This window comes from Chiloscyllium plagiosum, unplaced genomic scaffold, assembly GCF_037043375.1.
Source record: "Chiloscyllium plagiosum isolate Xiang-an unplaced genomic scaffold, Cpla_swu_hap1 HiC_scaffold_42, whole genome shotgun sequence".
Lineage (NCBI taxonomy): Eukaryota > Metazoa > Chordata > Chondrichthyes > Orectolobiformes > Hemiscylliidae > Chiloscyllium > Chiloscyllium plagiosum.
The window spans coordinates 103,024,487-103,096,575 of NW_028270180.1; the positions used below are offsets into that span (position 1 = coordinate 103,024,487).

At 43.5% G+C, this 72,089-nt stretch overlaps 2 long non-coding RNA genes and 1 pseudogene across 3 annotated transcripts in view; 1 reads left to right on the plus strand and 2 right to left on the minus strand.

Moving 5' to 3' along the window:
- Positions 1-50,078: 50,078 nt before the first annotated feature.
- Positions 50,079-56,450, minus strand: LOC148138032 (uncharacterized). 2 transcript variants are annotated; one of them, XR_015754176.1, is made up of 5 exons: positions 56,405-56,450; positions 55,661-55,767; positions 52,888-52,970; positions 51,073-51,164; positions 50,079-50,166 (listed from the first exon to the last, which is right to left on the minus strand). It is a non-coding gene; the product is annotated as an uncharacterized LOC148138032 (long non-coding RNA). The 2 variants fall into 2 exon arrangements; XR_015754177.1 differs by lacking the exon at positions 55,661-55,767 and having other exon boundaries at positions 56,405-56,439.
- An 11,409-nt stretch (positions 56,451-67,859) lies between these two features.
- Positions 67,860-68,754, minus strand: LOC148138033 (cyclic AMP-responsive element-binding protein 1 pseudogene; annotated as a pseudogene).
- Positions 68,755-71,371: 2,617 nt separating this feature from the next.
- The window catches only part of LOC148138034 (uncharacterized), a 7,783-nt gene continuing 7,065 nt past the window's right edge, over positions 71,372-72,089 (plus strand). The window contains exon 1 of the long non-coding RNA XR_015754144.1: positions 71,372-71,499. This is a non-coding gene — a long non-coding RNA (uncharacterized LOC148138034). The remainder of the gene's footprint in view (positions 71,500-72,089) is intronic.

The following is a 72,089-nucleotide window of genomic DNA, read 5'->3' on the forward strand; positions in this document are numbered from 1 at the left end:
ACCACATGATGAAAGAGCAGTGCTCCGAAAACTAGTGCTCAGTTAAACCTGTTAGACTCTAACCTTGTGTTGTGTGATTTTTAACTTTGTACACCATAGTCCAACACCGTCATCTCTAAATTAATGAAATGAGGGCGTGGGACGGAAAGTACAGTTAGTGATCGAAGGAGGGTGAAAAATCTCTGAGAACGGGTGGATTTGAATTCTGACATATGAAACACAGAGATGTGAGCGAGCAGAATTTGAAGGAAAAAGATCATCACCTTGGGGAAAATTACCATGTTAAAACAACTGATGCCTTTGTGTTTCACAAAAACTGGGGCAGATAGAGCAATTACTGCCGTGACTCGGATTCGAGCCGAGGTTGCTGCGGCCACAACGCAGAGTACTAACCACTATACGGTCACGGCATCCCACAGGCGCGCACACTGACAGCACGCAAAAAGTACAGTATCATAGGAAATGTTAGGCAGCGCACCAAATGCACAATATCAGTGATAAGCGAACAGTGGCAGATATGTGGGAACTCAGAATGGGCTGGCCGTTTAATATCGGTTCCCCCACTGCCTGTGGTGATTTCATCATTAATATGCTGAAGGCTGAGATAAATAGATTTCTCCAAAACATCAAAAACTCCGGGGAGAGTGCAGTTTTTTTTTAAATGTATGCTGCAATAGCAATGCAGTTTAACATCGGCTACTTCACCAGTTTCCCCACACAAGGCAGTAACCAATGCTGCCACAGAGTCCCAGTTCCCAGTCCCAGAATCAGAGGAATTGAGTGACGCAGTCTCGAAGATCCAACTGGAAGTCGGGATGGGAATGAGGTCGCACAGGTACTCGAGGGCTCCAGCAACACAACTGGTGAATGCACGGTATTTCTATGACGGTTTAGAGGCGCAAGCAATTCCGAGGTTGGGAGTGCTCCTGGTCAAAGGCGGTGCAGATGGGATTTTTTTTTCCCCGTTTATAGCAATCTACAGTGCATCTTGCTGAGACAGCTGAGTGCCACAACTGGAGCGTGGGCGGCTGGTTTGATGTTTGAACTTGCTTCACTATCACTAACTTGCCTGGAATGAATTGCTTTCACCATTTTTATTTCCAATTGTTTAATATCTCCCTGCAGTCTGTGGCTTTCTTCCTCATGGGTAATTGTATGACTAACTGTTGTATGATCTACACACTGCTAAATCACGGCCACTACAAGTAAATATGAATCATTGATCTATGTGAGAAAACAGTGGAACTCACTGCAGGCATGCTTCGTAGGTTTGCAGGCGACGCCAGAATTGTAGACAGTGAGGAAGATTACCGAAGTTTCGAAAGGATCTTAATCCAATGAGTCGTTGGACTGAAAAATGTAACATGGAGTTCAATCTGGATAAATGGAAGGTATTGCATTTTAGGACAACAACAAGAATAGGGCTTTGCGTAGTGTTGGAGAACACGGAAGCTAGGGGTGCAGGTGCATAATTCCTTGTAGTTTGCATCACCTACAGACAAGATGGTTCAAAGGTATTTAAAACAATTCCCGTCATTGCTCAGTCCTTTGTGTATAGTAGTTGGGACGTTATGTTGAAGCTTTGCAGGACATTGATGAGGCCTCTTCTGGAATATTATGTCCAGTTCTATTAGCCCAGTTGTTGGAATGATATTATTCGGCTGGAGCAGGTTCAGGAAAGTATGCACGCATGTTGCCGTGTATGGAAGGTTTGAGTTATAATGAGAGGCTGGATAGGCTGAGACTATCTTCAGTTTCGAGATCGGGTTGCTGGAAAACCACAACAGGTAAGGCAGCATCCGAGGAGCAGGAGAATCATTCTTTTTTGCGCAAATGTCGTTCATCAGGCTCTTCCCCAAAACGTCGATTCTCCTGCTCCTCAAATGGTGCCTGACCTGCTTTGCTTTCCCAGCACAACACTCTCGACTCTGATCTCTCATCTGCACTTCTCACTTTCTCCTAGTTTCGACTGTTTTCACTCTAGGTTTGGGGTTTGAACAGCAACCTGACAGAAGTTCATGAATTATTGAGAGGCAAGTTAGAGTTAATGATCGCTGCCCTTTTCCCAGGATAGGGATTTCAAGATGAGAGGGCATATATTTAAGATGAAAAGAGAGAGATTTTTTGTAAAAAAAAAAGTCATGCGCGGCATTTTTTTAAGGAAGGTGTTTTATGTGTGCAATTAACTTGCTGAGGAAGTGATGGATGAGGGTATGTTTGCAACATTTAATGGACAATTGATTACAAACATGAATGGGAAAGTCGGATTTTTAAAATAAATTTATTCATGCCTAGTACATCAGTTATTTCCCAGAGGACATTTAAGAGTCAACCACGATATTATCCATCTGGAGTCTCCTGTGGGACAGAGCAGATGACGATGATAGTTTGCTTCCCGAACTGGCATGAGTGAATCAGATGGGATTTTCAACACAACTGATGCAGCTCATCACAATACTCTTCAATTCCAGGTGCTTATTGAATTCAAACTCCACTATCTGTCATGCCAGGACCTGAACCCTTTGTCCCCAAAATATTACCTGGGTTTTTGGATGAGCAACACAGTAATAGAAGTACAAGGGCATTATAACCACTCAGCGGGAACAGCAGGAGGCAGATGGGAATAGATTAGTTTGGCAGTATGTTCACCATGGATTGGTGGACTGACGGGCCTGTTTTCATGCTGTATGGCTCTGATTGACGCTGTGGAACAAATAGCTGGTTGGGATTAAGAGCAGCATTGACAGCATAATCGAACACCTGATGGGATATGTAATCCTGCTGGAGGCTCCGGAGGTTGTTTTGCTCAGTCATCCCTTCCCACACACGGGACTGGTGAACGGCTTGTCCCCAGTGTTACTGATGAAATGAGTTTCCATTTCTGTGGTTTATTGAATCTCTTCCAGCAGTTCCCACATTGCCCTGCTTTCTCTTTGGTCTCGGCCTTCTTTTTTCTACACAGGGTGAACGATCCTTTCAAATTGTGTCCTCACAGATACAAATCCCGTTTTCCATGTTGTGAATGTGTTTTCATTCTTTCTCATTAACCCAGAGGGTGTGAGTATCACTGTCAGGACAACATTTATTCTTCGCCCCTTGTTTGTTGCTGCCTGGCTGCACCACACACCCGGGTGCGATCCCAGCCTCGGGTCTCTGTCTGTGGGCAGTCTGCACATTTTCTGCGTGTTTGTATTTTTATTTCTCCCTCTGACCAAAGATGTGCCGGTTACAGGGATCAACAGCGGGAAATGCAGGCTTACGGGATAGGGAATACCGTGGGGTCTGGTGGGATGCGCTTCGGATGGACCGTGTGGACTGGAAGGGCAGACTAGCCTGCTAACCCACACGATGGGGATTCATGGATTAAGGGTCAGCTCATGTTTTTTCTGGTCCTGCAGTCTCTCGTCGGCAGGACTGGGTGAAAATGGTAGAATCCCCTGCATAAGGCACATGAATGAATGGGATTGCAGGAAATTAAAGTTATTATCTCTGTTTCTGAGGTTAGGCTTGCATTTCAGGTTTTATTCGTCGAACTTAAACATCACCGTTTCCGTGTCCCAGTCGCCAAGGATGACTAGTTTAAAATATCAGCCCAACACCACCTTCTCCAGGTTGAAGTTTTTACTGTTTGGAAGAAACTGATACTGAGCTGATGCAAGCAAATGCAGCTGCCACCGCCAGTGTCGGAAACACAAATCCAAATAGCAAAATCATCTTTTAAATCCACCACTGCAAAGTTAAGGGCTCATCACGCTCCACTTGTGCCACTCAGCTGTCTTAGAAAGATGCACCGGAAATCGCTATGGTAGTATAAATGGGGACAACCATTCCCTTGAGCAGGAGCACACTCAACCGAGGAATTTCTTGCGCCTCTATACCATCATAGAAGGAAAGGACGCTCACCTATTGCATCAATGGAGACACTCTGTGCACTCATTCCCATCCCCATTTCCAGTTGGATCTGGGCGGCTGTGCCGATGTTAAGCTAAAATGCTATTGAAGCAAACATTTCAACAATATCCTTTACTGTCCCCCGAGTCTTTGATGTTTTGTCGAAATCGGTCAATCTCATCTTTCAGCATTCTCATTCAAGGGATCTCCACAGCCTCTGAGGACAACGAACTGAAAGATTCAGCTCATTCTCAGTTCCCACATGTCTGTCGCTGTTCGCTGAGTACTGATACTGTACATTTGCTGTTCTTCCGATCATTTTCTCTGCTTGTATACTTATTGCTGCTTGCAAGCATCCTGTTCTGTGGTTGCTGTGATCGTGGTTGTCGGTATTTTGCATTGTGACCACAGCAACCTCGATTTGAAACCAAACCACGGCACTAAGTGTTCTCTCCGTTATCCTTTTTGTGACACATGGTAAGAAATTAATTGTTTTACCTTCAAATTCCGCTCTCTCACATCTCTGAATAAAATATATCAGGATTCAAACACACCTGTTGTCAGATTTCTCTCTTTCCCACGTCCGTTAAACCTCAATTCCGTCCCTCCCCCCCCCCCCCCCCCCCCATTTCTCTGTGGCAATGCACAATCTATCACTCTCTTTCACATTCATACTGTTCTGTCTGTGCTGCTGCTGCGGTGACTGTTATTGAGTGAACGTGTCCCAATCCCACCATCGGGACCTCCAAACAAGTCGATCCATTTGGATACCGCGGTTGGGAAATCAATCCCCATGTAACAGCTTTTACTGACATAAGACAGAGACAATTGGAGCGTCAGGCTTATGGAAAATACCCAGGGCAGTTTTGGTGAAAAGACATTTTATTGGAAAAGATTAGCTTTTATGGCTTTCTGCGTTGGTCTTGTGATAATTTCATGGGACTGATAATCCAGAGACCGATGTAATAGTCTGGGTACTCGGGCTTGAATCCCACCATGCCATGATTGTCAAATTTGGATTCAGAAAATATCTGCAAGGAAGAATCTAATGATTACTATAGATCCATTGACAATTGTTGAAAACAAAATCTGTTTCACTGATGTCCTTTCGGGATGGAATTTTCTATCCTTACTTGGTGGGCTGCATGTGACTTCAGACTCAGAGCAATATGGTTGAGTCTGAATTGCCCTCTGGGCAATTCGGAATAAGTAATAAATTCTGCTTAACCAGAATCGTCCTCATACTAATGCAGAAATTTTAAAACAAATGCTCATTAGGCTCAAGCAAAAGTGTTGTGTGCAGTTTTGCAAGTCACGTTATAGCAAGGATGTGATCACACCGAGAAAATTGCAGGAGATATTTAGCAGAATACTGTTTGGGCTGAAGAATTTCAGTTGTGAAGAAAGTCAGGGCAGAGTGGAGTGTTTGTCGCAGTGCAAAGGAGATGTAGACAAGACATGATTGAGTTAGGGTATGGACAGGTTTGATTGAACGAGTTTCCCATTGATGGAGGGATCGATCAGCAGGGCCAGAGACTTACGGAGAAAGACAGAAAGCTTTGAGAAGATGTGCGAAAAAACTTTATCAGCCAGTGGGTGGTTGGAACTTGGAATACACTGTCTGCGTTTTTCAGAGTGGCAGAAAAGCTTATAACCTGAATAAATATTCAAATGTGAACTCTTGATGCCAAGACATATACGGCTATGGGGTAAGCATTCCGAAATGGGATTCAGTTCATGAGGCAGTTGTTTTTGACAAGTGTGGCCACATTTGGTTGAAGGGCCTCGTTTGCCACTCTTGTTCTCGGTAGTATAATGGTTAGTGTCCCCGCCTGTCACAGGGCTCAATTTTCCGCTGGGGACAGTGTAAACGTTTTAAAAATGTCGCTCCATTCCCAAGTGCGGGTATTGATACCTGTCCTTCCATTCTCGATGGGGTATATATCAAAGGAAGGACAGTGCTGCCTGAATAAAGGTGGGGAAGGACTGCAGCTCTCAGGGAGGCAGAGTGTCAGTGAAAGTGCAAACATGTGACTTCTGCAAATGTGACTGTGTTGGAATGAAAAGCATTTGACAGACTTGTTCCGGTTGAAGTGTTTACTAGAAGCAGGAAGCTTAAGAAGAAACAACATAAACGCATTCAAATATGAGTACAGAAACATTTCCCCGCAGCACGAATTAAATTGTAAAGGACAGAGTAGCGTTTCGATACATTTGTTTTGATGAGTTTTACCAGGGTATATAACCATTAAAAAATGATACAGCATTTGCTCAGTATGATGGAACATTGTCTCAGTAATTCGCACTACTGTTCAGAGGGAGGGTTAGGTTGATTGGCAAAGATAAATTGCCCTCTCCTGTCCAATGAGTGAATTAAGTAAGTTAGGAGAATGAGCCATGGGTAAAGCGGGGATAAGGTCAGAAGTCACAGGACGTCTGGTTATACTCCTACAGGTTTATTTCACATCATGGGGGGGGGGGGGGGGGGGGGGGAATTCCCCTTCTTCAGGTGAAATATAAGGAAATAGGGAGGGGAGCTAGGTCTGGGTGAGATGCTCTTCAGAGAGTCAACACCAGCTCGATTGACTGAAATGCTCTTTCTGCACTGTAGGATTCTGTGATTCTATGAATTGATAATGACGGTGTTTACTGCAGTGTAAAGCCATTAGAGAAGATGCTGATGGGGGTGTACTGAGGATGAGATTTTATTCACTTGTCTTCTTGGAAAATTGAGAACAGTTATCCCTGAACCAAGGATGACTTAATTGGGTTTTTTCAGGTTATGAAATGTTTGGACAGAGTAAATAGGTGGAAAATTCCCTCTTTCAAGTAAGTAATCATCTAGATGTCAGGCATTCAATACCTTTGATAAACCCTTTGAAGGACAAAGTAATGGTGAGAACAGAATCGCAGTCACTCCGAGAATCTGTTTTTCAAAATATTTGGAAAGGCACATTTGGTGACATACAAGGAATAAATTTCACAAGGAGAGCGACAGCGTGTGGCGAGGTAAAGGTGCAAGGGTGGGGTGAAGTCGGTCGGAAGTTGCAGGGAAACAATGTCTAATTTGGTTGACTTTAAATGTAAAGAAATTTATTTAATGTGTGCAGCTGAATAAGATTCTGTTCCAAAACTCTGCATTTTGAAAGATTTGGCATAATTTTCCACTTAAAGCATTGTAAATGGAACTGAGTGGATTTTTATTTATTGTGAAGGGAATATATTTCATAATTAATAGGAAGTGACCAGTTGCTTGGAGATCGACTTCCTGCTTTCATCACATGCGTTAAGGATGTGAGAACAAACACCATGATGTTTGGTCCATTTAATACTCAGTGAAATCTGCCAAAGCAACGAGCAACAAAATTGATGGGTTTTCTTTTGCACTTTAACCCTCTGTTTTTCTCAGCAGTATTTTCCTTAAGCTGAAATAAAGTCGGAGCAAATTTGAATACAACATTAATCGTTCCAATGAGATATATCTAATTCACTTCTGATTATTACAATGAACATTGTGAGGTTTCAGCAAAATTAAAATGAAACAAACAAATCAGCATTTCTTGCGATTTAATCCAATTCAGATTCAGCCATATGAGAAAGGCCATTGAGTGACAACATCGCCCTTAGTTCACTCACCATGGCTGCTTCTTCACGTGAGAGAGAAAGTGACTGAAAGAAGTTATGAGTCAAATGTAGGTGTAAATATGACGGAAAATTCTTGTACTGTTTCATTCTGACTTAGTTCTGACTCAGAATGTATTGATGACTGCTATTCACTCGGACCAGCATGGCTATTTATTGGAATTTGCTGTTATTATAATTCTAGTGAAAGCAGAAACACAATGGTGTGGATTCCATTCCGCTCTGGAACTTTCTCATCCATGACTTTCACCACATGTAACCTGATGAGGTCACATGTCACCCCACTACAAAATGTGCTGAGGAGACCGAGCGATTATGGTAGTGGGTTATTATACCGCTGTGCTCCACATTCACGGGTTTGAGTCACACTCTGGTTGCTAACTTTACGCACCGCTCTAGCAGTTTTTCTTTGCACATCACACTCTGGTATACACTGGATCGAGAATCTTGTTCTTGCTCTTTACTGCACGGGAGATTCACAAATAATCGACACCACATGAAAGTTGAAATGAAGAATGAGAGCAGTCATTCTATTCAATTGCAGATTAAATTGGTGTAATGAGAAAGAACGCATTTTTCTTTCCGCCTTACATTCAATCTTGTCTTTCTATAAATTTACATCGAAAGAAAGAGAAAAAAAATAACAAGCGATCGGAAACACAGGTTTATCCAGTGGGGTTGTTCATGAGTATTTTAACCTAATAATTCACACAATGATCTGATTAGTATTTCAAACAGTCACTTGAAATTGGAAGCACAGGAAACCTCTCCAATGAGACGATCCTTTCATTCTTTCACAAATTTCTGCTGTGTGAGAATTATACAACGATCCATCATCCAGCGTATTCACTGACTTGCCAACTGTATAAGATCTAGCAATTTTCTTCAGCAACCACAGCTTCTGTACACAGGCACCTGTGCTGAGCCCAGTGTCAATTGTTGCTCCCAGGTCACAGCACATTTATTCTTGCTGAGTTTATGAGCCTTGTTCCTGATCTGTCTGATTTGTTTAATAAACTTTTTCTGTCACTTCATCCCATCCCCTCACAATTCTGAATTTATGAATAAAATAAGGCGTTATACCAAATGTTAAACCAAGTGGAAGTATGCTATTCAGCCCAAGAAGTCTGCTCAACCATTCAACAAACTCATGGATGATCTGATTTGGAAATGCCAGTGTTGGATTTGGGTGTACAAAGTTAAAAATCACACAACACCAGGTTATAGTCCAACAGGTTTAATTGGAAGCGCATTGGTTTTTGGAGCGATGCTCCTTTATCAGGTGATAGTCACCTGAGTATCACTTGATGAACAAGCGTCGCTCCGAAAGCTAGTGCGCTTCCAATTAAACCTGTTGGACTATAACCTGGTGTTGTGTGATTTTTAACTTAGTTAATCTGATAATCTTGAATTCCTTTCTGCTCACTTAGCTCGACAAAGTTTCATCATCTTTCTGATTAACTTTCTGGCGCAGTTTGAATATACCCAACCACACAGTCTCAACAGCGGTTACTGGAAAATGCCACAGATTGTTTGACCCCTGAGCAAAGAAATTACTCGTCATTTCTGAATTAAATGGGCAATTTCTAATTCTGAGATTATGTCCTTTGGTGCTCTCCTCAGAGCATAGGGCAAGCCACCTGCCCGTATCTACCCTGTCAAGATCCCACGAAAATTGAACGTTTATAATTGTTATTATGTGATTATAAAATACCCCTCCTCCTCCTTTGTTTCAAGGATAATAATCCCAGCCTAACCAATCATTCCACGAAGTTCTACTGTATACAGAATTAGCAACATGTTTGTACGTCTGCGCTGTCCCTTACATGTAATGAAGGCAGGTGGAGAAATTTCGGCGAGGAAACGGTTTGAAATTTCAGGCGCAGATGGGAATTGGAACTTGAAATCAGAAAGCAATTAGAATCGTATTGACCCACAGAAGGACCAAATACAGCGAAGATAACTCTGGCAAATGAGAATCTAATCATATTCGATTGACATTCAATGGCTCAATGTAACTGAATTACTCCGTGTAATCATCCTGGGAGCTCGTATTTAGGAGAAATTAAACCTGACCACCCATATAAATAAGTTGACGACAAAAACCTGTCCGCGTGTCGACTTTGATTATTAACTCAACTCTTGTCTCCGTGAAGCCTACATCGTCCGCAACGCACAAATTAGATGTTTAACAGAACTCTCTCCATTTGCCTAGGTGGGTGCAGCTTCAATGCCACTGAAGGAACTGGGCACCCTCCACGACAATGCAGCCACTTTACGGTATATTTTTCAACACCTGAATATTTATTCTTTAACTGCTAAGGCACAATTGCAGCAGAGTGCACCACATAGAAGATTCACTGGAGTAAGTCATCCAGGCCGTGTTGACAGAACCTTCAAAGCTCAAAAACTGTACTGACTATAAGGACAAGGTTGAAGATGCACTGAACCTTCACCATTTGCAAATTACCCTCCAAGGCACATACCAGCATGACCTGGAGGGGAATCAGTGATAAATTCATTGAGTGGTGAAGTAGTTTGATGGGCAAAGATTTATAATTCAGCCCTCTATCTTTCATCTTTCAATTTTTAAAAATGTAGATTATTGCATGGACCAGACTTGTGCTCATTCCTTTACTTGTTTCCTAAACTGGCGGTTGCTAAAGATCGAATATCATCCACAGTCTGTGGTCAACAATAGAAAATACCCAAAAATCTCTCGAACAACTGATCTCCCTATCCAACAATCTTCAGGAATCTGTGAATGTCCACTCCAAGATCTCTTTGTTCCTATACACCACTCAGAATCCTCACTGTTATTGTTACAACTCCCCAAATTCACTACTACTCATTTGTCTGGATTCAATTCCATTCACCATATTTCCTTTCCACCTGATGGATACATCCCTGCGGTCCCTGACATTATTCATTATAGTCAACTACACAACTATGTATCGTTAGTAAACTTCTAAATCATGACTCCTAATAAAAAAGTTTGATTGATTGATATACATCAGGAAACAGTGGTACTTCACTGGGAAAAATCTTCCAAACATGGTTCCTTGCTGCATGGGATGAACAACTGCCATGTTCCAATCTCCAAGGGTTGCTAGCCCAGTATCTCGCCACTACATTTGCAGATGACACAAAGATTGGTGGAGAAGCCAGAAATCATAGGGGACTGTCAAAGAATGAAGGGGAACAGAGATAGACAGAAGGGTTGAGCGGAGAATTGGCAAATGGTGTTCCATTCAAGCAAATGTGAGGTGATGATTTTGGGAAGTCTAATTCCAGAGCCAAGTATACAGTAAACGGAACAGCCTTGGGTAAACTTGATGAGAAGAGAGATCTGGGAGTTCAGGTTCTTTGTACCCTGAAGGTGACTGCACAGGTGGATAGAGTGTTCAAGAAGGCATATGGCATGCTTGCCTTCACCGGATAGGGCATTGAGTATAAGAGCAGGCAAGTCCTGCTCAAATTGTACAGAAATTTGGTTCGGCCGCGTTTAGAATACTCTACACAGTTCTGGTATCCAAATTACCAAAATTATGTGGACGTTTAGGAGAGAATGCAGAGAAGGTTTACGCAGATGTTGCCTGGTATGGAAGATGCAAGCTCTGAAGAGAGGTTGAGTAGGTTGCTTCTGCTTTCATTCAAAAAAAACGAGATTTCTCGGAACTGATTGAGGTCTACAATATCATGAAGGGTACAGACAGGGTGGCTAAAGATAAGCTTTTTTCCAAGATGAGTCATTCAATACTGAGAGGTCACACGTTCAATGAGAGAGGTGAAACGTTTAAGGGAGATAGACATGGAAAGTATTTTACACAGAGGTTGGCAGGTGCTGGAATGCGTTGCCAGCAGAGGAAGTAGAGGCAGGCATGGTAGATTCATTTCAGGTGCGTCTGGACAGATGCATGAGTAAGTGAGGAGCAGAGGGATACGGATGCTTAGAAATTGGGCGACATGTTTAGGTAGTTGATTTGGACCGGCTGAGGCTTGGCCGTCCAAAGGGCCTGTTCCTGGGCTGCACATTTTCTGTATTCTTTGTTCTTCTTTGTTCACTACACTACCAACTGTGGGTTACAGGTGAAGTAGTGTTACTTCTGCAATCATAATTACTTATGCAAGGTAAATGAACTCACACCAGTGCACAATTGTTTCAAGCAAGAGCTGAGTCAACAAGAATGAAACCTATGTGAAGGAAACATATAATTGTTTTCATTTTAGCTAAAATGTGCATAAAGAATGAAAGGTGCCTGCAAACAATGGTAGATGGTACAGACAAATAGATAAGGTGCTGTGAGGGTGTAGGTTAAGCCAGATATGCTTGTACAAGCAGTAGTTATAAGCATTTGTTTCCCATTTCTGCAAAAAAAACCAAAAAAGAAACCCAATTGAAAGGTCTTAAGATTCAATATGGTTGGGGTAAGGGAGGAAATGTCACAAGTGGGGGAAATAGATCGCAGTGAAGGAGGATATACCTTACAGTTGACCACAGCCAGGATGTGGTGAAAAGGCCAAGTAAAACCTGTACTTTGTTATTCACAAGGCCGGATATGGCAAGAGAGAAACAATTGTAATGGGCACTGGGTTTGGAGTAGTGAATCCTATGTACTTGCTAAACTCTGCGAGTCTATTTCAGGCACCACGATTGCAAGCGTATAATAAACATACTGATTGCTTCAGATCTTGTCTCGCACTGAAATTATTGAAGTGAGTGGGCTTAGTTTATCACAATTGGGGGATCCTCCGCGATATTCTTCCATCGCCGGGGGGAGTGGTTGGCCCTGGACACTGAGAAGATGCCCCCCATTCACAATTGAGGAGCGGTTTCTTGTCCCAGTTTTGTCCACTCCCTTGAGCGGCTAGTACGAATCCCACAAGAGAGACATCTGAATCCGACAGTGAAAGAAGGTCGATAAAAATATGGAAAAAAAGGGGCCAGGCAACTCTGTGCACAGACCAACGTCAGGAAACTGACTTTTAAGTATTAACTTGCTGGCCGGGAAAGGGGTATTTAATCGCTGAGGGACTGGTGAGGGGCCCGAGAAATGGGGGGTAGGCAAAGAAAGTCGACCTGTCACGGAGTAAAGGAAGAAGAAGTCCCTGGTAACATTCCTCCTGAAAGTCCGTCAGGAAGGTTGTTGAGAGAATGGACAAGTAACACTTGTACAAGGGAAAAAAGATAAAAAGAAAATGATTGAATATTGTTGTTTAGTATGGACCAAAGAACCAATCCTTCATCCAGCTGTCTTCTGGCCAAAGTATGATTCGGATGAGGATTGGGTATGTCAGTATTTAGATTTGTATGTGAATAAAAAACAAACTTTTAGTCAAGAAGAGGCGGACTATACATCCTGTTGGAAGGGCAGTTTGGGAATGATGGTAGTAAAGACAAAGGATTCCCCCTCTACCCCACCCAGTCCCTGGGATCCTTTTGTCTGTTTGCACTCCAGACCCCTGTACTGGGAACCCTCCAACCGCAGGGGATGAACTTGGACTTCACCAGCTTCTTCATCCCCCCTCCCCCCACCTTGTCTCAGCCGGATCCTTCCAGCCCGGCACCGCCTTCCTGACCTGCAGTCTTCTTCTTGACCTCTCCGCCTCCACCCTACTCCGACCTATCACCCTCACCTTGACCTCTTTCCACCTATCACATTTCCAACTCCCCTCCTCCAAGTCCCTCCTCCCTACCTTTTATCTTCTCCTGCTGAACACTCTCTGCTCATTCCTGAAGAAGGGCCTGTGCCCGAAACGTCGAATCTCCTGTTCCCTGGATGCTGCCTGACCTGCTGTGCTGTTCCAGCAATAAAGTTTCAACTTTGATCTCCAGCATCTGCAGACCTCACTTTCTCCTGTACCATAAAATCAGATTAGGTGAAAATGGGGGAGGAGGAGAGACAGACACACAGGGACAGGGAATGGATGACTCACAAGAGGAGAACGAAGTGGCGGTGGACGGGAATGTTGTTGTTCCCGACCATCAATCCGCAACAAAAGGAAGGGAAGATAAAATAGATGTAGAGGAGGCCTCTGGAGTATCTAAACGAAAGCCTAAGGGGGAAAAACAAAAACACAAAAGAGGAAGAATATTAAGACTAATCCCCTTCGGGAGGTACCAAAAGGGGACAAAGAAATTGGGTTTGTAAGTGACCCCCTCACCAATGGGGAGGTCAGAACATTTAAGAAGGAGATGAAGGTCCTGGTTGAGGATCCGATAGGGCTGTCTGAACAAATTGATCAATTCTTGGGGCCCAGTCTGTATACGTGGACTGAGTTAATGTCTATTTTGAATGTACTATTTACTGGGGAAGAAAGGGGACTTATACCAGGAGCAGCCATTAAAATATGGGACAGGGAACTTCCCATTGGGATGGGGATACTGGACAGGGAGAGACGGAGTTTCCCCTCAGAGACACCCAGTGGGAAAATCAAAATCCGGAGCATAGGGAAGAAATGATGGAATTGAAAGACCTGATTCTAAAAGGAATAAGAGAGGCAGTTCTGAAGTCGCAGAATTTGACTAAAGCCTTTGAGGTTAAAGAGGAGAAAGATGAGATATCCTCAGCTTTCTTGCAAAGATTAAGAGACTCAATGCGGAAATACTCTGGAATGAACCCTGAGGACCCAGTGGCACAGTGTCTTTTGAAAGTATATTTTGTGACAAAGGCATGGCCAGACACAGAGAAAGATACTGAAGATAGAAGGGAGGAGTGAAACACCATTAGATGAATTGTTAAGAGAGGCACAGAAAGTGTTTGCAAAGAGAGAGGATGAGAGACAAAAACAGAAGGTGAAAATGGTGGTAGCTATGGTTGATGAAGTAGTTATGAAAAGAATGGAACCAATAGTGAGCAACCGGAGCAGCGGGTGGCAGCATGTAGGACCGAGATGAAGAGTGAGAGGGGGAGGAAAAGGGGGAGCATTTGTTAGAGGTTTCGGGCGACAGGGGCAGAGATGTAAGTCTCCACAGGCAGGATACTAGTATTGCAGAAAGATGGGGTATTTTAAGCGGGAGTGTCCTGATCTCCAAAGGGAAGAAAGGGCAATTCCGCTTATGAATTTTGATGTAGAATAGGGGTGTCAGGGGTTCCTGCCCCTGGGGAGCCACTAGGGACTCTTGATAAACTTGAAGGTGGGACCCTGTGGGGAAGAGGTAGTCTTCCTCGTAGATACGGGGGCAGCACCATCATCGCTGAATTTTAAACCAAAGAAAGTAGGAATGTCAACACGGTCAATTACTGTTTCCGTGGTAATGGGGAAGGATTTACTGTTCCAGTATTTGAACCTATGATGATAGAAGGTCCGAAGGATACAGTCACAGGGGAACTGCTGTATATCCCTGATATAGGAAGTAACTTACGAGGGAAAGATTTAATTATCCTCTTAGGACTGGAGATTTGAATTCAGGAAAAAAGAATTAGTTGTACAAATGGCAATGTTGACAGAAGATGTGGAGAGAGAGAGATAGACTATTATATGGGCGAGAGAAGGCAATCGTGAAAAATACAGATCCGTCCCCAATAAATAAGTTTAAAAAGGAAAGGGGACGTTGTTTATGAGCGACAATATCCCATTTCCATAGAAGGCAAACGAAGACTGCAGCCAGTAATTGAGGGGCTAGAGATAGACTGTTGGAGCCATGTATGTCTCCTTATAATATCCTAATTCTACCAGTGTGAAAACTCGATGGAACTTATCGATTGGTGCAGGATTTGAGAATATTGAATCGAGTAGAACAGGTCAGGCACCCAGTGGTGCCAAATCACTATACGTTATTAAGTAATATCCCTCATGACCACAAATTGTTTAGTGTGATAGATTTAAAAGATGCCTTTTGGGCTTGTTCCTTGGGGGAGGAAAGAAGGAATTTTTTTGCCTTTGAATAGAAAGATCCCAAGACAGGACGGAAACAGCAATACCGATGGACCGTGCTCCCCTAGGGGTTTACGCAATCCCCGAATTTATTTGGACAGATGTTAGAACAAATATTGGAGAAATTTAGCAGCCCCAAGGGAACTACCCTGTTGCAGTATGTAGACGACCTCCTAGTAACAGGAAAGAGAAGAGAAAGAGTAGTAGAAGCCACGAAAAGAATATTGAATTTCCTGGGTCAGCAGGGACTGCGAGTATCTAAAAACAAAATACAATATGTGGAGCGAGAAGTGCAATACCTGGGACATTTAGTCAGTGAGGGAAAGCGAAAGATAAACCTGGAATGGTTAGAGGGAATAGTGGGGATTCCGCTGCCCAGGACTAAACGGGAATTACGTAATCTTTGGGGGTTTAACGGGAAATTGCAGATTGTGGATTAATTCTTATGTTCAAAAGACGAATAAATTATATCTCAAACTAATAGAGGAGGAACCAAAGTGTCTGAGTTGGGAAGAAGAGGAAAAATAACTATTTAAGTAATTCAGAACAGATCTAATCCATGCCCCCATGTTAGCCTTACCTTCTCTAGATAAACCTTTCCACCTCTTTGCTACCGTAGATAAGGGAGCGGCTGTGGGAGTATTAACCCAGAGGTGGGGAGGAATGAAACAGCCAGTAGCATATCTTTCGAAGCTATTGGATCCAGTATCCCGAGGGTGGCCTGGGTATGTGCAGGCCGTGGCTGCCACTGCACTGTTGGTGGAGGAAAGCAGAAAGCTTACATTTGGGGCAGCCCTAATAGTAAGCATCCCACACCAAGTGAGAACGATCCTAAACCAAAAAGCTGGGCGATGGTTGACAGACTCGCGGGTTCTGAAATATAAGGCAATATTAATAGAAAATGATGATCTAGTGTTGGTCACGGATAATTGTTTAAATCCAGTTGGCTTTCTTTGGAAAGGGGAAGGAGACTCTCCTCAGAATCCAGGGCACAACTGCCTTTACATTACAGAATACCAAACTAAGGTCTCCATGGACCTGAGAGACGTTCCACTTCATGCAGGAGCCTGCCTTTTTATAGACGGATCATCCCGGGTGAGTGAAGGGAAAAGACATAATGGGTATGCAGTCATAGAGGGGACAGAAGGTAGTGTGGTGGAGGCAGGAAGGTTGCCAAATGGGTGGTCAGCTCAAACCTGCGAACTGTATGCATTGGAAAGAGCCCTTAGGGCGTTAGAAAATAAAGAGGGTGCAGCATACACTGACTCTAAATATGCATTTGGTGTTGTGCACACTGTTGGAAAGATATGGCAGGAAAGAGGACTGGTCAATAGCCGGGGGAAGGAATTAGCACATGAGGAGTTGATTAAACGGGTCTTGGCGTCCCTATTACTGCCCCAAGAAATAGTGGTAGTGCATGTAAATGGTCATCAGAAAGGAAATGAACCAGAAGTTAGGGAGAATAGATTAGCCGATGAAGTGGCAAAGGAAGCAGGCCTGGAGCCACAAGGAGTGCTGATTCATTCCCTAATACCTACTGTCCCTGATCCCCGGAAGCTTCTATACTTACTGAAGGAGAAGAAAAAGAATTGAAAGATTTGGGGGCTGCAAAAAATAGCAGATGGGCAATGGGTGTTACCTGATGGAAGGGAAATGTTAAACCAAATGATGATGCGAGAGATTATGGCTGACCTACAACAAGGCAGCCATTGGGGAGTACAAGCAATGTGTGATTTAGTTCTTAGGGAATATGGATGTAAAGAAATATATACAATTGCTAAACAAATATGTGAGGCATGTATAATATGCAGAAAGGTAAATAAGAAAGTCTTGAGAAAACCGACCCCGGAAGGAAGAGACGCGGGATTGAGACCCTTCCAGAGTATACAAGTAGATTATACTGAACTACCCAGAGTAGGAAGACTAAAATATATGCTGGTCATAGTAGATCATCTATTTGGTTGGGTTGAGGCATACCCCCTAGCTACTGCCACTGCGAGTGTGGTGTCTAAAACAATATTAGAGCACATAATTCCCCGATATGGGCTAGTGAACCGTATAGATTCCAACCAAGGAACTCTTTTTACTCTAAAGTGTTACAGGGGGTAATGGAAGGGTTGGGAATTTCCTGGGAGTTCCATGCTCCATGGCACCCACCATCATCAGGAAGGTTTGAGAGAATGAACCAAACACTCAAACGACAGCTCTCTAAATTGATAGTAGAAACCAGACTCCCTTGGACCAAATGTTTACCTATAACTCTCTTGCGAGTACGAACAGCCCCAAGGAAAGATTTGGGACTAAGCCCGATGAAATCATATTTGGATTACCTTATCTGGGAACGAACGGAGAATTGACAATTCCCGAAACTAAAGACTTGCTCTAAAGAAATATATACTGGGCTTGTCCGCCTCTTTGTCTCTCCTCAGGAAACAGAGTTTATTGGCACAGACTCCGCCCCCCTTGAATTCACCGTTCATCCCATCCGGCCGGGAGATTGGGGCTTAGTAAAATCATGGACAGAGACTAAATTGCAGCCGGACTGGGAAGGGCTGTATCAGGATCCTTTGATTACCGAAATAACGATAAGGACAGCGGAGAAAGGCTGGACTGACTACACTCGGATCAAAGGGCCAGTGAAATCTCCATTTGAGGAAGAAGTCTGGACAGCAAGACCAACGCAACGCAAGACCCGCTGAAACTCAGGCTGAAGAGACTTAGAGTAACTGATTCTTCAGTGGCGACACGAGCGCGGGATTATTTCTGTAAGATTGTGTATTAAGTTTTTTTGTGCTCCAGCACAATTTTTAGAATGCTGGGGATGCTTAGAGTTATGATGCGAGCTCTCTTAGTATTGGGATTTTGTCAAATATAATTTTCATATGTGTTATTAGCGGTCCCTGAGTCTGATAATCAGCAAGTAATAGACCTGATGCATGTAGCTTAGTAAATTGTGGGGATGTAGATAATCAGAGACAGTACCGCAGCTCAGAGATACATCTTAAGTCCTTTGGGGATGGTACTTGGTATAATGGTCTCGTCACAGTGCACCGGGCCCCCTTCCGACCAGCTCGCGATTGTCCCGATAAAAAGTGTAACCCAATATCCCTAATGATAAAGAAAACCACATGGCTCAAAGCAATTCTGGGAGGGGGGGGCACCTATGAAATACAATTAGATGAAACATTTCGGATAGAAATGTAAGCAAACGGGAAGGACTTCTCCGGCTGTTGTTTTCAAATTAGCGTAGGACAGGGAAAACGGGCAGAACTATTGGATAATAAGGTACAACTTTTCACCCCTCCCGATGATCCTAAAGTAGTAAAAATTATAGAGATTAAGGACTTGAAACAGATCATTGAAATAGAAACTGGATACGGGGATGCAAATGCCTGGGTTGAATGGGTAAAGTATACTGTAAAACGTCTGAACAAAAGCAATCGCTATGTATGTGCCTCCGGTAGGCCAGTGGCCCAGGTGGTTCCCTTTCCGCTCGGGTGGAAGCGAGACAGGAAGGGCATGAAATGTATGATAGCCCTGTATCAGGGTAAGACTGCATGGAATGATAGGAATTGTACCTCCCTATCTCTGATGTTCGCTCCCTTGGAGAAGAAAGATTCAAAAGCCCCCCTATGTTTTCAGCCGCAGTTGGAAATCACACGTCGTGTGTGGGTAGACGAGGTACAAGTCGGTCTAGAGATTTGGGGGAGCTGAAAGTATGTACAGAGATTAAGAATGTTACCGAAACGGAGAAGGGAGGGAACTACTCAGCACCAAAGTTTCCCCGAGCGGATCTGTGGTGGTACTGTGGAGGCAAAATATTGACATCCACCTTACTACCGGATTGGAGAGGGATATGTGCAATTGTACAATCGGCAATTCCATTTACCCTGGCATTTGAGAAGGAAATGATAGTGGGGAAAAAGTAAAAGAGTAAGAGATCACTGTTAGACACTTCTTTCGATGACAGGATTTATCTCGATTCTGTAGGAGTCCCTAGGGGAGTACCTGATGAGTTCAAGGCTCGTAATCAGATTGCAGAAGACTTTGAGTCAGCTCTCTTTTGGTGGGTTACAATTAATAAAAATGTAGATTGGATAAATTACATTTTCTATAATCAACAGCGATTTATAAATTATACAAGAGATGCAGTTAAAGGAATATCAGAACAGTTTGATGTGACAAATAGGATGGCATGGGAAAACAGAATGGCCCTTGATATAATTTCAGCAGAAAAGGGGTGTGTATGTGTGATGTTAGGAGGAAGCTGTTGCACCTTTATTCCTAATAACACTGTACCTGATGGTTCAATTACTCGGGCCTTACGGGGATTGACTACTTTAGCAGAGGAACTGGCTGAGAATTCAGGAGTAGACACGTCTCTCACGGGATGGCGTGAATCCTGGTTTGGAAAATGGAAGGGGGTGGTGGTTCCAATCCTTACTTCCCTGATAGTAGTAGCCGGGGTATTGGTAGCCATTGGCTGTTGATCATGCCCTGTATATGAGGACTCACCCAAAGACTGATTCAGACAGCCTTAATAAAATAGATACCCCTAAAATGGAATCATGCAGAGGAACTTTGTCGATTAAATAATGAGGGGATGAGTGAGACCAAGATGGATGAAATCTCCAGAATGATGCTTGCGAAGTTTGGGGGCAATGCATAAAAGAAAAATGCAGAAGATAAGAAATGGTAATTAAAGAAAAAGGTGAAATTTGGGATATAGGTAAAGTAGTGTCATTTCTGCAACGTAATTATTTATGCAAGGTTTATGCACTCACACCAGTGTATAATGGTTTCAACCAATAGATGAGTCAACAAGAATGAAAACTAGGTAAAAACAAGGACTTCAGATGCTGGAAACCAGAATCTGGATTAGTGGTTCTGGAAGAGCACAGCATTTCAGGCAGCATCCAAGTAGCTTCGAGATCGACGTTTCGGGCAAATACCAGAAACGTCGATTTCGAAGCTACTTGGATGTTGCCTGAACTGCTGTGCTCTTCCAGCACTACTCATCAAGAATGAAAACTATGTGAAGGAAATATATAATTGTTTTTGTATTAGCTAAAATGTGCATGCAAGAATGAAACGTGCCTGCAGACAATGGTAGATGTTACAGACAAATAGATAAGATGCTGTGAGAATGCAGGTTAAGCCAGATATGCTTGTACATGCAGTAGTTATAAACATCTGTTTCCCACTTTTGCAAAAACACATAAACAAACCCCAATTAAAAGGTCATAAGGATCAATATGGTTCAGGAAAGGGAGCAAATGTCACAAGTGGGGGATTTAGATAGTAGTGAGGGAGGATATACCTAACAATGGGCCACAGCAGGATGTGGTGAAATGGCCAAGTAAAACTTGTACTTTGTTATGCACAAGGCCGGATAAGGCAAGCGAGAAACAATAGTAATGGATACCGGGTTTGGAGTAGTGAATCCTATATAAGATATGTATTTGCTAAACTCTGTGTGCCTTATTCCAGGCACCACGCTTGCAAGCGTCTAATAAACAAACTGATTGCTTCAGATCTTGTCTTGGGCTGAAATTATTGAAGTAAGTGAGCTTTGTTTCTCACAGTCTTTAATTTAAATTTACTGTGCTTTCTATTCTTTCAACTTCTCATATTAATTGCCCTCGTTTTCTTCTTAACTTTGAGACAAATCTCAAAATTCCGGGCACAATAAAAGTGATATGAATTATAAATTAGTATCTGGACAAGAGAACCAATGAATAGCTACATAGACCTCTTGAACATGGGGGCTGGGCATTGAGAACAGAGGATCAGTGGTTAGCACTTGTGTCTTACAGCGTTATGCACTGGGGTTTGATTCCATCCTCGGCCACATGTTTGTGTAGAGTTTGCATGTTCTGGTTTTCTCCCACAATCCAAAGATATGCAGGTTCGGTACATTGGCCATGCTAAGCTGCACGGTCTGTATAGGGATGTGTAGGTTATGTGCATTAGTCAGGGGTAAATGTTCAGTAATCTGAGAGCAGAATGCTGCTGAGTGGATTATTCTTTGGAACGTCAGTGTAGACTTGTTGGGCCAAATGGCCTGTTTCCACACAGTAGGGATTCCATAAACTTAGAATTGTGTTTCGCTAAACAAAACCGACAATTTTTTCAAATGTTGCATTTAAACCTTATCTTTAACAGTCAATTGTCAATCTTGTAAAATATCTCAATGCTCCAGAGATCAATGTTCAAACAAAACACTGCACATAAAGCCACACAAAGATCTTCATGACCATCTAATCACTGTTCAGTGGAATAATCACAGTAAATATCTTATTGTTCCTGAGATCAATCACCACTATCACAGTAAGGATCTGGTTATCATTCCCTTGAATACATGCAATCGTTGTCCCTCTGGTATTTCAGTTCAGTAGTTATACACCATACTGATTGGTCAAAGCATGGTTATTCTTTATTATGAAGGGCCAAGGGTTCTAACGGCAAGAGATGTTGTTCGATCTGATTTGTTGTATGTTCTCAAACAAGTTTTCACTATAAATATTGCAAAACAATGTGTTTATTTAGTCTTGTTCAACTGCTGATGCTAACATTTTCAGTTCATGTTCATTAAGGATATTTGGAGAAAGTGAGGAAAGCTGTGGTGTTGGAAAAGTGCAGGCACATTCAAAGAACAGGAGTATCGAAAAGATTCCTGATGAAGGGCTTATGCCCAAAACGTTGATTCTGCTTCTCCTTGAATGCTGCCTGACCTGCTGTGCTTTACCGGCACAACGCTCTTGCTCTTAGAAATATTTGACTGAACATTCAGAGACAATACTAAAAGTTACCTCCGTCAATTTAATTTACTGCGCTTTCTATTCACAGAAGTTTTCATGTTAATTGCTCCTCTTTTTCTTCTTAAATCTGATACAAATTTCAAAATACAGAACACAATAAAATTCACATGAATTATAAATTTACATTCTCGACAAGAAAACCAATGGAAGGCGATATAGAATTCTTGAACAGCCTTCACATTTGAATGAAAAAGCAATTCCTTCTAAAAAATGTTTCCACGTCTGTATCGTTTTCTCAATTCAATAATCCTGCAATTAGTTTATAATTGTCAGTTGATCTGTCTGAATGAGTACCTAATCAATGTCAATGTAACAGCTGAAACATTAACAACAGATTGATAACTGGGGGTTAAAGACCTTATTTGAAGCCAACAAATGTTTGGTATTTACTAGAATCCCACCAGAAAACATTCTTGAATCATAATACAAGAAGTGAGATATGTGAGAGATGTGCAAACCTTATTTTTAAATGAACAAACTCCAATATTTTCAAAGCATTTCAATCTTACGGTCAAAATGAACAGGTGAATGGAAAAATTTCATAAACTGAACAACAATTACATATTCATTTGATCAAAGGACAGAGTAATATTTAGATGAATCACAACATTTAATTACATAGTAGGTAACCAGCTGACTGACAAGTAATAGGTGGGAGCATTTGTTAGTTTCCTGAAGAAGATATCAACTTTATTTCCAATTTATAGCACGACAGAATAATGTTTAATGTGTATCAATTGTTTGAACTTGCCCCTTTGCAACAAAATAAAGGATCAATCTCATCGTAATCTTTAATTCTGCAACATTTTCAAATATTCTCCAGGAACTTATAAGCAACAGAATTAGATACAGGTATCCCCAATATCTGAAATTAGATACAGGTATCCCCAATATCTGAAAGTAAGGTTATTATGAAACCTTACATAAGCTGAAAAGGCGTAAATCGAAGAAGCTTTAATCTTTTTCCTTTTTTTTCATAAAAGTGAAAATCCTCTTCAGATTTCTTTCAGTTAGAGAAAGCAGGGACAGATGTAAGTCTTTTGTAAAAGCAAAGTGGCTAAAGCAAACTTTCCAAAAGTGGGGGATACGTGTACACATATTTCTTGATAGCCTGACACAAATAAGTATCAGATTTTGTGATTATTCTTATAATAGATAAAAGCAGATCTAATGTTGGATTGAAAAGCAATTCAATCTGTGCTTGTGTACTCTCTAATCACCATTCAGAGCAGCTCTTGATATGTTTCTGTTGAAGGTGTGATGTGAAACCTTCCCTCGGGTCTAGTAATAGAGACCCTGCCACAGCTCCACAAGCTCCTTTCATAATGTTCCCACTCAGGACGGCAGGACTGCAATATTATGTTTAATGTGGTAACTCAAATCAAAATCAATCAGCTGTTTATTGCAGTAATTTGGATGGGAATTGATTAGGTAGTTTCTGTGTGTAATGGACTGGAAATTAAACAATATTTTACAATAACAATGGAATAAAGGAATGATAAACTTAAATAAACAGGAATCTCATGACAATTCTTTGAAAGACAAATTGACAAAACTGTGTGATCATTGCACTTTGATTCCTAATATCCATCAGTCACTCAATGTGAATATTCAGCTGAAGACAATTTCCCTTCCTTTCAACAACGTACTACTTTCACAAATTCAAACTGAACAGGCATTGAAAAAGGAAGGAACAAGCAGATGGTAATTCGATTTTCTTTACATAAACATGCGATTAATTTTAAGTAAGTTTTATATACGTAAAAAGGAAACTTATTGTGGTTCGAAATACAATAAATGTGAGCATGAAGTGAAATATAATCAAATCAATTTAACTGTGCTTTCTCAGTTAAAATACAGTTCAATATTCAAAGTAATCGAGTGATTGTACACTGCAATATCTTTAATTCAGTGCTGAGACATAATTCCACATTTATACCCCTTATAGTGAAGCAAACTTGTGCCAGGAGTCAGAGGGGGTAGGGGAGGTCCTGAATGAGTACTTTGCTTAAGTATTCACGAGTGAGTGGGACCTTGTTCTTTGTGAGGACAATGTGAAACAGGCTGATATGGTCGAACAGGTCGATATTAAGATGGAGAATGTGCTGCAAATATTGAAAAATCATGGGGATAGATAAGTCCCCTGGGTCAGAAAGGATATAACTTAGGTTGTTATGGGAAGAGTCAAGGGATTACTGTGTTTTGGCGATGATCTTTGCATCCTCACTGTCCACTGGAGTCATACCAGATGACTGGAGGGTGGCAAACGCCATTCCCTTATTCAAGAAAGGCAACTGAGATATTACTGGGAATCATCGATAAGTCAGTCTTACATCAGTTGTGGGCAAATTATTGGAGAGGATTCTGAGAGATAGGATTTATGATTATTTGGAAAAGGATAGATTGATTAGAGATGGTCAGCATGGCTTTGTGAGTGGCAGGGTATGCCTCACAAACCTTATTGAATTATTTGAGGATGTGACAAACACATTGGTGAGGACAGAGGAGTGGATGTGGTATGTCTGGACTGTAGCAAGATGTTTGATTAGGTTCCACATGGTAGGCTCATTTAGAAAGTAATGAGGTATGGGATACAGGGAAACCTGCCTGGTTAAATGATAAATTGGCTGGCCCATAGAAGACAGGGTGAGATTAAATGGATAGTTTTCAGCTTGGAGCACGATGACCAATGGTGTTCTGAAGGGATTAGTTCTGGGGCCGCTGCTCTTTGTGATCTTTTATAAATGATTTGGATGAGGAAGTGGAAGGGTGGGTTAGGAAGTTTCCAATGACACGAGAGTTGGTGCAGTTGTGGATAGTGTGGAGAGCCTTTGTAGGCTGCTAGAGGACATTGACAGGATGCAGAGCTGGGCTGAGAAGTGGCAGATGGAATTCTACCTGGGAAAATGTGAAGTTATTCATTTTGGAATTTCAAATTAGAGTGCATATTTTCAGAATAAATGCAGGATTCTTGACAATGTGGTGGAAAAGATGGATCGTGGGGTGCACATCCATATATCCCTCATAGCTGACATCCGAGGTGATAGGGTTATTAAGACGGTGTATGGTGTGTTGGCTTTCATTAGCAGTGATATTGAGTCTAAGAGCCACGTGGTTATGCTGCAGCTCTATGGATCAGTGGTGAGACTACACTTAGAATATTGTGTTCGGTTCTGATCATCTCATTATACATAGGATGTGGAAGCTTTAGAGAAGGTGCAGATGAGATTTATCAAGATGTTGCCTGAACTGGAAGGCATGTCTTATGAAGAAATATTGAGGATGAGAGCTTACTTGATAGCTTTGTGTAAGATGATGAGAGGCATAGATAGAGTGGATGATGAAAGACTTTTCCCCACAAAGTGCCATAATTTTAAGGTGAATTGGGAAAGTTGTGTCGAGATGTCAGAGATAGTTTCTTTATAGATAGTGGCGGGTGCGTGGAATGCACTGCCAGTGGTGGTAGTAGATTCAGATCCATCAGGGACATCTGAGCGACTCTTGGATAGGCACATGGATGATAGTAACTGAAGGGCATGTTGGTTAGTTTGATCTTAGAGTAGGATAAAAGATCGGAACAACATCGTGGCCAAAGGGCCTGTACTGTGCTGTACTGTTCTATATTCCATGGACTGAAATGAACAATTATTACATATTAGCAACATATAGATTTTCAAAAATCTATTAGCATACTTAAGAATAATGATAAATTTCATCTTGCTATTTGACTGTGCTATCTGCAAAAATGACCAGGAATTATTGTAGGGAAAAGTAATTAGTCTTTCCTAAATTTATAAGGCTGGGATTACACAGATCATTCAAATGAGCAAAAGTCATATTTTTAACAGTGCGAGTTGCAGCAGAAATAATGGATTCTTTTGTAGGTGCATTGATTGGAAATAAAATTGATTTTTATATTACTGTATAGGTACTAGGGAATATTGGATTAAATTCAGATATAAACTTGACTGCTGTGTTAGCAAGACTAAACTAAAGCATATAATAATTATTATCATGCAAATGCCTTAATAATTACTGTTAGAATTCTGAAAAAAAGATATATTGCACCATTTCTCAAACATTCAATAAATTAAATTGTGAATCTCAGTATACCTGTTACCCAGACCAATTATTATGCAAATTATTGTAATGGTAATGACTTAATAACTAATGCTAAATCCTAAACAGATACATTGGTTCAATAATTTGTCAGCCTCCGTAAACTGAGGGACAAAATATAATAGCTCGCTTGATAGAATTGAGGGAAAAAAATGAGACAGTGTTTATTGAAAAGGATTGTTTTTGTTTAAAAATGCAGTTGATGCAAGAATAATATATTTTCCTCCATTGGTTTTCTTGTAGAGATTTTTTTTTAATTGTCACGATTCAATGTTGAGATACTTGTGTCAGAGTCTGCAAAGGGGAGAGTGAGAGAGAAAGAAATTTTTAAAAAAGCAGAAAGGAAAGGAACTGGCGAGCAGAGGTGCTCCAACTGTAGAGTCTCACCCTGCCAATATCTTATTGGGTGAGCTGGAATGCAGACTAATCAAGGAACAACCTGACACAGTCATACGCACAGAATTTTAGCTTACAATGTCCTAGACACCACCGTCACCATCCCTGTATGTCCTGTCCCACCGGCAGGACATGGATGTAACTGAAATGCTGGGATATGCAGGGTTATGGACTAGGATTGGCAGATTTTAGATTAGATTAGATTACATTACAGTATGGAAACAGGCCCTTCGGCCCAACAAGTCCACACCGACCCGCCGAAGCGCAACCCACCCATACCCCTACATTTACCCCTATACCTAACACTACGGGCAATTTAGCATGGCCAATTCACCTGACCTGCACATCTTTGGACTGTGGGAGGAAACCGGAGCACCCGGAGGAAACCCACGCAGACACGGGGAGAACGTGCAAACTCCACACAGTCAGTCGCCTGAGTCGGGAATTGAACCCGGGTCTCTGGCGCTGCGAGGCAGCAGTGCTAACCACTGTGCCACCGTGCCGCCCACAAATGAGATAAGTGTGATTTATTTAACATTTCTCCAGAATATTAAACTCCAGTACAATTTGAAAAGTTTTTTGCGTCATCAGACTTGAACTACAAATGTCAGAAAAAAATTATCAGGAAGTTAAAGCACAGATCGAGGCCACTTGGCCCATCCCATATGTGTTGACTGTCATAGAACTCCCGAGGCTTTACAGCTTTTTGTACTCACCATTGAAAGCAACAATTTCAGACTGTGAACACTGCCAAATATGCTTTTATAATCTGTTTTATAAATGTATTTCTTTGACAGCTGCACACCTTGTTTCCTTGTTTCTTTCCCAGCCCTTACTCCATTCCCCGTGGCCTTGCGGGACGACCATTTATGCTGTTTAATCTCTCCTGCTTTCCCCCGTGTGAAAGACTGTCTTTTTGTCCTTGTCTCACCCCCACCTTGCTCACAACCTGTTACATTTCTGATGGTTCCCAGACCTCTGGAACTATCACTGCGCCCCCTGGGTCAATGGCGCGAGTTTTGAATTCTCTTCCTCCTGAGATAATCAGAAATCTTTCCGGTTGCAGTTTCCCCCAAACTTTATTTTGAAAAGCAAAGCATTTGTGTCAGAGTCAAGTTTTTGTGAGCCTTCATCCACAATTTCGAGCATTTGGATGTAATTTGTGACCCTCCCACAGATGTGTAACGTTACTGGATTGGTCATGCTAACATGGCCTGCAGTGTGCAATTTAGGTGTGTTGGGCTAGCCATGGGTAATGTGGGTTTATGGGGATATGGTGGGTGAGCAGGTCATTGTGGACTCGATGGGCCAAATAGACTCTTTCTGCACCCACTGGATTCTGTGATTCTAACTAGTTGTGATTGTTGTCACATTTTCCTCATGCCAGGTTCATTTAACTCAGATACATATGATTCTGTGGGTGCTCACTCACTCCTTCCCTTCAGTTTTACATCAATTTCACACTGTACGTGAAGGTGGGAATGGATTTGTAAATATAAATACTCCAACCGAAACCCCTCACAGGTCAGGACATGTTTCTGCTACTTTCATCACTCACAAGGAACAGGAAAATAAAGGTTCAGTCACAAATCTTACAGGAACATAGCGGTTATAATTACCAGGAAAGGCTGAACGGCTGAAAACGCTTTTCTCAAGAGGAGGCTCAGAGACAGCCTGGTACAAGTAGAAAGCTTTGTGTCTGTGTTTTCAGAGATTTGTGGTTGTAATCATTGGGTTGGAAGGATGTTTCATTGCCCCAGATCATCAAAGGTGCTATCTAAATGTGCATCTTTCTTTCTATCTGTCTGAGTTAACAATCAGATGGACAGGTCAATGTCTGAGTGTCTTACCAAATCCCTGATTGAATGTCTCCCCCTACAAACGCAGGTGCCTCACCACTCACTGGGTCATGGGGAAACTCTGCCGTTACAATGAGAACTGGTTTTGCTGTCACCACTCCTCGTGCTTCCGCCTAACCCGACTTCCCTTCATCAAATCCCAGCTGCCTCTCGCCCACCCACATGGGCATGTTGAAGAGCATGACAGGAGAATGGATTGAAACCGAGAGTTCAATAGCCAGAATGAAATAGAAAGAAGAAAATAAACGGTGATTGTGGATCCCAGGAGATACAGACTCCAGGATTAGTCCTTGTGGGAATTCCTGCAGTAATACAAGACAGCATTCCATGATGAGTTAAACCCGGGTGGCAAGGCAGGGAGCCACTGAACATGGGCAGGTTTAGTTCAAACACAGGAGGTTTGTTCAGTCAGTAACAGTGTGTTAGACATGGAGGTGAAGTGAGCAGTGACGGGAAATGTTACCACAAGTTGCCGCTAGATAACTTGCATTGGAACAGGAGGAGGCCATCAGCCCCTCAACCCTGCTCTGCCATTCATGATGATCATAGCTGATGTGTGACCTAACGTACAACTTTCAAAACCCTCTAATTTCATCAATAAACTCCTCTGCAACACACAAGATGAGTATTGTAAAACTAAACATCTGCAAATGCTGGGACATCAGAAACAAAATCAGAAATTGCTGGAAAGATTCAGTAGTTCTGGCAGCATCGGTGGAGAGTGAACCGTTCGTGTCCAGTGACCAGTCCGGTGACCAGCTGCAGCTGTCCATTCTGCTGTTTCTGTCACACTGGAACAGGTTCTGGTGCGAGAGAAATGAGATTGTCAATAACAACTGACAAAATAGGAGGATGTACTCAATCAGAATTAGGAATTCACTTACCCCTCCCAGTGGGACACACGCCGACAAAGTCACACTGCGGAGAGGACGTTCACCTGCCCCACGTATGGGAAGGGATTTACTCCATCTTACAATCTGCTGAGGCACCAGAGATGGCACAGTGGATTTAGACCCTTCACCTGCTCCATGTGTGAGAAAGGATTCATTCAAATCTCTCACCAGCGGAGACATTAGTGCATTCCCACTGGGTAGAGGCCATTCACCTGCTCAGTGTGTGGGAAAGCATTCACTCAGTCCTCTGACCTGCTTAAATACCAGTGAGCTCACACTGGGGAAAGGTCATTCACTTGTTCCCTGTGTGGGTGGAGATTCACTCAAACGCAGCACCTGCGGAGTCCCCAGTGAGCCCACACAGGGGGAGAGGCCATTCAGATGGTCAGTGTGTGAGAGAGGATTCAGTGATTCATCCTCCCCCCCCCCCCCCGCCCCGAGATCCCAGCGATCCCACACAGGGGGAGAGGCCATTTAGATGGTCAGTGTCTGAGAGGGGATTCAGTAATTCATCCTGCCCCACTGAGAACCCAGTGAGCCCAAACAGCGGGAGAGCTCATTCAGATGCTCAGTATGGGAGAAGCGATTCAGTGATTCATTGCTCCTGCTGAGATTCCCAAGGAGCCCACACCAAGGAGAGGCCATTCAGTTGCTTAGTGTGGGAGACGGGATTTAGTGATTCATCGCTCCTGCTGAGACTCCAAGGAGCCCATACTGAGGAGAGGCCATTCAGATGCTTAGTGTGGGAGAAGGGATTCAGTGATTATTCCTGCCCCAGAGACTCCAGCGGGTTTACTCTGGGTAGGAGCTGTTCACCCCTCTGTGTGACAAGGGATTTGCTGCATCTTCAACACGATTGAGAGACCAGTGAGTGCACACAGGGAAGTGGTCATACACCCCTACACCGTGTTGACTGCAGGATTCTCATTCTGATGTTACTGTCCATCAGAGTCAGGAGTGGACCTTGTACATGATGACACTGTTGGAGTATTGATGTTGTTGTTGTTAACCACATTAACTGGGCTGGAGTTGACTGAACTTACATTGCCACTTTCTGAACCTCAGGATGCCTCTCTGGGCAGTAAGTGTCCACAAACAGCATTGTGACAAGGAGCAGGGACCATCTGTTTTGATTTAAATTGTGATTGTAGCACGGCTGCTTCACAGCCTTGGAGTCCAGCCTTGGTCAACAGCCTGTGTGGAGTTCCCACATTCTCCCCATGATAGTGTGGGTCCCCTCCAGCTGCTCTGGTTTCCTCCCACAGTCCAAAGATGTGCAGGTTAGGTGGATCAGTCGTGCTAAATTGACCACAGGATCCAGGATTGTGCAGACGAGGTAGATCACCATGGGAAATGCAGTGTTACAGTAAGAGTGCTCTGGGCGTGATGCTCTTCAGATGGTCGGTGGGGTTTGATGGGCCAATGCTCTCCTTCCACACTGTCGGGATTCTATTGTATGATTGAGGATAAAGGCTACACAGCAGGGTGTCCTTGGAGAAGGAACATGTGGTGTGCATCAGTGCTCTCGATGCCTTCAGATAGAGGTGGGCATCTCAGGGGATACAGTGCTTTATCTCCACCGTTGCCCTCCTCCCCACAACTCTACCTTGATTTTGTCCCTTCTCATTCTGTCACTTGTAATGGTTTGCTTGTCCCGTAATTGGCTTTGTTTATAAATATTCAATTGGTAACACAAATGGTTTACTGCTGGTGATTATATGTCTAGATTAGAGTGGTGCTGGAAAAGCACAGCAGGTCAGGCAGGATCCGAGGAGCCAGAAAATCAATGTCTTGGCAAAAGTCCTTTTCCAGCACCCCTCTGATCAAGGCTCTGCTTACCAGCATCTGCGGTCCTCACTTTTCCACTGCTGGTGATTATATGTTAACCAAAAGCAAAATGGCGTAATGATGATTTTGATGGTGGGAAGGTTGCTGTGATCACATTTCTGGGTCAGAGAAATGGGGAAAAAGAACGCTTCACAGCTCACTGAACGAGAACTGAAAAGCTGTTAAATCAAACCTCAGACAGGGAGGCAATATTTCCCTGAAGTTTGAGTAACTGGAAAGTGATGGTGTCCGGGACTAGACAGGATTTTATTTTACAGGAGGTTGAAAGCTTTAAAACTGTTATATTCAGACAGTTCAATTTATTTTCTTTAATTTTATTTGCTGTGCAAAAATCTTTTACAACATTTTAAAGCCAAAATGTACAAACCTTGTGTAAATGTTACATAAAATCCATCAAACCATCCCTCACTGAAAACTGTTGTGGAAGTGCAATCTCCTGGAGAATCCCTGCCCACTTCTTCCTACCCGGGTTCCATGACTACATACATACCTGGGAGATAGCAGCAGGAGGCCATTCAGCCTTTCAATCCTGCACCACCATTCAATGGGAAACAGCTGACCATCCAGCTCAGTCTCCTGTTTCTGCTGTGCTCCAATTCCCTTTCATGACTTTACCTCGAAGAACTATATCTAAGTCCTCCTTTGGCTTCACTGCCTTTTGTTCCAGTGGCGTTGCGGTGTGACTGTGTGGGTGTAGGCAGGGGTAATGTGATGGTGCTGCCTCTTGGAGGATGTACTCAACATCCCACATCATCCTGCTGTAACATCAACCGGGGTTCAGCAACTCGAGATAGAAACCATTTCCAGGATATGGGCATCACTGGCTCAGCCAGCATTTAAACCCCATCTCTAGTTACCCTTGAGAACACGGTAGTGAGCTGCTGTCTCGTACCATTCACAGTCCATTTGGTGCAGAGAGACCGACAATGCTGGGAGGGAGAGTGTTGCAGGATTTTGGCCGAGTGATTCTCTATCTTTGGTTCTTCAAATATTGTTAAACTTAATCACCATTCTGCAAATCTTCACCATCTCGCACCCTGTGTAAAGGAATATGTACAGATTAGAAATTCAGAACAGACAATTCTAATTTCTCTGGAATATTTTTCCCCTTTGTTCCCCCAAAGCTGTAACCCTCCAGCCCACTTACTCTCTCCCTCCATTCTGACTCTGCTGTCCCCTAATGTACACCCTCCCCATTCTCATGGAGTAACTGATAAACAGATCCATGCCACCCCTTTCCGTCCCTGGTTAGACTCTGCACCCTTTCTGGGTTCACTTCCTTTCCCTTCAGTTGCTGCAAGTGAATAATGTAACAGCAGAATGAAACAAAAGGAAACAGAAAGGGAGGTGGCAGATCCTGGACAGAAGAGGAACCTTCAGGCTGGGAGAATGGGTCAGATCCTTCTTTGTTTCTCAGAGGTCGATTCCCAGCATTACAACAAGTTGGGGATGGAACTTGGTTCCACGTGAGTGTGATGGCACTTTGACCCCCCCCAACTGATCAATACTATAAGCAGACGTGCCCCTTCTCCACCCAATCACAGTGTGAATGCTTTCTGCTGGTTACCCAAAACACATGCTCCAAAACCCATCCACATTCTGTACATGTACAGTACCAGGTTTCCCTGCACACGTGTGATCCCTGCCTCAGGGATTGTGGGAGTTATAGTCCCCATGAAGCCTCTGGAGACCTGTTGCTGGAAAGTGAATGAAAAGTGTGGGGTGGAGGGTGTTGTGTATCCGATCCCCATTCAGACACACAGGACATGTGAGCTGTCACTGGGTTTTACTGAGACATCCGCTTAGAAAACTCGATTTCTGATGTAAGGAATATACATTCAGCCAATTGCGGGGTGGGGAGTTTAATAAGGGGCAACAAATTTTAAGAGAGGTGGCTCAGTGGCTAGCACTGCTGCCTCACAGCGTCAGAGAGCCGGGTTTGATTCCAGCCATCGGCGACTGTGTGGAGTTTACACATTCTCCCTCTGTCTGCGTGGGTTTCCTCTGGGTGCTCCGGTTTCTTTCCACAGTCCAAAGATGTGCAGGTTTGATGGATTGGCCATGCTAAATTGCCCACAGGGTCCACGCATGTGCCAGTCAGACAATTAACAACAGGAAATGCAGGGTTACAGGGAATGGATGGGTCTAAATGGGATGCTGACTATAGGGTTGGTGTGGACTCGATGGATGAACACCCTGTTTCTGCACTATAGGGACTCTATTCTATTCTCATGAAGAAGAATGTACCTATCTCAATGTGTTCTGAATCTGTGGAATTCCCTATTCAAAATTCAGTGGATGCCAGGGCAATGAGCAAACGTAATGAAAAGATACATATGTTTCATTTGCAATGAGTTGAAGGGTGAGAGAGCGCAGACGGGAAAATCCAGCTGAGAGCAAGGTGAGCTGGATTAAATGGTGGAGCTGGTTCGAAGGGCTGCAATGACTCTCCTGTGCCCAGTGCTTATCTTCTTACGGTAACAACTGGAAAGCTGAATCCAAAACTCACCACCTTCACAAAATGCAGGATACTCAGGTGGATTAGCGTTCCAAACTTAGATAGTGAGGAAGCGAGTAGGAGATAATGATTTTGCAATTTTAAACTGAGGGGACACAGTGATTTATGGTGTTCGACTGTGTAGGACATTCACAGCGTCCAGAATACTCTGTTGGGAAATCTATCCTATACTTTACTACAAAGCCAAGGTCTCTGACAATGAAACCCAAAACACCGCCTCCCCACGTAATATGATAAAAGACCTGAGAAGTCTGGTTGAATTTAGAACACAAAATGGAAAGCGGGAAGATTAAATCCAATCCAGATCCTGTGCTTAAACAAAGGAGACTACAATATGATGAAGCAGGAGTTGGCTAATGTAGACTGGAAGCAAAGACTTTAGGGTGGGTCAGTTGACGGACAGTGGAGGAATATCAAAGCAATTTTTCAAAGTGCTCAGTAAAAACATATATCAGTGAAAAGGAAGGACTGTCGGAAAAGGAGTAATCTGCCATGGGTGGCTAAGGAAATAATGGAGTCTGTCAAATTGAAATAGAAGGCATACAAATTGGTAAAGACCAAGGAGAAACCAGGAGATTAGAAAAACTTCAAAGATTAACAGAAAGCTTGATGGGATTAGGGATAAAATGTAATGAGTAGCTATCCCCAGGGCCGGAATAGCAGTTTACACTGCTGGAGGGGAACCTATTGTGTGGGGAACATATGGCCTCTGTAATTGTTGAAGCACTTCACTGTTACCATAGAGATAATCCTGATCAAGTTAAAAATCACAGCACACTCCAAAAACTTGTATTTCCAAATAAACCTGTTGGACTATAACCTGGTGTTGTGTGGTTTTTAACTTTGTCCATCCCATCCCAACCCTGGCTCCTCCACATCAGAATCCTGACAGACAGCCCCACTGAAACTGAACTGCCTGTCAGATACCTGACTGAGCCACAGGGGTGTGGGGGAGGGGTGTATGGTTTAACCACAAAGTGCTGAACTGAACAAGACTTTTTAACTGCTGTTGCCATGGAGATAATCCTGAGAGATAGTCTCTATTCAAAGTCACAAACCACAAAGGTAGAAAAATGGGAAGCGTACACTGGACAGGCGGGGAGTTATCTGATGCTGTCTGAAGGCATTTTGCACGTAACTACCATGTCTCATCAATAAAGACTCAAAGAAGACCTCTCAGAGTTCTGTGCCTAGTTATACCTATCCAGCAGGGTTCAGGAATATGAGTACACAGCAGTCAGTCTTCACAGTGGAGGATACGAAGAACATGCCGGTAATTGATAAGGAGACTGAGGAAGGTGAGGACCTATAAATAACCGTTATCATGAAAGAGTTAGAGCTGGGCAAGCTAATGGAGCTAAAGGTAGACAAGTCTCTTTGCCCTGATGGAATACATCCCAAGATACCAACAGAGTTAGGGGGAGAAATAGCAAATGCACTTAGTCATAGAATCCTACAGCAGAGACAGGCCCTTTAGCCCATGCCGATCAGAATGTCCATCCACGCTAACCCCATTTCCCTGCACTTGGCTCATCTGCGTCTGAAACTTTCCTATCCATGTATTTGTCCAAATGTCTTTTACATGTTGTTAATAGACCCGCCTCAACCACTTCCACTGGCAGCTCAGTCTGTATACATACCACCCTCTGTGTAGAACAGTTGCCCCTCAGGTTCCCTTTTATTCTTTCTCCTCTAACCTTAAACTGATACCCTCCAGTCCTTAGTTCCCTGGGAAAAAGACTGAGTGCATTCACCTAACCCAGGCCTCTCATAATCTCATACACTTCTTTAATATATTCCCCCTCGGTTTCCTCTGCTCTAAACAAAAAAGTCCTCGCTTATCCAACCTCTCCCTATAACTCAGACCCCTGAGACCTGGCATTATTCTTGTAAATTTCTTCTGCACCTTTCCAGTTTAATAACTGAAACCTACATTGCATCCATCACATTTCCCGCGTTTTCCCCACGGCACTGGAACCGACGTGACAACACCAATGGATTACAATCCATGATCGATAATTCACTCCGTTACAACAATCCCATTTTCATAGCTTTTTCCATGATGCAGGAATCCTTTTGTCTTTCTGGTTTCATGGTTTTGTATGAGGATAATTAACCAATCTGGGGCTTAACTGTTCCTGGGAAATGTGCCATGATTTTTTAGACTTTCAAAAACCAAATGAAATCTCTCTCCACATTCCCCACACTAACACAGACTTTGCTGTCTCAGTACTTTCCAGCCACACTGACATTTGAGATATTCGTCCACAGGCAGAATGCACACCTTTCGTTCCAGATGAAAAGGCCAATGATATCCAGATCGGCACGGATCCAGTAACTATCAAAACTGAACATGAAGTTCAATGTGAATTTCTCAACTACAAATTCCCCCTTTCAGTACTCTACAACAGAGAAAACAAAGTGCTGCAGATCCTCAGCAGGTCTGGCAGCATCTGAAATGGTGACAGATGCAGGAAACATTGCAGCCTGGAAGAAGTGTTCAGATGATGACACCAGGCACGTGCGCTTGATGGCCAATATGGAGAAGATGGGGGCATTGTGTTCAACAGTTTTATACCAGAGACTCTGACCCCATTTTATTCCGTGTTTCTCTGAGATTCCCTCTTTTCAGAAGCAGGCAGGAGTGGGAAGCAGTGGAGAATGTAAATGATGTGTGACCTTCCTAGTGAGAGGATTCGAGTACCGGAGCAGGGATCCCTTTCTGGAAGGGCCTTGGTGAGACCACACCTGGGGTACTGTGTGTACCTTTGTTCCCCTTTCCCAAGTAAAGTTATCCTGGTTATTGAGAGAGAGTAAAGGAGGGTCACCAGCCTGAGTCCTGGGATGTGTAGATAGTTAAGGGCTGCAGATGCTGGAAGTCAGAGTTTAAACAATGTTGATCTGGGGAAGTGCAGCAGGTCAGGCAGCATCAGAGGGGCAGGAAAGTTGATGTTTTGGGTCAGGACAGTTTGTCAATCCGGATGAATAGTCCTGACCCGAAACATCAACTTTCCAGCCCCATCGTATCCATGCTGGTCATCAAGCGCCTATTTATTCTAGTCCCACGTTCTGGCACTCCGTGTAACATCTTGGTGTGATCATCTAAACACTTCTTCAAGGCTGCAATGTTTCCGGCATCTGTCACCATTTCAGATGCTGACAGACTTGCTGAGGATGTCCAGCAATTTATGTTCTTATTGTATATTTCCACCATTTTGCTGAAGCACATAGAGTCATAGACATGTATACAGCTCCATATTTTGTTGACTCACATTTCTGAGATGGCAGGACTGATGGCTGAAGAGGGACTCAATCCTCGTTTAATCCTCCTTTTCTTTGGCTTTCTGAGCTGCTGACTACATCACTAATATTCTACCTCCCATTCCCTGACCCGAATCTGACCCATCTAAGCCGACACTTGATTTCCCAACCCCCTGCCAGACTAGTTAAAACCTCACCAATGGAACTGCAAAAGCCCCCATCAGATTTGTCTCAGCTCTGCCCAGGGGTAACCGGTCAGGCTGGTATAGGTCCCACCTAACCCAGAAACAGTCCCAGTGCCTGAAGAATCTAAACCTTTCTCTGGTACACCATTTCCCCAGCCACACATCCAGCTGATCTACCCTCTTATTCCTGTTCTCAGTAGCACATGGCACTGGGAGTAAGTCTGACATTATTACATTTCAGGAGCTACATTTTAATGCATCTCTGCTCTCCCTATATCTCGCTTTCAGGCCCTCATCCCTCTGTTTAGCGATGTTGTTGGTATCTGTGTGTTCCACCACCACGGGCTGTTTAACTTCCAGCTCCAGAAAGTCCTGCAGTCGCTCCATGATATTGTGGATCCTAGCTTTATGGAGGTAACATACCATCCTGGATTCATGTCTGTGGTCACAGCAGTGCCCGCCCTAACCCTGAGCATTGAATCCCCTGTCACTATAGCCGTGTTTCCTCTCTTTCCTCCCGCTCTTTGCAGCGGAGCTCTCTGTGGTGCTGATTTCCCGAGAAGCTACCCCACCCATTCCCGCCCTTACAGAATCCCAAGCGGGATACAGTATCGGTATGAGAAGGGGATGACCACTGGGGACGACCACTGGGGACTCCTGCACCCCCTTCCTGAGTCTCTTACTTGATCTGATGGTCACCCATTCCCTTTCTGCCTGTGTAGCCCTCACCTGCAGTGTGACTAACTCACGAAACATGCTGTCCATAACATTCTCAGATGCTCCACAGTGAGTCCACTCTCAGCTCCAGGTCTGAAAAGCAGTTTCCCAGTAACTGCAGATGGACACACTTGCAGCACACATAGCCGCCAGGCACACTGGAAGCGTCCCTTATTTCCCACATTGTACAAGAGGACCACACCACGGGTCTGAGGTGCCCTATCACAACATCTCTCTACATTCATCTCGTTACTCCCATTAAGAAAATTTAAACGAGTGAGCAACCTTCCTTCACTTCAAACATGTACATTATAATAAAAAAAATCTTAACTTCAGCAGATATGTCATACTTTAAAAACTTAAATACTCAGCAGGTATCACTGAGAAATTGGCTGTTCCCATTGGGACCACGTGAATTACTGAATGGCCTGAACTAAACTTGAGTTTCAGCTTCACCTTCTCCCAGTCTCACCTCAGTCTGTTTACACCCAACTCCAAAACACTCTCATTGAGCCAAGCAGCACTCTCAGTACAGCCCTGTCATTTCCAATGTCTGCTCATACCTACACTGCCCTCAGCCTCCTGTACTGTTCTAATGCATCTCAATGGGAGCTCAGGAACAGCATCTCATCTTTCAGTTCAGCCCTTTGTAACCCCAGAGTCAACATGGACTTCAGCAGTTTCTGGATGAACAGACAGTTGTCAGAATCTGGAATGTTCCACCTGAAATGGTGCTGGAATTTGAGTCCACAAGGAAATTCAATGAGAAGCTTGCAGGGAATTGGAAGTAGGGAGTTTACAGGTTAACATCATGAAGTGGGTGACTGGGACTAAATCTGGCATTTGGATAAATCTGTGCTCTCTCTCAGGCCACTACCTCCTTCCACAGCTGCAGGGCCAAGAATTGAACACATACCCAAAGGGTGATCTGACCATGAACTTGAACATCTTTCTGCTTTTTGCTTGACAAAACTATTGGTGATATTTTCCCAGACTGAACAAACCTTTCTCGTTCCACAGTTAAATGCCAATGATATTCAGATCCTGATGACTCCGCTGACTGGAGAAACTTGTTTTTGAGATCCCAGTCTCAATTATTCTCAATTAATATCCTAGAAAATGAATTCGCAAAACAAAGCTCACAATCAGTGCAAGGTGAATAGTGAAGGCGAACACTTCTCTTGGTATGTGTTTGATGTGTACACACTCCTCTTGAAATCACACCGCCCCCCCCCCCCCCTTGAAATCACCCCGCCCCCCCCCCCCCCCCCCCAAAAGAGGACATGTGCATGCGCCTTGCTGTACCTTGCCCCAAATATAGATGGCGGCCATAACCCAGGACCTCTCACTGCCTGAGGCCCACAGCTGTTTTCCCCTTTGCTGCAAACATGGGACCAAGATTTTCTAATTCAGATTAACGACCTGCACAGAGTGTAACTAAACCCTCCCAGTCCACACTGATACATCTCATCCGGTTTCTGCTGCCACTCTCCCCTTTCCGCCTCCTGCAAACACCAAGGGTCATCACGGGTTCTGTGACCCTTCAGCAGAACCAAAGTCAGCTGGGAAAAGTAGAATCCCTATAGCGTGGAAACGGGCTCTTCGGCCCAACAATTACACACCCACCCTCCGAAGTTCATCTCACTCAGACCCATTCCCCTCCCTATTACTCTCCATTTCCCCGGACTAATGCACATCCCTGAACACTACGGGAAATTTAGCTGGGCCAATTCACTGAACCTACCCGTCTTTGGACTACAGGAGATAGAGGTTAAAGAGTAAATAATAGGTGGGGACAGAGTGCAAAGAGAGACAGGAACATTTGTAAAGACAAAGGAGTGAATAACGATCTGGTGGGAGGGTGGAAAGCTGTTAGTGGAGGAGACAGGAACCTGGTAGCATCTGAGTGGTGGTGGTGGAAATGGTGACTGATGAGTTACATTGTGGCTGCAAAAAGGTCCCGGAGCTTCAAGTTGCCTGTCACTTTAACACACAAGACTGCTCCCTGTCCAACATCCCTGTCTCATGCTTACTGCAGTGTTCCAGTGAAGCTTGATACAAGCTGGCAGAACACTCCAGAACATACCAAATGGTCTCCTATTTCAAGTACTGCAATTTCCCCTCCCATGTGGTCAACAATGCCCTTCAGTGTATCTCCTCCGCTTCTCACACCACTGCCTTTGAACCCCACCCTTCCAACCCCAACAAGGATGGGATCCCCCCACTCCTCACCTTCCACCCAGATACAACACATCATCCTCTACCATTTCCACCACCTACAATCAGACCCCACTAGAGATATGTTTCCCTCCCCTCCCCTTTCCGCATTCCACAGAGACCATTCCCTCTGTGACTTCCTTGTTAGGTCCACGCTCCCCACCAACCCATCCTCCATTCCCAGCACCTTTGCTTGCCACTGCAAGTAGTGTAAAACCTGTGCCCACACCTCCATCCAAGGCACCAAAGGATCCTCCCACATCCAGCAGAGAAATCCCTGCCCACCCAAACACCTCAACTATTGTGTCCTTTGCTCTCAATGTGGTCTCCTCTACACTGGGGAGTCAGGACGCCAACTTGTGGAATATTTCAGGGAATATTTCTGGGACACATGCACCAACCAACCCCACCACCTTGTGGCCGACCACTTCAGCTACATCCCCTCCGCCGCCACGCTGCCAAGGACATGCAAGTCCTGGGTGTCCTCCACCCCCAAATCCAAGCCACCCCACGCCTGGAGGAAGAACTCCTCATCTTCCACCTTGGAACCTTTCAACCACACGGCATCAAGGTTTCCTCATCTCCTCTCCCCCACCTTATCACAGATTCAACCCTTCAACTCGGCACTGGCCTACTGAACTGTCCCACCTGTCCATCTTCCTTCCCAATTATCCATTCCACCCTCTCACCACTACCCCATCTACATCTACCTAGTCTCTTCGTAGCTCCCTTCCCCCCAACCCCAAACACCCCTCCCTATTTATCTCTCAGCCCTCTTCCCCCAACTCCCACATTTCTGATGAAGTGCTTACATGCCCAATATGTCAATTCTCCTGCTCCTTGGATGCTGCCTGACCTGCTGTGCTTTTCCATCGCCACACTTTAACACAAGCTGGAAGAACAACACCTCATCTCCCAGTCAGGGACCCTACAATCCTCTGGCTTCAACATCAAATTCAATAATTTTAGGTCCTGAACTCTCCCACGTCCTAGTGTCTTTGCCCCTTACCCCACATACCAGGCCTTTTTATTACATAGCCTTTCATTACACACTACCTATGGTTAGCCACTAACAGTCCCCATAAACAGCTATTCACCCTCCCCCTCAGATCGTTATCCACTCCTTTGTCCAACTGCTCCTATCTCTCTCTTTGGACTCTATCCCCCCTATCATTTACTCCTTAACCCCTACCTTCTGCATAAAAACCAACATTTTTTTCTCAGTAGCATCAGTTCCTGAGGATGTCACCGAATCCAAAATGCGAACCGATTTCACTTCACAGATGCTGCCAGATCTGCTGAGCTTTTCCAGTACTTTCAGTTGTTGTGTGTGATTTACAGCATCCACAGTTCTTTCAATTTACCCGGAGTATCTAATTCAGCTCTAGCAGACTGAAACAGTGTTTATCAACCCTCCCAGTCCACACTAACTCCATCTCTCTCCCAGTCTCTGCATTCTCTCCCACTCCCTTCACACTCAGAGTCCTCCCTCACAGTGACACTGCGCCTGCAAAGCTGATGGTCATGTGTTGGCCTGCTGGACCCACCCCTCATTCACTCCCATTGGCTGGAGGATCATGCCAACTCTCCGATTGGTCTGAAGCTGTGTCAATCAGCCAGGCCCCATTGTGACCTGAGTGGTGGGATCCTCCCAGGTGCATCAGAGGCTGAGGGGTGACCTCATAAAGGTTTATAAAATCAGGAGGGGCATGGGTAGGATAAATAGACAAGGTCGTTTCCCTGGGGTGGGGGAGTCCAGAATGAGAGGGCATAGGTTTAACATGAGAGGGGAAGAATTTAAAATGGATCAGAGGGGCAATTTTTTTTCCCACCGAGGTTGGTGCATGTATGGAATCTTCTGTCGGGAAGTGGAGGATGTTGGTACAATTATACCATTTGGCATCTGGATGGGTATATGAATAGGAAGGGTGCAGAGTGATATGTGCCAAGTGTTGGCAAATGGGACTTAGATTAGGTTGGGATATCTGGTCAGCATGGACCAGTTTAACCAAAGGGTGTATTTTCATGCTGTACATCTCTACAGCTCTGCCCTGTGATGAGCTTTATCATTCACAGTGAATGAGGCAGTATCACAGAGCACAGGGGCTGGGAGCTATTCAGCCCATTGGGGCTGTACTCTCTCCCTCTGGAGATGGTACCAGTCAGTTCCAACTCACCTCCCATTTGGACATAGCCTTCCAAATCCTTCCTTAAAAAGTTAAATTTCAAATTTGTTTTGACAATAGCTACTGAATATGCATTCAGCTGTCTTTCAAACTGTTCCAGATGCTCAGAACTTAGTGAGTAAAATAATCTTCACATTTTTAACCTGCATAATTTGCCAGTTACCTGAAAATAGTTACTAAAAATTGTGACGTTAAAAATTTCTCACTCTGTCTCTCTATAAATGAAATATCCTGGAAACAAATCAACTACTGGTCGAAATCACTGCTTATCCTTCTCAGCTCCAAGGAGAATTGTCTGACCTTCTGCTAACTCTCCATAAAAGAGAAACCTATGTTAATTTTAATTTATTAGTGTCGTAGAGATGTACAACACAGAAACAAACCCTTCAGTCCAAATTGTCCATGCCGACCAGATATCCTAAATTAATCTCGTCCCATATGCCAGCACTTGGCACATAGCCTTCTAAACCTTTCCCAATCACATATCCAATGAGATGCGTTTTAAATGTTGTAACTATACCAGCGTCCACACTTTCTCTGGCAGCTTATTCCATACACGTATCACGTTCAGCTTGAAACTTTGCCCCTAATATCCCTTTTCAATCTTTTCCCTCACGCCTGTGCTTTCTAGTTTTGGACTCACCTAAACATGAATAAGACCCTAGCTGTTTGCCTTATCCATGCCCCTCACGATTTTATCAACCTCTATGGTCACCCCTCAGCATCCGATTCTCCAGTGAAAACAGCTTCAGCCTATTCCGCCTCTCCCTTTAGCTCAATCCCTCAACCCTGGAAACATCTTTGCACATCTTTTCTGAATCCTTTCAAGTTTCACAATATCATTCCAATAGTGGGGAGACCAGGACTGAAAGCAGAATTCCAGAAGTGACTGAATCAATGTCCTGCACAGCCGCAAAATGACGTCACAACTCCTGTACTCAATGCACTGACCGATAAAGGCAAGAATACTAAACACCGTCTTCACTATCCTGCCTATCTATGATTCCACTTTCAAGGAACTATGAACCTGCACTCCAAGATCTCTTAGTTCAGCAACACTGCCCAGGACCTTCCCATTAAGTGTAGAAGTCCGGCCCTGATTTGCTTTTCCAAAATGCATAACCTCACATTTATCAAAATTAAACTTCATCTGCCACTCCTCAGCCCATTTGATCGGAGTCTCATTGTACTCTGAAGTAACTTTACTGTCCACTGCACCTCAAATTTTGGTGTCTACTGTAAACCTACTAACCATAGCTCCTATATTCACATGGAAATCATTGATATAAATGACAAAAAGCACAGGACCCAGCACCCAGCCTGACAGCATTTTGTTCACCACAGGCTTCCAGTCCTAAAAGCACCCTTCACCAAGACACTGACTGCTCAGCAAGGTTAGAGCTCATGGAATACAGGGAGAACTAGCCAATTGGGATCCAAAACTGGCTCAAAGGCAGAAGACAGAGGGTGGTGGTGGAGGGTTGTTTTTCAGACTGGAGGCCTGTGACCAGTGGAGTGCCACAGGGTCGGTGCTGGATCCACTACCTTACGTCATTTATATGAATGACTTGGATGTGAACATAGCAGGCATAGTTAGTGAGATGACACCAAAGTTGGAGGTGTAGTGGACAGTGAAAACAATTACCTCAGAGTACAACGGGATCTTGATCAGATGAGTGAATGGGCTGAGGAGTGGCATTTGGGGAAATCAAATCTTAGCAGGACTTATACACTTAATGGTAAGGTCCTGAGGAGTGTTACTGAACAAAGAGACCTTGGAGTGCGGGTTCATAGCTCCTTCAAAGTGTAGCCACAGGTAGATAGGATAGTGAAGGCGGCATATGGTTAGAACATTAAGTACAGGAGTTGGGAGGTCATGTTGTGGCTGTACAGGGCATTGGTGAGGCCACTATTGGAATATTGCGTACAAATCTGGTCTCCTTCCTATCGGAAGGATGTTGTGAAACTTGAAAGGGTTCAGAAAAGATTTACAAGAAAGTTACCAGGATTGGAGGATTTGAGCTCAGCTGGGGGTTGAATAGATTTTGAATAGACTGGGGCTATTTTCCCTGGAGCGTCGGAAGCTGAGAGGTGAGCTTATAGAGGTATATAAAATCATGAGGGGCATGGATAGGATAAATAGACAAAGTCTCTTCCCTGGGGTGGTGGATCCCAGCACTAGAGGGCATAGGTTTAGGGTGAGAGGGGAAAGACTTTAAAAAGACTTGTGGGGCAACGTTTTCACAGAGGGTGGTACGTGTATGGAATGAGTTGCCAGAGGAAGTGGTGGATGTTGGACGAATGCAACATTTATAAGGCATCTTGATGGGTGTATGAATAGGAAGGATATGGGCCGGGTGCAGGCAGGTGGGACTACATTGCGTTGGGATATCTGGTCAGCATGTACTGGTTGGACCGAAGGGTCTCTGCTTGTGTGTTGTACATCTATGACTCTTTGATCTTCCAAACAATGTTGTATCCAAATAGCTAGTTCCGCCTGTATTCTATGGTGTTGAACTTGCTAACCAGTCTGTTATGTGGAACCTTGTGTCTTTCTCAAGTCCAAGTGAATGACTTCCATGCACAAAGCCATGCTGACTATCCCTAATCTTTTCTTGCCTTTCCAATGACATGTAAATCCTGTCCCTGATAATCCCTTCCAACAACTTGCCTGCCACTGACTTCAGGCTCACCAGTCTATAGTTCCCTGGCTTTTCCTTACTACCTTTCTCAAATAATGATTTGGAGATGCCAGTGTTGGACTGGGGTGTACAAAGTTAGAAATCACACAACACCAGGTTATAGTCCAAACGTTTTAATTGGAAGCACACTTCCAAATAAACCTGTTTGACTATAACCTGGTGTGTGATTTTTAACTTTCTCAAATAATGGCACCCATCTTCCATCACCTTGTCTGTGGCAATCGATAATACAAATATCTCAGTGAGGGGCCCAGCAATCACTTCCCTGGCTTCCCACAAAGTTCTGGGATACACCTGCTCAGATTCCTGGGATTTATCCACCTTTCTGCTTTTTAAGACATCCAGTAGCTCCTCCACTGTAATATGAACAATTGCCAAATTATCACTATTTATTTCTCCAAACTCTCTAGCTTCCATATCATTTTTCAGTAAAAACGGATGTGAAATACTTACAGAATCTCTCCCACCGCCTGCGGTTCCACAGACAGCCTTACTGATTTTTGAGGGTTGCTATTCTCTGCCTGGTTACTCTTTTGTCCAGCCATCCCTTTCCCTGGAAATAACCTCCCGCAAACAAATTTTGCAAGTTCTTACCTTGTGCCATCGAAATTGTCCAATTTAGAAGGCTACCTATTAGATCTGGTCTATTATTTTCTGTAACTATTTTAAAGCTAGTAGAATTATCAGAGAATCCAGATAGCGTGGAAGCGGGCCATTCAGCCCATCACATCCACACTGAACATCAGAGCCTTCTACCCTACCCCTATAATGTTGCAATTCCAATGAGCAATCCACCTGGCCAGCACATCCCTGAACACTATGGGCAATTCAGCCTGGATAACCCACCCATCCTACACATCTTTGGACAGTGGGAGGAAACCAGAGCAACCAGACGAAACCCAAGCAGACAACCACAACAAGGTGATCATCCCTTTCTTATTTCCCAATTCTATCCAAGTAACTTCACTGGAAATATTCCCAATATCCTCCCTGAGCACAACCATAAAGGTATCCCTAATCCAAAACGCCATTCTGCCTCCTCTCGTCCCCCTTTCTATCCTTTCCATTGCACCCTAGAACATTAAGCTGCCAGTCCTATCCATCACTGAGCCACGTTTCTGTAATATCCATGACATCCCAGTCCCATGTTCAAAACCATATCCTCAGCTCATCTGCCTTCCCTGACGGGCCTCTTGCACTGAAATAAATGCAGTGAAACTGCTCTGTCCCACCTCGTTCTGTGCCTTGCCCTTGCCTGCCTTGACTGTCTAACTTCTCAACTGTACCAGGCTCAGACATACCTCTTCTCTCACTATCCCTTTAGGTTTACCCCCCACTCCCTCACTGGTTTAATGCCTCCTGAGTAGCACTAGCAAATCTCCCTGCCTGGATATTAGACACCTTCCAATTCAGGTACAATCCATCCTTCTTATGCACGTCAATTCTAACCCAGCAGAGATTCCAATGATCCAAACATGGCAATCCTTCTCCCCTGCACCAGATCCTTAGCCACACATTTATCTGCTCTATCCTGCTGTTCCTACTCTCACTAGCATGCGGCACAAAGAGTAATCCAGATATTACTACCCACGAAGACCTACTTTTTATCCTCCAGGATAATTTGCTATATTCTCTCGTCAGAACCTCATCCTTTCCTCTTCCGATGTCATTGGTACGAATGTATAATGAGCTCCCACTGATCATACTCCCTTTTGAGAATACTCTGCTCCCTCTCCAAGACATCCTTGTCCCTGGCACCAGGGAGGTACCACCCATTCTGATGTCTCACTGTCAGCTGCAGAAACGGCAGTCTGTGCCCTATACCAGAGAATCTCCTATCACCATCGATCACCAGGAACCTCATATACCTCACATTACATTGGAGCCAGTCTCTGTACCAGTACCTTGCTTGTCAGTGCGATATGCCCCTGAGAGGGTGACCTCCGACGCTTTCCGAAACAGTGTACTTGTTTGAGATCAATCAGCCGGGCCCCATTGTGAGGTGAGTGGTGGGATCCTCTCTCTCTCTGCCCTGGGATGAGCTTCATCATTCACAGTGAATGGGGCAGTATCACAGAGCACAGGGGCTGGGGCTATTCAGCCCATTGGGACTGTACTCTCTCCCTCTGGAGATGCTGCAAATCTGTCCCAACTCCCCTCTCACTTGCCCAAAGCCCACTAAGTCCTTCCTTAAAAAGTAAAATTATAAATCTGTTTGAGAACACCTGCTGAATCTGTGTCCAGCTGCCGTTCAGCCTATTCCAGGTGCGCAGAACTTACTGAGTGAAATAATGTTCCCATTTTCACTCTGCTTTATTTGCCAGTTACCTGAAAGTAGTTACGAAAAATTGTGATCGTGCTAACAATTCCTCTCTCTCTGCAAATTAATTGTTTGGAAACAAATCTGCACCTGGTCCAAATCACTGCTTAACCGTCTCAGCTCCAAGGACAATTATCTGTGCTTCTGCTAGCTCTCCACAAAAGAGGAACGCATCTTAATTTATTAGTGTCATAGAGATGGACAGCACAGAAACAGACCTTCGGTCTAATTCGTTCATGCCGACTCGGAATCCTAAACTACTGGAGTCCCATTTGCCAGCTATTGGGCCCTATCTCTCAAAACCCATCCCATTCACGGATGCCTTTCAAATGTTGTAACTGTATCAGTCTCCACTACTTCATCTGGCAGCTCATTCACACACACACCACACACAGCTTGAAAACGTTGCCCCTTGGATCCCTTTTAAATCTTTGCCCTCTCAACTTAAGCCCATGTGCTCTTGTTTTGGACCCACCTCACCTGGGGGGGGGGGGGGGGGGGGGGGGGGGAAAGACCCCGGCTGTTCACCGTATCCATGCCCCTCACGATTTATAAATCTCCATAAAGTCACCTCTGTCTTTGACTCTTCAGGGAAAATAGCCCCAGTCTCTCCCTGTAGCCCAAATCCTCCAACCCTGGCAAAGTCTTTATCAATCTTGTCTGAACTCTTTCAAGATTCAGAACATCCTTCCCAGAACAGGGGATTTTGAACTTAAAACAGAATTCCTGAAATGGCTTAATCAATGTCCTGCCCAGCCACAATATGATGCCCCAGCTTCTGTATTCAATGCATCGACCAATAAATATAAGCATACCAAACACCACCTTCACTAGTCTGCCTATCTGCGACTCTACTTTCAACAAACAATGAATCTGAACGCCATGGTCTCTTTGTTCAGCAATACTGCGAAGGACTTTACCATTACGTGTATAAGTCCTGCCCTGATTTGCCTTTCCAAAATACAATAGCTCACATTTATCTAAATTGAACTCAGTCTGCCATTTTTCGTTCCATCTGAACAAGATCCTGTTGTATTCTGAACTAACCTTCTTCGCTGTCCACTACACCTCCAATTTTGGTGTCTTCTGTAAGCCCACTGACTATATCTCATATATTCACATCCAAGTCATTTATTTGAGGACCGAATATCCATTCCTGCAGGACAATGCTGCTCATACGCCTCCAGTCGCAAAGCAACCCTCCATCACCACCCTCTGCCTCCTACCTTCAAGCCAGTTTTGTATCCAAATGGCTAGTTCTCCCAACATTCCATGTTATCTAACCTTGCTAACCAGTCTGCTTTGTGGAACATCGTTCAGTGTCCACATAGACAACGTCCACAGTCTGCCTTCATCAATCATCTTTGTCACATCTTCAAAAAAATTCAATCAAGTTAGAAAGAGAGAATTACTCACACAAAGTCATGTTGACTATCCTTAATCTTTCCTGGTCTTTCCAAATACATGTAAATCCTATCCCTCAGAATCCCTTCCAACAACTTGCCTACCACTGACTTCAGGCTGCCTGTTCTCTTGTTCCCTGGCCTTTCCTTACCACCTTTTTAAAATAACAACACTTGTCTTCCAGCAACTCACCTGTCACAAACGATGATATAAATACCTCAGGGAGGGGCACTGCTTTCCTAGCTTTCCACAAATTTCTGGGATACACCTGATCAGGACCCAGGGATTTATCCACCTTGATGCCATTTAAGACATCCAGTATCACATCCTCTGTAACATGGACACTTTTCAAGTTATCACTGTTGTTAACTATCAAATTCTCCAAACTCTTCAGAAAAGAGTAGCATAGTATCTCTCCCACCACCTGTTGTTCCACAGATGGCCTTCTTGATCTTTAAGAAGTTGTATTCTTTGTCTGTTTTTTCTTTTATCCTTGATATATTTGTAGAATCGCTTTGGATTCTACTTAAACCATTTCCTTGAGATATTTCATGTTCCCTTTTTGCTCATCTGATTTCCCTTGAGTATATTCCTGTAAAAACATGAACCTGTACTCCCAATTCCTCCGCCTCTGCCATATCTGCTCACAGTAGAAGCAATTCTACTCCAGGACATCCCAGAAAGGATTCCTATTTCAAGGACTGCATTTCCCTCCCACGTGATCAACAATGCCCTCCAATGCATATCCTCCACTTCCAGTACCTCCACCTTCCCCCCACCCCTCCAACCACAATAAGAATATAATCCACCGGTCCTCACCTGCCACCCCACGAATCTCCAGATACAGCGCATTAACCTCTGCAATTTCCGCTACCTACAGTCAGACCCCACCACCAGGGATATATTTCCCTCCCCAGCCCTTTCTATGTTCCACAGAGACCATGGGATATTTGGTGCTGATGTGCTGCCCCACTGATACCTCAGTCACTCACCCTGCCCAATGGTCTAGTGATACTATCGCTAGATGGATAATCCAGACAACCAGATAACGTTCTGGGGCCTAGAGTTTGGATCCTGTCACAGCAGACAGTGGAATGTGAATTCAATAAAAATGTGGAAGTAAGAATTTATTAAAGACCATGAATCCATTGTTGATTGTTGCAAAAAAAAAAACCCATGAGATTCACTAATATCCTTCAGGGAAGGAATCTGCCATCCTTACCTGGTCTGACCTACATGTGACTCCAGACCCACAGCAACGTGGTTGAATCTTAACTGCCCTTGAGGCCCAGCCAGTGACACCCTCATCCTGTGAGTGAAGTTAAAAAGGTCAAGTCTTGTATACAATCATACTATTCTTACAGATAAGTGATCTGTTAGTAAATTTACTTCTCAATTCCCGGCTGACTATTTATTTCTCAGTTCCACCTGCACAACTTGCCTGGATGTACTTCCAGGAATATCCTCCTGAAGCCCAGCCATAATGTTATCCCTCATCAAAACCATCTCACCCCCCTGCTCTGTTGCCCCCTTTCTATCCTTGCTATAGCATCTATACCTTGGAACATTAAGCTGCTGGTCCTAACCATTCCTAAGTCATACCTCTGTAATTGCTGTAATATCCCAGTGCCATGTTCAAAACCATACCCTGAGCTCCTCTGCCCGACCTATCGGGCCTCCTGCATTGAAATAAATGCAGTGTAACTGCTCAGTCCGACCTCATTCTGTGCCTTGCCCTTGCCTGCCTTGACTGTTTGACGCCTGAACTGTACCAGCCTCAGACTTGGCTCTTTCCTCACTCTCTCTTTGAGTATACCTCCATTCCTTCACTGGTTTAATGCCTCCTGAATAGCACTAGCAACTCTTCCCTTTCAGTGCAGGTACAATCCATCCTTCTGATGGAGGTCAATTCTACCCCACAAGAGATTCGAATGATCCAACAATGTGAACTCTTCTATTCCTATGTCATTGATACCAATAAACAACAGCCTCCCCTCAAAATGGTTATTCTCCCCTTTAAGAATATTCTGCTCCCTCTCTGTGACATCCTTGTACAAAAATTACACATTCGAATAATAAACCTTACACTCATCAGGTCATCATAAAAGGATTACATGACACATTGAAGGTTTGGGGAGACCTTTTGAGAGAATGTGATGATTCAAAGGAGAATTTTTAAGCAGCAAAAGGGATTGATCTGGAATGCAATACTCACAATGCGAATATCCAGGTCCTGATGTACTGAGTAATTCAGAGTTTGGCAGAACATTTACTGAGATTACCATCTGAATGTCCACCTGTAATATCCTGTAATACAAGTTTATAAAATCTGTCACTCTCAGTTCAAGTTAGAAACCCACACCATCCCCTCCTCCTGGCGCAGGATTACTGTACATAGTTACAACAGGTCATCAGGAAGGGGAATGGAGTGTTTTGTTCAGAGGGTTTTCAGTATGAGAGTTTGGAGTATATACCCGAGAGTAACGTGAGGAAGTGGTGGTGAGACCACCATATCTGGAGTAAAGTGAGCAGTTTTGGTCCCTTTAGATAAGGAAATGTGTCACTTTATTGGAGGCATTTCAGGGAAGATTCACTCGTAGAAAGTGCGGACTGCAGATGCTGGAGATCAGAGCTGAAAAATGTGTTGCTGGAAAAGCGCAGCAGGTCAGGCAGCATCCAAGCAGAAGGAGAATCAACGTTTTGGGCATAAGCTGAAGGGCTTATGCCCGAAACATTGATTCTCCTGCTCCTTGGATGCTGCCTGACCTGCTGTGCTTTTCCAGCAACACATTTTTCAGCAGGGAAGATTCACTGGGATGATCCCTGGTTTGGAGAGATTATCTTTTAAATAAAGGCTGAACAGGTTGGGACTCTACTCATTGGATTTTGGAGAAAGAGAGGTGATCTCATTGAGACAGATGGGATTCTTAAGGGGTTTTACAGGTTAAATACTGAGTGGATGTTTCCGAGTGTTAATACTGAAAAGGGAGTCTGGAACCAGATTCTGGGTCAGTCGCGGAATCAAGGGTTCTGCTTCAGATTCGTCAAGTTTAAGACGACACAGAGGTGGGTAAGGGGTTTCAGTAGCAATGGAGCTGGGGTGAGGTGGAGACAGACAATGTTTAAGAGATTGGAATTCCCTGGTGTTTGGGATTGTGCAGATGTCTGATCAGAAGGTCACCTTGGGGTCAAATATAACAGCAATATTGTGAAGAACGTATTTCTGCCTCAGACAGTTACCAGGGAGAGGGAGAGGCTCAGCAGTAAGAGAAAGGAGTTTGGAATAACAACTGAAGGCAATGGGTTTAACCGTGACAATGTTTCATTGGAGGAAACTGCAGCTAATCAAGTAGTGGGAATGTGATAAGCAGTTTGGTAACTGAGTAACAGTGGAACAATGGAGAGGGATGGTGGGGAGGGAGAGCTGGGCAGTGTCAATGTTCATGTGAAACCGAACATGGTGCTTTTTCACAATGTCAACTCCTGGCAGAATGTAGGTGAGATACAGGAGAGAGCAAGGATAGATACTGGAGGGACACCAAATGCAAGGAATTCAGAAAGGAAAGAGAGAGTGGAAATGGAGCAGGATTTTCCAAAAACCATGAGGTCAAAAGGAAGTTTTTCAAAGAAGGGGAGAGAAGGGCATAACCAGAAAAGACAGACAGCCAGAACAAGGAACAATATCTGTGAATCGGTGAGGAGGAGGAGGAGACAGAGTGTTGGAAAGTCTGTGGTTTAGCAAGCTTTGGGTAAATTGTAAAGATGAGCTCTGATAAGGCTTAACAAGAGACTGGAGAAAGATGTAGGTTTAGGACAAAAACCAGGAACACCACGTGAGGCAGTTTGGCTCGGTGGGCTAGTGGGAGGGAGGGAAGCAGCAGATCAGATTATCTCAGTCATGGTGACAGAGAAACTCCATGTGCTCCTCACTCATGTTATTGGAGGGGAGGATAGAGGAGACAGGATGATGGACAGTGTTTTACAAAGAAACAAATCCAGGGTTAGTGATATTTAAAATGAGTGAACAAACCTGATGTGTTTAGCTTTTATCCAGAATATTAAAACAAACGACTGAAGTCCTGGTTCGAATCCCATCTTTATAGATGGTGGAATCTGAATTCACGAAAAAATAACTGGAATTAGGAATCTCCTGATTTCCATGAAACCATTGTCAATGGTAAAAGAAAATCCTGCCAACCTGACAGCGGCCCAGCCAGCTACTCACTGTACTAATCAATGCAAAGTCTCAACACAGGAATGAAACTGGATGGACCATGTGGCATCTAACAAGGCACCAGAAATTACAACCACAGAATCAGCCCTCTCGATGGTGCAACGTCCTCCTCACTAACATATGGTTTTTGATGCCAAAATGTGGAGAGCTGTACCTCAGACTAGTCAAGAAGCAGCCTGACATAGTCATATTCACGGAATCATCCCTTACAGACAATGACCAGACACCACCATCACCATCCCTCGATATCGAGAGTGTGGTGCTGGAAAAGCACAACAGTCAGGCAGCATCAGAGGAGCAGGAGAATCGACGTTTTGAGCCTCAGCCCTTCATCAGTCTGATCTGGTGTGCTTTTCCAGCACCACACTATCGACTCTGACCTCCAGCATCTGCAGTCTTCAATTTCTCCTAAAATCTCTGGATATGTCCTGTCCCACCGGCAGCACAGACCAGACAGAGGTGGTGGCACAGTGGTGTACAGACAGGGAGGATTCGCCCTGGGAGTCTCATGGCTCCTGCTGATTACCATGTACCGTCCTCCCTTGGCTGATGGATCAGTTCTCCTTCATGTTGAACAACATTTGGAGGAAGCACTGAGGCAACAAAATGGTGTCAAACATACTCTGGGTACAGGATTTCAATGTCCACAATCGAGACTGGCTCTGCAACAGAATTACTGACTGAGCTGGCCAGGTCCTAAAGGACATAGCTGCTCAACTGAGTCTGCAGTGGGTGGTGAGGGAACCAACAAGAAGGAAAAAAACATACTTGATCTCATTGTTATGAATTGACAAGCTGCAGATATGTCTGGCCATGACAGTTATCGGTAAGAACGACCATCACATGTTCCTTTTGGAGACAATGCCTTGCCTTAAAGTTGAGAAAACCTCCGCTGTGTTGAGTGGCACTATCACCATTCTAAATGGGACAGACTTCAAAGAGATGTAGAATCTCAAATAGGGTATCTATAAGGTACTGTGGGACATCAACAGCAGCAGAACTGTACTCCAGCACAATCTGTAATCTCATGGGTTTGTAAATCCTGCTCTCACCCATCACAATGGACAGTAAAGGAGGGCTTGCCAAGAGCAGCACCAGGCATACCTAAAAATGAAGTGCTAATCTGGTGAAGCTATCAAACAGAATTACCTGCATATCAAACAGCATCAGCAGCAAGCAACAGAGCTAAGTGTTCCAACATCCAATGCAACAGATCGGAGCTCTGCAGTTCTGCCACATCCAGTTGTGAACGGTGATGGACAATTAAACAACTCACTGGGGGAAGCATCACAGAAATCCCCACCCTTACTGATGGAGGGGCCTCACATACCCATGTACCAGATAAGATGACAGCATTTGCAGCAATCTGCAGTCAGAAGTGCAAAGTGGGATGATCCATCTCAGCCTTCTCCAGTGGTTTCTAACATCACAGATGTGAGTTTTAAGCCAGTTTGATTCAGTTTGAATAACATCAAGAAATGGTTAAGTAGTTAAAGGCTACTGGCCCTGCCAATATTCTGGCAATAATACTGATGGCTTGTGCTCTAGAACTTGCCACCCACCGAGCCACGTACCGCTCCAGCACTGGCATCTACCGACAATGTGGAACATTGCCCAGGGATGTTCAACACAAAAACACAGGGCAATCCAACCCAGGCAATTTCCATCTATCAGTCCACACTCGATCAGCAGTAAAGTGATGGAAGATGTCATCACCAGGGCTACCAAGCAACAGCTGCTCTGCAACTTTAGGCTCCACCAGGGCCAATAAGCTCACGATTGTGTCACCGCCTGATTCACAAACTGACAACCAGTTGAATCCCAGCGGTGAGGTGAGGGTGATAGCTCAGCCCCACTCCAAGATCACTATTTCGAGCTGATTTCACCATTGTCTCAACACAATGTGATGAAAGTATATGAGCTATCTCTAGACTTCATTATCCAAACTCACTCCCTGGCCAGCTTCCCATATTCAACCTCCCTGTAATCTCAAGAACATCTAAATATCTGCTTGTTGATTCATCAAAAGTCTCCTATTCATAAGCAACAACATAGAGTCATAGAGATGTACAGCATGGAAACAGACCCTTCGGTCCAACCCATCCATGCCAAACAGATATCCCAACCCAATCTAGTCTCACCTGCCAGCATGTGGCCAATATCCCTCAATTTAAATTTCTCACACTTGATTTAATTCCTGGCTGTGATAATCCCTAGCTCCCTGCACCACACACACTTTGAGACCTCGACAACCCATTTTCTTTGAGACTCCCAACAATTTGTTAATTCATTACTTCACCTGTGTGGCTGTTTCTACAGTTGCTGAAGCAGCATGGTCTGAAATTTGCAACCAAAATCTCACAGGTCTGTTTTCCACCTTTAAGACATCCCTCAAAACCTACTTTTGGTCACCTGACCTAATATCTCCATCTCTGGCCTTATGTCTAAAGTTCTCAATAGTATTTTTGTGAAATTATAAGCATGATAATAAAAATACAAACTGTTGTTGATTTGACATTATTTTCAAATCATCACTGTTGCTGAATGAATAATCTATAATGCCACTTACCCAACCACATTGTAGGAGCACCTTCCCCACACAAACTGCAGCTGTACAAGAAAGTCAAACATCACCCTCTCCACAAGCAACAGGGCTTTGGCATTAATCACTGCTATCTGTGGAAGGAGAAACACAGTTGATGTTTCATGGAGTGCAAAATGGATTACAGGGAATGAAAACGGTGCAGGTTTTGATAGTCAGAAATGGAAGGAAAATACACTTGCTTGTTGGAAAAAAGAATTCTTGACTGTCAAAAATATTCAAGAAAAAAGTAATCTGATAATCGAGCAGCACATGGTCAGGGGCTGGGCCACAGCGAAAAACTCATTTGCAAAGGTCTATAAAAGTAATAATACAGTAGTAAACAGACCAAAAGTACACCCATGGTTCGAGACTGAGGAAGCCAGATATTGACAAAGTGGTGATGAGGGAGCCCAGAGGTGAATCAGAGCTGTATTGGCTGCTATGATCCCAATGACTCTAAACGAGAGAAAGGCTGCACATGCGCCTGGCTGCACCTTGCCCCCTACAAAGATGGCGGCGGTGCACATGTCCAGTGAATCGTTGTCCCGAATAAAGATGGCGGCGCTCACTCAGGCCTGCAGCCGCGCAGAGGCAATTCCCCATTTACTGCAAACACGGGACTGGGACGTTCAAATTTGTGTTTTCCGACGTGCACAATTTGTTTGTAAAACCTCTCCGCTAATAGCAACACAGTTTTTCTCCCGTTTCCCTGTTTATTTCTTTCCTTACCGTATCCTTTCTTTCCATAACTTCCCGAGCATTCATTACAGCGACTCTGCGCCGCGCGCGAGTGATCACATGGTTTAGTTTAGCTCCGCCCGACATTCACTTTGATTGGTTGGAGGACCAACATCCCGCTAGGTCATCCAGCTCCGCCCACCGTCCTTTCATTGGTCCGGTGCTGACATCAATCACCCGGAGTCCCTTTGTTGGCGAGAACATGTGCAGTGTGTCCTGCTTTAGCTGATATGTTGGGTCATGTGATGGGAGAGTTTATTGAGGGTAAGAATTCCCTTTGTGTGAGATCTGCAGTAGATTTCCTTTATTCATGGAGGGGATTGCCTTCCTACTCATGACTGTATAGCTGTGATTGATGAATCAATGCCTTCTGAATCAGTACATAAACACCCCATTTTCACTCCTTTACACAACATCTGAGATCTTTAGCACATTGTATCACGCTCTTCTTTGGAAACAAAAAAAACATGAAATAGAGCCTCATGGAATCGGTGCAGGAGTAGGGCATTCATCGCCTTCAGCTTGTTCCCCCATTCTATCAGATCATGGCTTGGCCAACCCAGACCTCAATACCTCTTTTATGCTTGATCCGCATAGCCCTCAACTGCTCAATATTTCAAAAATCTATTTGCCCTTTTTTAAAATAATTTGAGATAGAATCATAGATTCCCTACTATGTGGAAACAGGTCCTTCAGCCCAACAAGCCAGAACAACCCTCCGAAGAGTAAGCCAACCATTCCCCTCCCACACTGAACTTTCACAATTGTTTGGGTGCGGAAATTCTAGCCATTCACAGAGAAAAAGTTCTTTACTTTTTCTAAAATGAATGTTCCCTTATGTAATGTCCCTTGGTTTGAGACTTCACTGGTGCTAGAAAATCTAGTCAACATCTACTCTGTCAAGCTCCTCAGAATCTTGTTTCCATAAGATCACTCCTGCTTATCTATTCTTGATAGGTCAACACTTTCGTCCTCGAAACATCTAATTGAATCTTTTTTGAATGGTCTCCGATGTTGGTTTATCCTTTATTAAATATGGGAGCTAACATTGTATACAACACTGCAAGTGAGGACTCACCAACAGCCAGTGTGGTAAACCAATCGTCAATCCATGCTAATACATTACGCCGATACCATGAGCTCCTAAATTGAGCAATTCACTTTTATGTAGCACCTTATCATTTGCATTTTTAAAATCCAAATACAGAACATCATTGGATTGCCCTTTATCAGCCCTACTTGTTATCTCCTCAATGAACTGTCGCAAATTTGTCAAATATAATTTCTCTTTCACAAAACCCAGTCTACCATGTTTAATGATAAGCTTTTCTAAATGTCCTGCAATTTCTTACTTTAATATTTGACTCTGTAGATTCTTTCAGTAGCTTTGTTAAGTATGATTCCCCTCTCTTAAATCCACGCGGACTCTGTCCAATCCTGTCACTGTTCAGTAAGAAACTTGACTGTATCCCAATGTAGTTAGTAAATGTATCTATATTTATTTTTAAAAATCGATTACTTATCAATGCTGGACCCATGCAATATCAATAAATTAGTGACTCTGAATTTGGGTAATAATATTTTTTCTGTTAATTCCTTTACGTACTGTGTTATGCAGACAGCGCCAAGCTGTTACTCTCAATTGTGAGTAACTTTGAAAATAATATATTTTAAAAATGACATCCCAAAATACTACCTCATTATTGTGCAAGGAGGATTTTGCATTCAATAGTTTGCAGATAAAATTGAACAGCTTTTTGCTGCAATTTGGCCAGACTGCAGGTTACTCCAAAGTGGCAACTCTGCTCTCAAAATCTTATTTGACACTGCCCAAGGCGATTCTGGTGGGACTTCACTTTGCCATTCTTGTTCACTAGCTTTATTTCCAGGTTTAATCCTATAATCATTCTAGAGCTTGTAATTTTAACCAAACTTATCTTTTAGGTACATATGTAAATATCATACTAAAATGTTGCTCTGAATGGTAACAAATCTGAAATTAGTCTCTAATCAGATAGTAACGTGCTTCGACCTTTCTACATATGTGTTGCCATAAGTCTATGCCAGTTATTTTTCTGAAGCCTGTGATTGCTGAGGAAGGGCTTATGCCTGAACCATCAACTCTCCTGCTTCTCGGATGCTGCCTGACTTGTTGTGCTTTTCCAGCATGACACTTTTCGACTCTGATGTCCAGCTTCTTTGGTCGTCACTTTCTCCTTTGAGTAGATTAAACCAAGAATATTTTTTGTTGATCACAGTGCAATAGGAACCAATTCATGAAATTCAGATATCTCACATTTACCTTAACTATGTGAAGGCTAAGACATTAATAAATTGTCAGTAATTGAAACCGTGCTGACAAACTTGTGCAGTATCAGTGCCTCAGCTTTAGAGTGTTCCCAGATATCGCACAGCTGCAGTATTTTGTTTTGCACTCGGCTATATTTTGTTCTCAATTGTTTCTTTGTGAAAGATTACAAAATTAACTTAGATGAATGAACTTATGATTTCTTTAACCAATGTTAGAGAAAACAACGTCAGTATTTCAAGTGCTGATAAAGTAAAATAAAATGATAATCAGTAGAAAGGGTTTAAGATGGATATGGAACAAATGCTGGAACAAATGCTGGGATGAGATTAATTTAGGATATCTGGTCAGCATGGGCAAGTTGGACTGAAGGGTCTGATTGTGTGTTGTACAACTGTGACTTCATTCTCTCAATTATTCAAGAATTTGAATACTTCGAGGAGGAAAAGGAGAATTTATGCAGAGAATGCACTTGAAATGATAATTGAGGTGTATCAAACTCACATTGTTTCATGACCTTTTCCTCTGGGTTCTTCAATGAACAAACTTGTTTTATTATCTGAATAACTATGTATCATGTGATTTGTTTTGCACAAAATATTTCGTTAGGATCTCGTGAACTATTAAGAAGTGTTCATGTTTAAAATTTAGGCAGCGTGATTATTAAGCAAGAAAAGGTGAGTGTTTTACTCCCACTGAATCATTGCTCTATAAAAGGTGACAAGCTTTTTATCTTTTCTGGGCACTGAATATATGGAAATCAATTCTGAAGGAAAACATCCTCGACGGTAATTTTTTTTTCGATTACTTACAGTGTGGAAACAGGCCCTTCGGCCCAACAAGTAACACCGACCCGCCGAAGCGCAACCCATCCAGACCCATTCCCCTACACCTAACACAATTTAGCATGTCCAATTTACCTGACCTGCACATTTTTGGACTGTTGGAGGAAACCGGAGTACCTGGAGGAAACCCACGCAGACACGGGGAGAATGTGCAATCTCCACACAGTCAGTCACCTGAGACGGGATTTGAACCCGGGTCTCTGGTGCTCTCTGGTGCTGTGAGGCAACAGTGCTAACCACTGTGCCACCCAATTACTCCCCATATGTTCCCACATATGGGGAGTAATTGCTTCTGGTCACTCTTCAGGCTATAGAGGCTCGGAAAGAAATGAGTTGGCAAAAGTTTGTCCATCCAAATGATGTTGCTATGCTCATTGGTAAACTTGCAAGATCTATTGAAGAAACACGTGTTTCAGAGTGTATGCAATAAACCTGAACATTGTTATTTTTTCACAGAGCTTGGGACCCGACTGGAGCAGCAATGAAGCTCGTATTGTTTTTTTTAAATTTCCGAGCTTGCCAAATTATTGTTGGTAAATGCAGGTGACTTTATCAAAGCACATTTCACACGCCCCAGCCAGGAATTTGGTCCCAATTCTGTCAGTCCATTCATTCCTATGGATCACAGGTATTTTAGATGTGAGCACTCCATTTAACTATTTGAATTGAATACTTCAGTGGTTAAATCCTCTTGCATTCTTAATTTCAAATTACTCAATGTGATTTTTTTGTCCCCCCTGAATTTGCCAAGCACTGGGCAGTTCTGGAATATTCGAAATATTTACAATAGATGCATTCACACTATTGAAGGCAACCTGGCAGATTTGAATACCATTCAGGTAGTCAACAACAATACATAAGTAACTTTATGAATTGCTTACTGTACACCAACAACGCAAACCAAGTATCAGTGAAACCACAGACTGTTTCCCAAGGATTCCCAAATCTAAACAGTGCATTCCAGATATGCTCACTATCACCATCTGGGAGCAGTCTCCAAAAGTGCTCCCAGAATTTAGAAAGTGCATTCACTGCCCTCCAAAGCTCAATCTGCTGTCACAGGCTTCACTCTTATTGTATACAATGGTAGTTATTGTCCAGTTCTTTAACGTGACAAATGATTTTACAAACAATTTATAAAATACTTTAAATCCTGAGGAAATGTGATGTCAGCCCTTTGTAGAAGTGAAAGAAAGTGTGATGTTTGTTTGACCTTTGGCTCTATGTATCAGACTGAACTGAACCTTTAGCAAGATGTGGGATGTTTCCCACACACTTTGTTTAAAAAAAGCAAAGATTTTGCTCTGAGATTTAAATGTTCAATCAGGTTTAATAAAAATCTTTCCAAAAATTGAGAGTTTGACTTCAGCTCCTGTAAAGAGACACGCTCTTTGCCTTCAATTTTGTGACATGTGATCATTCTTCGGTAAAGGTGGCTGTGTGCAACACTGCAGGATGTTGTCTGAAGTTCCTCATTGGGTGGATGAGCTTTATTACTGGTGTAACTCAGCTAATTTTGAAATGGAATATTACTTTGAGTTAAATCTTGTTTTTAAACTGAGGCGTGCTTGTGTAACTCAAGTGTGGAAACTATGCTCATGTTTGCAATGAACCTTTCACTTTTGGAGATTAGTATTTTTCCGATCTGTTTTGTAAATAAAGTTGAATATCGAAAGCACAGTGATGGAGAACTGCAGGCCCAGCAGCATCTCTGAGGGGAATTAAACATTGTAAGTTCCAAGTCCAATGACCTTTTGTCCATTCAGACAAAAACTTGAAATGTAACAATTTTTTTTCTCTTCACCAATGCCCTCAGAACTGCTGAGTTTCTCCAGCACTTTGTTTCTGGGTTTAGATCACCAGCACCTGCAGTTTATTGTTTAGATCCTATGATTTGACTTGTGGAGCGAGAGGCAGCAACTGTGATCAACGAGGATAAAACTCCCCAACCACAGAAAACAAACTGGTTCTTTATACTTTTCAAAACACTACTGTAAATAAGAAATGCAATTAAGCTGAATGCAAGATGGTATACCACCGGCCTTGTCTCAAACCTGCTACTCATCTTTGAGAACTCATCTGTCAGAATTGTGTTTGCTCGCTTCCTTTGAGATCACGGTCCACAAATGTCCCAGTTCCAATTCCTGGGCCGGGCCCGGTTACCACATTGCTGTGGGGTGGGGAGCTTTATGTCAGCCTGAAGTTTTTGTTAATAACAACATTGCAGGTTGAAGTTGACGGTTTTGACGAATATTGCGTCGTTAAACTTGGAGGCAATCCTTCCGAATGTATTAACTAACTGGACTGAGCCTGTTTACATGCAGCCCTGTTAGTAGTGCTGTAATATTCTAAGTTAAGAATCACACAACACCGGTTATAGTCCATCAGGTTTAATTGGAAGCAAACTAGCTTTCGGAGCACCGCTCCTTCATCAGGTGAGTGTGGAGGGCACAATTCTAAGGCACAGCATTTATAGCAAAAATTTATAGTGTGACGTAACTGAAATTGTCCATTGAAAAATACCTTGGTTGTATGTTGAGTCTTTCATCTGTTCGAATACCATGATAGTTTCACTTCTTTCATGTATAAATCACAAAACCTTTCTTTCAAAAGTTGCATTCCTGACAGTGGCCCATCAAATCACTCATTGTATTAGTCACTGCACAGTCTCAACAAAGGAATGAAACTGGATGGACCACATTACATCTACCAATGCACTGGAAAATACAACAACACAATCAGCCCTCTTGACCCTATAACCTCTGTCTCACTGTGGGCCAACAGCAGTACCAGAACTGTACGCCAGCCCAATTTTGTAATCTAATGGCCTGGTATATCCCCCACTCAACCATTAACATCAAGCCAGGGGAATCAACACTACTTCAATGGAGAGTTCCGCAGGGCATGCCACGAGCAATACCAAACATACCTGAAAATGTGGCGCCAACCTGGTGAAGGTACAGTGCAAGCAACACCAAATAGAACTATGTGATCCAACAACCAGTGGATCAGATCTGAGCTCTGCAATTTTGTCACACCTAGTCAGGAATGGTGATGGGCAATTAAACAACTCACTGCAGGAAGCATCACAGACATCCCCACCCTTAATGATGGAGGGGCCTCACACATTCATACAACAGATAAGACGACAGCATTTTCAGCAATTTTCAGCCAGCAGTGCCAAGTGGATGAGGCTTCTCCATTTGTCCATGACATCACAGATGTGAATCGAATTGGTTGAAAACCCATTTCAAATCAGATCAAGAAATGGACAAGTAGTGTAAAGGCTATGGGCCCTGCTAGCATTGTGGCAATATATACTGATAGCTGTGCTCCAGAACTTGCTGAAAATGTGTTGCTGGAAAAGCGCAGGCAGGTCAGGCAGCATCCAAGGGGCAGAAGAATTGACGTTTCGGGCATGAGCCTTTCTTCAGGAATGAATTTCTGAATGCTGCCTGACCTGCTGCGTTTTTCCAGCTACACATTTTCAGCTCTGATCTCCAGCATCTGCAGTCCTCACTTTCTTCTCCAGAACCTGCTGCCCACCAAGACAAGTACTGCTCCAGCACTGGCATCTACCGATATTGGGAAATGTTTCCCAGTGTTGTTCAACACAAAACCGCAGGACACATCCAACCCAGCCAATTCCCCTCCATCAGTCCACACTCGCTCAGCAGTGAAGTGATAGACGTTGTCATCGATAGTGCTGTCAAGCACATGCTCATAATAACCTGCTCAGTGACGCCCAGTTTGGGTTCTTGCAGGGCCAATCAGCTTCTGAGCTTGTTACAGACTTGATTCACAAACTGACAAACAGCTGAAGGTAACAGCCCGTCCCACTCCAAGACCACTATTTCGACTTCAGTGATATCATCTGACCTCACCACAGTCTCAGCTAATTTAATGAAATTTTCATTCATTCATTTTATGAACTCTAGATTTCATTATCTAAACCAACTCCTGGCCAGCATCCCACAATCACCCTCCCTATAATCTCCAGAATATTGAAAACTCTACTGCCCAAGTGTTCACTTGTACCAGAACTTGCTGATCCATCAAAAGGCTCCCATTTATAAGCAACAGCAATTTACTTTCACACCCTTGACTTAATTCCTGGCTGTAATCATTCCTATCTCCATGCATCAGACACACTTTCACATCTCAATAACTCATTTCAGTTTAGACTCCCAATGATATGTTTATTTTTGAGTTCAGCTGTGTGACTGTTTCTATAGATTCCAAGGCAACACGGTCTGGAATTCCCACCCTCTAAGATCTGCTTTCTTCCTTTAAGTCATTCCTGAAAAATTGTTTATTTCGCAAAGGTTTGGTCACCGGACATAATATTCTCCATCTGTAGCCTTACGTCAAAAGTTCTCAATATTTTGTGAAATTAAAAATGTGTTGATTTATACAGATATCTTCTACTCTTCACTATCTCTGAGTGAATAATCTGTAATGTCTCTTACCCAACCACGTTGTGGGAGCACCTTCACCACACCAACTGCAGCAGTACAAGGAAGTCAAACATCACCTTCTCAACAGGCAACAGAGCTTTGGCCTTGATCACTGGTATCTGTGGAAGGAGAAATACACATCATGTTTCAGGGAGTGCAATATGATTTATGGGGGAATGAAAATGGTGCAGAATTTGACTGTCAGAAATGGAAGGAAAATCCACTCACTTATTGGGAAAAAAAGAACTCTTGACCGTCAAAGATATTGTGGAAAAAATAACCTGATAATAGAGTATATGGTCAGGAGCCAGGCAGCAGTGGACAATTCATTTACAAAGAGGACTGTGAACGTAATAGTAAAATACTACACAGAGCAAAAATACACACGAGAGACTGAGAAAGCTAGATAACAAACAAGTGGACATCAAGGAGCCCAGAGATGAATCAGAGCAATGTTCACTTTTATGATCCCACAGTCAGATGTCTAGCACAGAAATAGACTTTTTGGTCCAACCCATCTTTGCCAACCAGATATTCTAACCTAATGTATTCCCATTTTCCAGCACTTGGCCAACATCCCTCTGAACCCTTCCTATTCAAATGCCTTTGAAATGTTACAATTTTAGTTGCCCTTTAGGCTCCTTTTGAATTTCCCACCCCACCCTAAACCTATATCCTCTAGTTCTGGGGTCTACCAACCCTTGTCTACTTACGCTATCAATGTCCCTCACGATTTTTATAAGCCTCTATAACATCACACCTCAGCCTATGACACTGCAGGGAAAATGGCCCCAGCCTATTATGCCTCTCCCCGCAACTCATATCCTCCAACACTGGCAACATCCTTGAAAATCTATTCTCAAACCTTTCAAGTTTCAGTGCCTCCTTCTGATGGGAGGGAGACCAGAACTACACACAATATTCCAAAAGTGACCTAACCAATGACCTGTCCAGCTCCTTTACCCAATGCTCTGACCAATAAGGGGAAGCATACCAAATGCCTTCTTCACTGTCGTATCTACCTGCAACTCTACTTTCAAGTAAATATGAACCTACATTCCAAGGTCTCTTTGTTCACAAGATTTTCCAAGATCTTACAATTCAGTGTGTGAGTCCTGCTCTGATTTGCTTTTCTAAAATGCAGCACCTCACATTTATCTAAATTAAACCCTATCTGCCACTCCCCAGCCCATTGTTCCATTCGATCAATATCCCATTGTACTTTGAGATACCCTTTATCACTGTCCACAATACCTCCAATTTTGGTGTCACCTGCAAACTTACTAACTGTACCGCCTCTATTCACATCCAAATCATTTAAATGAATGAAAAAACAAATCCAGAAAAAAAAATCCATTTCTCTGGGTGCGAATATGCTCTGTGCAAATCCTGCCCTGTGACTCCCTACCAGAGAGGGCTGCACATGCGTCCCGCTGAACTTTGCCCCCAACAAAGCTGGCGGCTGCACGGGTCCAGTGAATCGTTGCCCCGAATAAAGATGGTGGTGCTTACTCGAATCAATCGCTGGATGAGGCATTTTCCCGTTTACTGCAAAAACGGGACTGAGTTTCAAATTTGTATTTTCGATGTGCACCAAATGTCTGTAAACCCTCTCAACCCATACCGACACCATTTCCCTCCCGCTTCCTGCTGTTTATTTCTATCTTTACCAACAGCTCTCCATCCACACATCCCGAACAGACCGCGAGGATGATCAAGTGGTCTAGTCTAGTCCCGCCCCTCATTCACCCTGATTGGTCGGAGGACCAACTGTGCGCCAGGTCCTCCAGCTCTGTCCCTGCCTTTCCATTGGTCCGCCGCTGACATCAATCACCCGGGGCGCATTGTTGGCTGGAGCATGCGGATTGCTTCGTGGCTTTTGTTGCTGTTCATGAGTTACAAAAATGACCACAGCATCTCAAAACCCCCTGATGAAGAAGCAGCAAACCTAGTGCTTCCATATAATCCTGTTGACCAATAGCCTGGTGTTCTGTGAATTTTACTTTTGTCCATCCCAATCCAACACCAACACCTCCAAGTCACGAATGAGGGGGGGGGGGGGATGTATAACCGAAGATCTAGGAACAGTAGAAGGCCGTCCTGCCCTTCGAGCCTGCTCTGCCATTCAATAAGATCATGGCTGATCATTTCGTGGACACAGAACCATTTACCCACGTTCTCGCCGTGTTCATTAATTAATTACATTTTTAAAAATCTAACCTAGTTTTAAAAACGTTTTCTGAACGAGCACCAACTACTTCCCTGGGCAGTGAATTCCATAGAGGTCAAGAAGTTCCTTGTCAATTCAGTCTTAAATTTGCTGCCTCTAGTCTTGCGGTGATGCCCTCTTGTCCTAGCTTCACCTGCCAATGGAAACAGCTCTCTACTTCTATTTTATCCATTCCATTCATTATTTTATATGTTTTCATTCTTCTGAATTCCAATGAATATAATCCCAATCTACTCAGTCTCTGTTAAGCCGAACCTGTCAACTCTGGAATCAACCTAGTTAACCTCCTCTGCACCCCATCTTTTCTCAAGTAAGGAGACAAAAACTACATGCAGTACGCCAACACCCAAATACAGCTGAAACAAAACCTCTGCTTTTAAACACAATCCCTTCAGCAATGAAGGACAAAATTCCATTTGCTTTCTGAACTGATTATTGTATCTGGTGACCAACCTTCATGTAGAAGGATGCTTAGGTCACTCTGCAGAGCAAATAATGCAACTTTTTAACATTCAAGTGATTTTTTTAAATGTTACTACAACCAAAGAGTATAAACTTTATATTTACAAACATTCTATTTCATTTTACAGACCATTACCCACTCACTCCATGTTGAAATGTTCCTCTGCAAAGTTTCACAGTCCTCCGCTCACTTTGTTCCGCTAATCATCTTAGTGTCACATGCAAACGTTGACACCCTACGTGTGGTTCCAACTCCAAATCATCTGTATCAGTTGTAAATAATTGCAGTCACAACACCGATCCCTGAGGCACACTAATTGTCAATGATTGCCTGCCAGAATAATGCTCATTTATCCCCACACTTTGCTTCCTATTAGTCAACCAATCTTCTATCCATGCTAATACTCTGCCGGTAACGCCATGCACCCTTATATTATGCAACAGCCTCTTGCACAGCACCTTGTTGATGGTCTTTTGGCAATCCAGGTACACTGCATCCACTGGGTCCCCGTTGTCTACCTTGCTTGAAAAGTCTTCATAGAATTCAAAAAGATTGGTCAAGCATGACCTGTCCCTCATGCTGTGTCTGTACAATGGGACAATTTCTATCGAGATTCTCTATTATTTCTTCCTTGATAATAGACCCAAGAATCTTTTCCACTACAGAGAATAAAGTAACTGGTACATAATTCCCCACTTTTTGTCTCCCTTCTTTTAAAAACATTGGTGTCACTTTTGCTGTTTTGCAGTCTGCTGGGACTGCCACAGGCTCCAGTGAATTTTGGAAAATTACTGCCAGTGAATTTGCTATTTTTCCTAGCATCTCTTTTAGTACCCTGGAATGCATTCCATCAAGGTGAGGAGACTATTCTATCGTTAGCTCAATTACCTCAAAACAGTCTAAAGCTAGCTGTTCTGGAATAATGATAGTTTCCAAATCCTCACCTACCTTTGTCTCTTTGCTAGTTACTGGAACGATATTAGTATCCTCCACTGTGATATCCCATAACTAAATGCTTCTTCTCATTTTCCAAAGGACCAACATTTACTTTAGCCATTCTTTTCTCGTTATATATATTTATATAAACTTTTCCTTTCTGTCTTTGTGCTAGTTTATTTTTCTCATGTTCTATATTACTTTTCTTTATAGCTCCTGTGGCTTTCGGTTGACCTTTAACATTTTCCCAGTTCTAGTGTCATGCTGTTTTTGGCCACTTTGTCCAACTTCTCTTTCAACTTGATTTTCCAGAACAGCAACCCAATTCTCCAAGCATTTCACATACTATTTCTTCTTGCGATGGTACTCTCGAGCTGCTTCCCTGTTTCTCATGAGGCGGACCTCACGTTTACGAGTGGTTTCTTCAGCATTCTGGGGCTGGCTTTGCAGGACTGGTGAAGATGCCATAACCATTCCCTGGTCAGCAGTGGAGTTAGGAGTTCTACAGATCTGATAGGTTTGGACATCTCCAGCAGCACCTTGAACAAACATTTGGCTGCCCGGCACAAAGATTTGCGGTCCATCAGGGCTCTGTGCATACTGTATAATGGCTGCTCCAACCTTGGCTGTCGCTGTATTGGTCATTGTTCATGTGTGGAGTCCTTGCATTTAATCTGTACCATTGTTGGCCAGCTGAATTGCTTCCCCCTGTGTCATAGCAATGTATTGTCCACTGCTAATCTGATAGATGGGTGTCTGCATCATCGTTGTAGTAATGGTTGAGACAGTCTCTTCTTCTGATTTCTCCTCATCGATTTCTTGGCACACTGGGGGGATCAGAAGAAAGTTCATTCAGGATTTTCCTGTATGAAGGCCGTCTCGATAGAATTTCTCTACGTTTCTGAGAGTCAGTCGTGCTATCCACAGATTCCTGGGAGTCTTCATTTTAAAGTATAGTAGAAATCTGAGCAGTCTGAACTTGAGGGGACTGCGTGACTGAGGACTGAGCTGCTTGGATAACGACTTGGACTTGAACAGTCTGCCCATTCGGCAATTGCACTAAAGTTACTGCTGGACTTGTTGTTGATTGGATCCCAGGCATGGTTACCTGCATGGTCACATGATATATTAATGATCGGGATGAAGTGATGGGGGCATTCCAACGAAGTTTGCTGATGATACGAAGTTAGGTGGACAGGCAAGTAGTACTAAGGAAGTGGGGAGGCTGCAGAAGGATCTAGACAGTTTGGGAGAGTGGTCCAGGAAATGGCTGATGGAATTCAACCTGAGCAAATGCGAGGTCTTGCACTTTGGAAAAATGAATACAAACATGGACTGCTTTCTAAACGGTGAGAAAATTCATAAAGCCAAAGTACAAAGGGATCTGGGAGTGCTAGTCGAGGATTCTCTCAAGGTAAACATGCAGGTTGAATCCGTGATTAAGAAAGCGAATGCGATGTTGTCATTTATCTAAAGAGGGTTGGAATATAAAAACAGCGATGTGCTACTGGGACTTTAAAAAGCTCTGGTTAGGACCCATTTGGAGTACTGTGTCCAGTTTTGATCCCCACACCTCAGGAAGGGCATACTGGCACTAGAGTGTGTCCAGCGGAGATTCACACGGATGATCCCTGGAATGGTCTGTCTAACATATGAGGAATAGCTGAGGATCCTGGGATTGTATTCATTGGAGTTTAAAAGGTTAAGGGAGATCTAATAGAAACTTACAAGATAATACATGGCTTGGAAAGGGTGGACACTCGGAAATTGTTTCCGTTAGGTGAGGAGACTAGGACCGGTGGGCACTGCCTTAGAATTAGAGGGGATAAATTCAGAACAGAAATGCGGAAACATTTCTTCAGCCAGAGCGTGGGGCCTGTGGAATTCATTGCCATGGAGTGCAGTGGAGGCTGGGACGCTAAATGTCTTCAAGGCAGAGATTGATAAATTCTTGATGTCACAAGGAATTAAGAGCTACGGGGAGAATGTGGGTAAGTGAAGTTGAAATGCCCATCAGCCATAATTAAATGGCGGAGTTGACTTGATGGGCCGAATGGCCTTACTTCCACTCCTATGTCTTATGGTCTTATGGTCTAATTTGATCACTTTCCTCAGATACCCATTGCTGAGTATGCCTTTTCATACAGTCCTTCCATTTCACTGGAATAGACCTTTGTAAAATGTCTTTGAAACTCTTCCACTGCTCATCAACTTCCCACCATAAAATTTTTGTTTCCAGTCTACTTTATCCAGATTCTCTCTTATTCCCTTGTCCCTTAATGTTTCTGTTGCTTAGCTGCTGAGTCGCGCCACAATCAACACTGCAATTGGGAGGAAGGGGCGGAACTGGAGGACAGAGCAGCGTCCGGTCTTCCAAACAGAGTGAGTGAGGAGCAGGACCAATGCATTCTCGGGAGTGAACGCTTCAGCATTGGTCAGAAAGTAAACTGTTTTGCAGGATTGATCATTCTCACGACATAGTGGAGTATTATCCCCTCTCATAAAACAATGTGAGGTTTTAAAGAAATCGTTAAGATGTAAATCTGACAACATAGTTAAGATGTAAATCTGACAATGTACATATTTCCAATCGATTTACACAACTCGAGTAACAAACTTATTTTCAAATTCCCAGAATGATTGGAAATTTACATACCTGGCCGGTATGATTAAGTTGGATGGAAAAATCTATTTGGATATGAACCATCTCAATGACTGTAACTTGACAGAGCAATTGCTAATGTCTAATATTTCTCCCGTGATTCTATGCAGTTATGAATATTCTCTATAAACTCACTGATAATCTTCGACGCACGCGCAGTTTGGTTTCTATGAAGGGCATGCGCAGTGTCACATTAACCAGGACACGGCGAGACTTGGAGCAGCTTTCTCCGGGTGCGGCTACGCTCGGCTTCAGAGAGTGGCGTGTGGGAGACTCACTGGGAGAAAGGAGCGGAGAGAATTCACAAGACGCCGATACAGGTGAAAAAACCCGAAAAAGACCCTCCAGGCCCTGATAAGGAGGTGGTGGTCTCTGTCGGGAAAGCGGCCCAGGGTGACGGCCGCCATTTGTTTGAGGGAAGAGGGAGTGCGGGCCTCAGAGCCGCCATCTTGAGAAGGTCAATGTGCAGGTGGGCGGGGCTATTGGGGTCGAGGACAATTGGAGGAAAGACCCACCTTAGATTACTTCACTAAAGACATGAATGCACCCGGTGGATTTTTCTTAACATCAGCAATTGTTTAATACTCACTCACAGGTTTTTAGTTACATCTTTTTTGAAGCATTTAATTCACATTCAATCATTTGCAATGGTGGGATTTGAACCTGTGTCCAGAGCACACTTGCTGAGTTTCTGGATAAATTGGTCCACAATAATGCCAATAGGCCATCACTTCGCCTGCTCACAAGTTGCGCATCCCAGTTGAACAAGAATCAAAACCCTTTCTTCCTGCACAATTGTTTGATCTTGCACTCTGGTGATATTACTTAGTAACTCTCCATGTGGTATCCCTCACTGTGTGGGTCGAATTGTTGCCTCTGTCAGTGTCCCTCGCTCTTGCAGCTACTCCAGATCCTGAGCAAACAGAATTCTCCACTCCAGATAGACGATGGAGACTGGGGTGTTCCAGATTTCTGTCGGACTCAGTGCCATTTGACATGTGTAGCCATCACTGCATCATTCTAATTTCCAATTCTGTTTATCTGTCTGTCGGTACTCAGGAAGGTCCTGACCTAATAGACTTCCCAGCTGCTGGGTGTCTAATCCATCCCTCATTGAAGATGGTTTGTCAGCCAGAGAGACACAGGGCAGGGAGATCTGGAGCCTTCAATAAATCCTGCAGTGAGGTAAGATCACTCACAGTGCACAGAGCAATGAGAGGGCTCCAAACATCAGCTAAAAGTACATGACATAGCTATAGTGCTGGAGGGGGAGCACAATACAGACACACCCCAGGTTCGGTCACCGCCTTTACTGCAAGTTTTGTTGTACTAAGACAACATCGGGAGTGTCACAGTTATCAATCCAAGCCTGTGCTGTCTTAGTGAGCATCAGTACAAAAGAGGGGAAAGCAGGCCTTCCACGAGAGGGTGGGAATGCTGTCTGGGAATGTTCCATTCTGTGTTCCCTCTCCCACACTGTATCTATGGCTTGTCATGTGGATCAGTCATTCTAATGCTAAAAACAGTTCCTATCTCTGTACTTTCCTCCCCTCTCACCAATCACTTCATACGTTTGAACCTGCTCCAGTCCAGACGACCATCCATATCTCTGTAACTTACTTCAGTCTCGACAACATGCCTTGTCACGAGAGTCCACTCCCTCAATAACGCAAGACTTAGGGTCTGTTTCTGTGCTGCATGACTCTCTGGCCGAAGTCACCAATGCTGGCCAGGTTTCCTGAACTGAATGAGTTGCATTTCCCTGCGTTTGGCCC